Source organism: Apium graveolens, chromosome 4 (assembly GCF_009905375.1).
Source record: "Apium graveolens cultivar Ventura chromosome 4, ASM990537v1, whole genome shotgun sequence".
NCBI lineage: Eukaryota > Viridiplantae > Streptophyta > Magnoliopsida > Apiales > Apiaceae > Apium > Apium graveolens.
In genome coordinates, this window is record NC_133650.1 from 120,695,118 (window position 1) to 120,767,206 (window position 72,089).

Consider the following 72,089-nt stretch of genomic DNA (forward strand, 5'->3'; position numbering starts at 1 on the left):
ATCCATATATCGGCATGTCGGTTGGTGTCAACTGGGAGTCGTTATACCCCATCCTTAGAAAGGTGTCGTGGAGCAAGATATCCACAGAAGCACCATTATCCACAAGGACCCTCTTAACCGGGCTATTTCCTATTATCGGCGTTATGACCAGCGGGTCGTCATGGGGAAACTTCACACCCTCTAGGTCGGAATCATCAAAAGCCAATGTTACTTCTGTCCTGGCCCTCTTCGGGGCTTCTCCAACAATATGCATAACCTCTCTAGTATATGCCTTTCTGGAATTTTTGGACAATCCAGCAGCAGTTGGACCTCCAAAGATCGTGTTTATTACAGGCCCTCGAGGTCTCGGCCCTCCATAAATGGTGTTTATAACTGGTCCTCTAGGTTGGGGATTCCGCCCCTGATCATCTTGGTCCCTCCTACGATCTTCAAAGTTCTTCCTTCCATTATTGTTTCTGTCTCCTCCATCTCCAGTATACTTGTTCAGCCTTCCTTTTCGAATCAAAAACTCAATTTCATCTTTCAACTGCCTACACTCATCGGTGTCATGGCCAACATCTTTGTGAAACCTGCAATACTTGCCCTTATCTAGCTTGGCGGGATCAGCCTTCAAGGGCTTAGGCCAGCGAATATCTCTGTCTTTCTCAATCTCCATCAAAATCTGACTTCTGGGGGCATTCAGCTTAGCGTATTCAGTGAACTTTTGCCCAGGTCCTCCCTTCTTGGGGGTTGAATCAGGGTTTTGTTCAGTTCTAGGATACTTATCCTTAGCGATGTACTCCAAATCAGTTTTTCGTTTCTTGCCCCCAGTGGGCTCATTACTTACTACGGTCTTCCTCATACTCTCTTCAACCTTGATATACTTCCCTGCCCTCTCTTGGAGCTGCAACATGCTCTCAGGGGGTCGTTTGGCCAAAGACATCTTGAAAAACTCATCCCTAGTTCCTTGTTGCAGCGCTATCATGGCTACCTTATCATCAAGGTCTGGGACTTTTAAAGCCTCCTTTGTAAAACGATTTAGGTAATCTCTTAAGGATTCTTTAGCTCCCTGCACAAGACTCATAAGAGATGCTGAACTTTTCTCATGGACTCTTCCACTGATGAATTGCTTAATAAAAGCCTGACTTAATTCTCTGAATGATCCAATAGAATTTGGGGGTAGGCGACTGTACCATCTTTGAGCCATACCCGACAGGGTTTGAGGGAAGGCCCGACATTTTATAGCATCATTCACGGGTTGCAGCAGCAGTGCATTAGAGAATGTCCTAACATGATTAGCGGGGTCTCCCGTGCCATCATAGGCTTTGATAGTGGGCATCTTAAATTTTCTTGAGATATGGGCATTCATTATCTCTTCTGTGAAGGGTGGAGTTGGATCATCAGGATCTCCAAGGGGAAGGAGATTGCTTGGATCAGTTCTTGGGACAGCAGCCCTTCTTCTTACCGGACCATCCAGGTCTATGATAGGAGGAGGATTTCTCCCCCTAGGAGGTATGTGGGGTCTGGTGGCTTGGTAAGCCTCCAAATCACGCCTCAGCCTTTGGATTTCAGCCTCATGAGCCCTGATCTTTTCCTGCACTTCTTGGGGATTCGCCCCTGGGGTGCTTTGGGGGCGTTGCCTTCCATCGGGCATTGGCTCTTTTCCAGGACGCCTCCTTCTCGGGGCCACTTCATCATCCGAAGATTCGGAGTCTCTCTCAGTGTATGGACCAGAAAATTCCCGATCCTCAGGGATAGGATCCAAACCTCGTATATAGGGGGGCGACCGCCCTCGTGCTTCGCTTCGCCCAGCATATCCACTTCCTCCAACCTCAGGGTGAAGGGGCATCCCATAAGGGGGGTTAGTAGTAACAATAGTTGAGTATTCATACCCGACGGGTCGAGAATTCACAGGTATATGTATTTGTTGAACTTGAGGATTCGTACCTTGAACAGTCGGGGGAGTTGTCCCTTGTGGCTGAGGATGAGTTGCCCCTGTCTGGGCTTCCCCCTGAGTAGATGCATAAGTTGAATGGGGAGGAACCTCCACGGTTGATGAAATCACCTGGGTTGTCCCTGATGGTGTTCCCTCCTCCAAAGTGCTGGTTGTTCTCCGTGTTCTCGCCATGGTTGTTGTTGCGTAATTCCCACAGACGGCGCCAAATGTTATGGATTAAAACTACTATATATAATTGCTGTATTTAATACTAAGGAACGTGAGCTTCGAGGCTCGGTTTGACTGCTCTTGTGTTTCGTGACTCAATCTGCCTTAACAAGATGCCTACGTACCTTGCTGATTACCAAGGATCAAGTCAAAAAACGTAGTTCTGATTGGTGGGGGTGAGACCCCTTATATAGATGTGGGAGTCCTTGAATTGGACTTGGTATAGGAGACTTGGTGGATAAGCCTCTGAATTAGGATAGACTTAGGAGTCCTAGGAAGTAGGAAGCTGATTCCTTATCCTTTTAGGTCCCCTTGAGGCTAATCTCTAAGGACTTATATCCTCATCGGGACTCTTTTCAACATCTGATTTCTCCCTTATTAATTAATTACGAAATTAATTAATAATCAGGGCTTTTTGGGCTTTTTTTATTCCACCAGGCCTGATCTGGTCCGTCAGGCTTAACCTTTCTGGTCTGAATATTATACATCTTATTATTGGGTCCAGCAGCCCATTATTAATAAAATCAGGATTTATTTATCCCTATCACCGTAAAAGTTCATTGAAAAATATTAGTACGAGCAGAAACTAACAACAACAACGTTTTTCCATAAATGGATGACAGCTTTGAAGTTAAACCTATACTTATGGTTAGGTAAAGATTCCGATTAAAAGATCCAATTTTAAAGTAATAAAACTGCGGCTAGATTATGGAAGCTTTGTTGTCGTTAATAGGATTGCATTTAGTTTATGATTTCTCATAATGATGATGTCTACTGAATTTAATCCGAAAGCAGCCGGTAAATGTTTTGTTTACAACGCGTGTACGTAATGAATTGGCAATACAGAATCAAGTGGAGTATTATAGTCATAATAGTACTATAAACTAACGAATTTGTGGGTAGTTGGGCAGGCACCCTCAAACCGGCAGACCATTCAACAGCTCTCTTCCGCGTCTTAGTATTGAACTCAGGTATATACAGGCAGGTGACAAATCTAATTTCGAATTAAAGTTTAGGAGGTTGTTAATATTATTTAAAAAAATATTTAGTAAAATTTTAAAATTGACTCATCGTCTTGATTACGCTAAAATTTGGTCAAAAGTCTTATTTTTTTGTGTTAAAGTAAGTCAAGGATCTGTAACTGAATTCTTAAAATGTTATGTTCGATTAATTCACCTACATATAATAGTCAGATTAAATTTCTTAAAATGTCCTGTTCGACCAATATATTTCGACATCCGTTTTCTTGCCTGATAAATCAATTATGTTCGCTCTCTCAATGATCTAATGTGAAACTGACAAGATTCTCAATTTTTTACCTTTACACAGTATTATGTATATTATGTACGAGTATGATACTAATATAGTTTGAGATTGTTCACCCTTCTTTATCAGAGAACTAGAGTGCATTGTTATCCGGAATTACTATATTTTTGTCACTTTTTAATATTTATTATGAGGTGTTGATGGCCTACGAAAATGATGACCTACGGAACCATTGAGCTTACGGTTATATCACCCGCTTCGAGAGTCTTCATCTTCGGGACAAAAATTCACATCTACAGCATGCTTCACCTTCAACAATAATAAGAAAGAAAGTTGTGGGACATAATTTCAAGAAGTAAATAACTAGTCATTCCTACATCATGTCACTCTGCCCTTTTCTATTTGACTCATCCAAGCTATTAATAAATAGTTATGCAAGGTGGTAACATAACTTCAAAATGTGACAGTTCCTACCCAGTAGATGATAAAAAGAAGGACTCAGAAAAAAACGGATAGCAATTTGGTGACGAGCAACCTGGTAACAAACTACATGCTGATGTAACAATCACAAGATTTCTTCTAATACGGCCACTAAAGAGGTATGGAAGGAGGAGGTGTCCTGAGATTACATAAAAGGAGGAGAAATAAAAAAAAAAGGGAACAAACACAAATAAAAAATAGAAACACGATAAAATCTTCTGATAATGGCTACAGATTCTAATCTATAATCCCTACGAATTGCAGCCGCGAGAAAATCATGGCCATCTGGTATATATATCATTTGAATAAATATAAAAACATAAAGGAAAATAATTTAAGAGGGTCGCCTGACCCACTCTATTAAGATCCGCCTAAAATTAACCTTAGCCTAGGGTTTGGAATTTCTTGAGACGGCGCCGGTCCTTTCTTGTAGTGCAATCTAACTCCATAAATTATTTTATGCTGAACTCATAAATCATATTGCTAAATATGGACTTTAACATGTGGTTAAAACAAGGTATCAGATGAGTAATATCGAACGAAACAAATATTTAATGATTTTCTGTAAATAATTTCGATTTTTTTTAATTGTAGTGCAAGTGTAAACATGAAATATTTTGACAGTAACATGGGAGTTTATAAAATATGTTCCCAGCAGACTTGAGACAAAAGCACACAATTTTAAAAAAATTCAAGGTCCCTATCTATTCTCACTTCCAAACTAGTTTTCCACTACAAATCCTAAAGATGTTCTAGAACCAAAACCTCGGTAGCGCAATAGTAGTAATTTACTAGGTTTATATGACTACAGTATTTGTTTGCTGCAGTCAGCTTGACTATATATGAATGTAATAAATATTGTGGAGAGAATATTTCACCAAAATGGTACAGTACAGTATATGCCATCATATAGCTATATCGCAGTGTCCGGTTTGATGTGAATATTGATTTGGGTTTCTAGGTTGTAGTTGTGCTTTTTGGGTCGAGTCAGTATCCGTAGTCATTTTTCCGGTACCTCTACAGTCATTTTTCACGTAGCTCTTTAATTAGCTCAGTAGTTTGTTTGTTTTTTTAAAACCAAACCGAAAATAAATATATAAAAAATGTAGGGAAGTAAGGAGGATTAGAATGTAATTATTATTTGATCAGTCATGGCAGTAGTCTCCGAGTAAACTCATTGCCGGACTGATGGTTACTGGCTAGGGCTTAGCAAGGTTGGGTTTTGGTGATTTCGGAGGTTAAAACTGAACTACATCCAAATTCCCAGTTTTGAAATTTAGAAATTGATATCAAACAGAATTTATTAGAAATTTAAATAATATTAATAAAACTAATGAGATTATGCATCCAATATAGTAAAATGTGCCTCCGTTTATTAAATTATATTGCATTTTTTTTAACCGCGTAATTTATGAAATCCTATACTTTGGTATAAAATTGTGAGTAAATATTTAGAGATAAAAATTTGTGTTTGTTTTGTTACATAGTTTATATACATTGTATTTATTTATAAAATTTGCCTCGAAATAATATATATGTTTAGTTGGCTTAAACATTTTTTAGAAAGTAGTAAATAATTATTGGTGCATGTGTGATGTGTCTATAAATGACACATAATTGTAAAATTTATTATTTATTATATATATAATAGGTGAAGACGTCTGGTTACAAAGTAGAACTAAATTTTTTGAGTGCTGTTAAAATTTTTAATTGCTAAATCCCTTGGAAAACGTGACTTACCATCGTTATATTAGCTTAATTTTAATTTGCCAAATAATTCTAGATGTGTTCCTTACAAAATGTTGCTACTTATAATTTATATATATATATATATATATATATATATATTATACATGCAGGCAGATACTTGGGTCCGGGGTCAAGATGGCAAGGACCGGATTTGGATCGGGTATTATAAAATTTAAATTTGAATTCAAATATTTTGAGTTATTTTAATTCAAATTCGTCGGATTTCGGATCGGATATTTTTCGGATATCCATGATTATGAATAATATAGTCAAATTTAATATCATTTATACATGCGAACACCATTAATTATATTTAAATATTAGCTAAAATTAAAATACAATAACTAATAAGTAGTTAAACACATTAAAGCTCTGTTTGAAATTGTTGTTAAAAATTGTTGTGCTATTAGAAAAAGTGTTGCCGAAAAAAGTGCTGTTATAAAAATCAGATGACTGTTTGGTAATTTTTTGATACGTATATGTTTTGATACAAAAAATTAAAAATAATGATGCTTTTGATAAGGTTTGATGGTAAAATCAGCATCTGCTTCCCGCAACAGCTGAAAAGCAGCTTATCCTAAAATCATGGGGGACATGCTTTCTCTAAAACCAGCTTTTAGGCTAAAAACACCGAAAAATAGCTTTTAAATTTTACCAAACAGTTTTTTAACTGCTGTTGTTGTTTGCAACAATAATACCAAATACACCCTAAAAGACATATAATATTTAGTATTCATATCAAAGATGAATTTTTGTTGTAAATATTTGAAAAGTACATCTTAAATAATAAAACTTGATATCAAAATAAAGAGTTATAATTCACCAACAAACTTGACACTAATCTACTACTACTTGAATAATACAATAAAAATATGTAAAAATACATGTTTAGATCCAAAATATAACATATAATATATTATTTATGTGTCGGGTTTTAATTGGATTTTGGGTTTGGATTAAATTTCGGATTTCAGATCGGGTATCGGTTCGGTAACGTTAAAATCTAAATTCAAAACTTCGGATATCATATATCCAAAAATTCGGGTTTTTAATTGTGTATCCATCGGATCAGATTAATTTCTCATTGCTATCATTGACCCCCTGAATTTCCAAATATAAACAAGTAATCTATACTATATTATAATAGACCAAACATTAAAAGTTTGGTAGTTGGTCGGTCGGTACTTAGCTGAAATTACATAATCACCCTTACTTAATTATTTTAATTCTAATTATTGAGTCGATCCATTCTAATTCTAATTGATATTAAAGTCAATTTCCTCTATTACTTTACCAATTTCAATTTTATTTTATATCGAACTCAATATCATTAAAATTTATATTAAATTCAACTTTTTCTACCAATTTATATTTTAATTCATATCGGGTTCTATGTTATTCTAATTTGTTATTTCAGGCTAAATTAAATTTAAGCAAACTAAATATAATTATTAAGATTTAGTTGATATATCATGCGAATCGAGTTAAGATAAAATAATAATACTATCAATTTTCCTAAAAAAATTATATAATGAGTTTGGATAAACAAAATAATATATTTTATTTATCCAGGATAAAAATATATTAAACAATTGATTCAGAATAACACAAAACTAAAATAAAAATATAATTCGACCAATAAAAATAAAACCTTTATATACTAAATATTTAGTCTAAAACAAAATTATCTCATTGATCTAGACTTAAAAAAAATAAAATTAAACTAAAAATAATTAGTTTGATTTGATCTGTGTATTGGGAATCGGGTTAAAATAAAATAATGTAAACCACTGATCCGAGATAAATCAAATTAATATTAGATTAAGTATAATTTGTATCCAATTGTGAACTAAAAAATAAAATTTTAATTAGAACATAAGTATAATTTTTTAAAAATACACATAGAATTATCAATAAAACTATAACGTTCAATTAGTAATATTGTCTTTTTCAAATATCTTTTATAGAATTATAGTTAATCGATTAAATAATCACCATGCTAAAATAATATTTTTTAAGGTCCCAACATAATGGAGATATTATATTTTTACCCTCAATAAAATAATAATTTTGTTATAATAACATTTACCTCCTTATCAATGCTATCACTTTAAATAAATTTAAATGTTAAATATATACGTCTGCTAATATAATTATTATGAAATTATATCATTTAAAATTTTAAATGGATAAAATTAAGAATTGAATTTTTTTTTAAAAAAATTATATAAATTAAAAAAATTTTGTACGATTCATATATTGCACGAGTTTTAATCTAGTATGTATAATATGTCTTGATACTTTAGTCTAATTGATTGTTGACAACCTCCATTTCTTTCTCTACGTCACTACGTGGTCTTCTCTATTTACTTTATTCCCTTTTTTCTTCAATCATGACTGTAGTTAGAAACCCTCAAAGCATATAAATTATGGTAAATCATGGATGCATGCCGGTTATTTTTAGAATCTTACATTTTTTATTTTTTTAATTTTTCCAAAATTTAAGTAAAATACAATTTTTTATAAAAAAAATTGCACGAAAATTTTTCCGAACACCCTAAAAAAAATTTCTGCATCCACCGCAGTATATGCAGTATATGCTTGTGGGATTTGATTCACTTTATGTAATTGTAGGTTCATGGTTTGTCACGGTGACAAAAGAATATAATCATGTAATTAATTAACGAGATCGGTCATAACTTTCATCAAAATTATCTCACGTTGTTGGTGTTTTTAGCAAAAAAATATTTACATTTTACTCCGTCCTTCCTCCAAAAAAATTATTATATCAAATTCTTTCTTTCAAAATCAAATAAAACCGTTAAAATCCAATATTTTTTATTTAGACGGGTTAGATCGATCAATTTTGCTCCGCCCTCCGGATGGCTGTGTGCCTATGTGTTTGTGTCCATAAAAATACTTAACACTTGAACAACTTTAACGGTGGTATAAAGGTTTAAATTTGGACCGATTTTGGTCCCAATTCACGTAATAGTGGCCTAAATCTCGATTTAAATTTGGACAGATGAATAGTGCAGGTCTAAATTTGGACCGATATTATTCATCGCTGCAAATTTGAATCAAGATTAAAATAATAATTTTTCTTATTTAGTTTATTACATATAATTTTGATTTTGGATATTTATAAATGTAATTAGCTAATATTTGAATTCATTGTTATTTATTTATAATTTTATATCAATAAAATACTAAAACATAACTAAATTAAAAATACTTGCATTTCTTAATTAGAAATAAGGAGACTCATATTGTGCTTGAAGATGCACTAATTGAGCATTTATGGGAAAAATATACTAATTTTGAGAATTAGTATTAATTAACAATGTTAATATTTAATTAATATTTGTACTTTTCTTATTTGAATGTAATGTCTATTATTAATGTCTTTATTAAAAAATATAAATAAATGTGTTTATTATTTTTAATATATACTTAAATTTTAATTAGAATCACATTACTTGTTATTAATTTTATATTTAAAATAATATATTTAATTAATAATAGTAATAATCAAATATTAAGATAAAATTTAATATTATATAAGGATGACATGTTTTTTTATTATAAAAGATCAAAATATTAAAAAAATATTTTATAATTTGGACCAAAATTTGGATCAAATTATTAAAGTTAAAGACATGCTCGATCCAAATTTGAACCAAAATTTGGTCCAAATTTAAACCAAATGGTTGAAGTTGCTGTTAAGGGTTGTTTGATTGTTTCATCTCAAATATGTTTCTTTAACCAAGTCAACAATGAACCATGGATGGTGAAGCTCAAGTATTTGACTTTCATTTATAATATTTGAGTTATATTTTGACTAACAAACGTGGGAAGGAAGTAAAGTGTCGGGTACGGGGATAAGAAGATAAGGGTCAGAATTTGGTGATTTTTTGTTTTGTTAAAACACCTCAGATTTGAACAACTCAGTTGTACAAGTTCATTCAGAGGATGCATGATGCACGTGTGCTTCCATCTACTTCACGTGATAAAATAATTTCTATTCTCTTTTCCAAAAAAATCCAAATTTAAAATAACTCCTTTATTTTATTGTGACATAATCCCCATGGACCATGGTATGTTGTAAGTAGTAGTAATAGAGAGTTAGATATCCGACTTCCCTCGCAAGTTGCAACTTCAAATTTCATACGCCACTAAAGGCACGAGGCAAACCGGATGCAAGGCAGGCAGGCAGCCAGGCAATGTAGTGACCATAAGTCCTGGGGTCCATTTGAGGTTTCTTAAAAAAAAGTAATTTACGACTTAAAGTTGGAAAGTATCGTATAAGTCATATAAACATCGTAACTTATAAGTTATTTAAGTGTTTGGATAATTTTACATATAAATGACTTATAAGTTGATAATGTATTTGGTAATTATAACTTATAAATTATAATTTTTTTTAAACAAAATTAAAATGTAGATTACAAATTACTTGAATTAATAATTATGATACATTAAGATAAAATAAAAATTATATTTCCGGTCTCATCACTTGCACGTTTTTCTTACCTTTTCTACTAAATTATATTTTTTTTAACTCTGTGCTCAAATCATTCGTATATATAGAACTCAATAAGACGATGGAACTATAATATACATTATTTATATCACCGAAAATAAAATTATACTATTGATTCGGGATATATAAACAAAATATAATAAGATTGATTTAGTTTGGTCGGTATATGATATCGGGTTAAGACAAAACTATAAGATTAAAACGGGTTAAAACAAAATTAAAATCAAAAGATAACCAACTATCATTTAAAAATATTAACTTAACAAAATTAATATCTTAATTTTTTTATCAAATTAAATTTGAAAAAATAATTTAATATTAATATCATTTTATTTATCGCACGAGTATTAAGTTAATATAAATTAAATAATAGAAATTAAGAAACAATAAATGAGATACGTAAAATGGAGAATGAAAAAAATGGAGAATGAAAGGCTTAATGCAAGGATTTCTAACATTATTCTTTCTACTCAAAAGGGGTTACAAATGAGAGATAGGGCTGTCAAACGGATAATTCAGATACACATATTTCTATATCCGCATCCGTAATCGTCGGATTCGAATACAGATAATATCCGTTTTATTTCGGATACGGATAATATCCGCTTTTTCTCGTATATGAATGCGGATATTTCGGACAAATATCGATTTTTTTGAATTTTTTTGTTGCCCCCACCGTTTTGACGATGATTATAGAACATTTTTTATGATTAAATAAAAATAATATATTTATATATGTATAAAGTATGTGTACATTATATAAAATTTGTATAAACGTATTATTTAATAAATTTACACACACTATAAACTAAAAAAATAAATTTTATATTATATATAATTATATATTTATGTAATTTAAATATCATATATGTATTTAATTTCAGATTCGAATATCCCGAATTCGGATACGGATAATATCCGCTTTTTCTCGGATACAGATGCGGATTTTTCGGACGAATATCAGATTTTTCAAATTTTTTTGACTGTCCTAAGACAGAAATATGAAATTGTAAATTTGAAATGGACTTAAAGCACGAATGGGCCTTGAAAATGGGTGCCCAAACATGCACCTAGAGTGTTCTAGTAAGTGTTTTAGTAAATTTTTTATAAATATTATAAAATATAATATTTTAATGATTTAAGATAAAAAATTTCCAAATCAAATTCAATAACATGTCTTATTTTTGTTCCTTATTATTAAAATAACAATATATTTAAATAATAATTGGAGGGAAATGAAAATTGTGAGAAGGAAGTAACGTTCAAAAAGGAGAAAAACAAATATTTTATTAATAAAAATAGTATAAGGCATGCAAAGTGGTGATTTATAAATAAGGCACATAATAAATGTCCTAGTGTTTTAAGACACCACTACAACATTGTTGGAGCACTCAATTATTTAAAATGCCTCAAAATTTAGTTTACGACAACAATTTAGGGCATTATTGGACTTGCTCTAAGAGCAAGTGCAACCAACCTAACACCGTAATGGTGTAAGTTTTGATGTAAAATTAATTATAACTCAATAATATAATAGTATCAAAGTTACACCAATTAAATAGTGTAAAAGGCAAATTTTCGTTTTCTCTCCGCTTTTTTAGAGGCTAGTTTTTCTCTTCTCTTTTCGGAGGTGCGAGATTGGTGTTCACTTATCTTAATGGCTAGAATGGAGGATGCTCGTATGGCTGGTACGTGTATTGAAGATGAGGAAAATGAGGAATTAATCTTTAGGGAGGATGTAGAATAGGAGTTCAACAAGTTTGAAATGTGCTTATTGGTCGTTTCTTAACAGAAAAGAACATCAATGATAGAACTATGAAATCAAGATTGGCTGATGTGTGGTGTCCGAAAAGAAGTATCAATATCAAAGATTTAGAGCCTTGCGTTTATCTCTTTCAGTTTTACCATGTGTAGTGGGTGATTAATGGAGGGCCATGGTTTTTTGATAATGTCATGCTTATTATAAACAAAATACCTAAGGGTGAAGATCCAATGATGTAATATCCCGTAATTTTTAGAATAATATTAATTTAAAAATAATAGAATTAAAATAATTAAATTTAGATAAGGATTAGGATTAGGATTTAAATTTGAACTGGACAAATGAGCCTAAAATTCGGATCAGATTCTAAAACGGATAACTTGATAGTTAAGAAATAGGATTTTTGTATCGTTATAAATACATCTTATTTGTTTTCCTCGTTTTTATTCATAAAATTCGTAGGTCTTTTTCTCATAAAAATCAACAATCTTGTAAAATTCGTAGAAAATCCATCATAAGTCAGAATTCATTGATTTTGGACTTTCGGAATGGTCTTTTCGTTCTTTACAAATTTATGTTTCAAAAAATATCGTTTAGAAGGTGAAAAAGGCTATATTAAGATCTGATCATAATTGGAATTATGGAAAAGTTTGAGATTTTAGAAGTTGTGTGTTGATTGGTTGCTATGGACTGAATATGTCCTCTAATATGGATTATATGTTTGCGTAACTGAGATAAGTAGCTATTTGTTGCTTTGTATTACTTATTTGCTTACGTGTATTGTAAGTTACTATTCATTGCTCTGTATTATTGTGTAACATTTGTTTGATTACGTGTTCTTAATTATTTAGTGTGTAATTGTTTGGTGCTCTGTATTATTGTGCAGCGTATCGTATATTGTGTGATAAAATGTTCTCTGATATTTGTATGTTTATTATAAGTGTGATATATGTGATTAATAAGATAACGAATTTTCAGAAATCCCCGATCTTAATCATGTATAAGAATAAGATTCCGATCACCGAAAAATGTGATACATAGAACTTAGAAATAGTTTGTGCACGTTCCGGAACACATCGATATCTTGTCAAGCTTTAATTTCACTTGACGAGGGACGTAAACTAGCCTTCATCGGATAAGAATAGGAACACGGTCACTTGGGAAGTGTGGCATAAAGTATAAGATGTCGGTCACTGACAAAGTATGTCATAAGGTCTAATTTAGGACTATGGAACTAAATATAAGAATTTGTTATTAATATTTATTCATTGACTAAGAATTTTGATGATGTGGATTATAGAATATGTTGTGTGATTCATTTTGATCCTTGTCATAGAAAATATATTGTGTGATCTTTGTTATCGAATATTTGTGCAATCCTATGTGATAGTTGTTACGTGTTATGTGTCCAAATTGTGCTTTTCAAAAGATAAAAATATTATTTTAAGTCGTTGGACGGTAATTACTTGCTGGGCTTCGCAACTCATTCTTTTAATATTTCAGATTTTGTCTAAGAGTTCGAGTAGGATAATATTGGAATTTGAGGACCTCAGGTTTGAAGTAGTTTGACTTTTCGACTTTCGCTTTTAGCTGCGCGTTTGTAATAGTCACTTATGTAATAGACTTTTGGATCAATCAGTTGTATTTTATTTTAGTTTCGGTTTAGAATTAATAGTCCGAAAGTGTGGGCTGTTACAAATGGAAGTGCCTCGTTTTGATTTATCCGTTTGGATTCAGTTTTACGGATTACCCTCTAGGCTTATGACAGAAATTGTGGGCAAACAATTGGGGGATTTCTTTGGAACATTTGTGTATTATGACCCAAACCACAATTCAAGCTTATGGCATGAGTGTATTAGAATAAAAGTGAAGGTGGATGTGAGGAAACCATTGAAAAGAAAGAAGAAAATATGCAGAAAGAACGGAAATGAGGGCATAGTTCAGTGTAAGTATGAGAGACTTGGTGATTTCTATTTTGTTTGTGGCATGGTTACTCATACTGAACGGTGCTGCAACATGAAGCCTAGTCTGAGTTCTGCCGACACGATTAAGGAACAGGTTTCATGGCTCCGTGCACAGTCGTGCTAGGCGGCGAATCAAGAAAAAAGGTAAGTGGCTGTGTGGTGACAGAGATGAGGATTGAGGCACTAAACTCGGGAATGATAACTACTATCAGAAAAATTTGGAAAGACCAGCTAATGGCAAAGTGACTGAATTTTTTCAGGAACGTGATTTTAGGAAGTTTATTTTTGAGGGGGCTATCAAATCGAGATCACAACGACTGTTGGAAAATTCAAATATTTTAGAGGTCAAATACCAGCTAATTACATCGAATAGGCCTACAGAAGATGAACTCAATTGGATGACTTTTGATGAACGTAAAAGAATGTGAGGGTTAAATGAAACTGAATATATATGAAAACAGAGGGTGGCAACAAAAACCTATTTTCAGAAACCACACTTTCTAATATTGATTGTGTAGATTCTTCTACTGATTTTTTGGCTAAGCTTGCAATGCAGGCTAGCCAACCCAAATAAATTCCTTAAGTTGGAACTATCGAGGGTTGGGGAGCCTTCGAACAGTTCGAGTTCTTGGTGACCTTCTAAAGTCACATAAACCTGATTTCTTGTTTTTATCAGAGACTATTTTTGATGCTAATAAAATTAAGGAGCTTCGAGTAAGACTTGGCTTCTCACAGTGCTTTTCAGTGGATCGTGTAGGTCGTAGTGGAGGTTTAGCGGTGTTTTGGAAACATAATATCGGGTGTGAGGTGACAATCTATTCACAGAACCATATAGAGTCTGACCTTCATTGAAGCATTTTGGGAGACTTTAACAATGAATAACAATGTGGCAACTTGGAGGATGTTATGTTTTTATGGATACCCATAACGTAATCATCGTAAAAACTCTTGGGACCTGATTAGACTACTAGTAGAAAAATCTGACCTTCCTTGGTGCATTTTGGGAGACTTCAACTATTTGTTATATACATCAGGTAAGACAAGTGGGGAAATAATCTTCACCCTCGAAGTTTGATGGAAGGTTTCAGAAAGGCTATTGATGATTATTTTCTTGCAGAACTCGATCGGTGTGGCGAAGTTTATACCTGGGTAAAAAGTAATGGCAAAGTGGATTGGGTTCGGGAGAAACTTGACAGGGCCTTTGCAACAAGTAATTGGTGGAATTTGTTTCACTTATGTAAGCTTTCTATTATTTGTGCTTCTTGCTTCGATCATGATCCAATTTTCTTATATTTATTCGATGTTTCTTTCTCTGTAAAACAGTTTCGTATTAGTTTTGAAAACACCTAGTTGCCGGAACCAAGTTTTTATCGAGAAGTTGCTGATTTTTGGCTTAATCTGCCTACAATTAATATCCCCCTAAACTCATCTATGTTCTGGGGTATATGGCCCGTCGGGTCAGGAACTTTTTCCATAAGTTTCATGATAAAGTTAAAAGACAAAAAGATGTTTTAGCTGGCCTAGTAAATCGTACTGATATGGCAGGAGTAGAATAATAATTTGTTGAGAAAAAAAGCTTGAATCCTCTATTGCTTCACGAGGAGATCTATTGGAAGCAAATGGCTAAAACGTTTTAGTTGACTGAAGGTGACTTCAATACATGATTATTTCATGCGACTGCATCAGCGAGAAGGAAAACAAATCAGATACCTTTTTTAGAGACTGAAGAGGGAGAACAAATACACAATCATGATGCCATATGTCAAATGGTGAAGGACTACTTCACAATAGTGTTCACAACTTATCACGGTAATGATACACGACAAACTCATGTAGCTGTCAGAAATGTTACCAGAATTCAGAACCGTGCTCTTGTGGCTGATATGACATTTGAAGAGTTCTCTTTGTCTATCAAAAAATGCACCCTGATAAGGCATCATGCCCCTATGGGTTAAATCCCGTATTTTCCCAACAATTTTGGTCCATTCTGGGAAGATAATCTATAATTGCTGTAATGAGTGGCTCAATCAAGGTTTGTTTCCAGCAAATCTAAATGATACCAATGTTGTCTTAATACCAAAAAAAGATAATGCTCGGTGTATGAACGACTTGAGGCCTACAAAATTATGCAATATGCTATATAAGATTGTGCCTAAGGTTTTAGCGAATCATTTGAAGATCATTATATCTGACTTAATCTCTGAGAACCAATCTGCCTTCATACCAGGAAGTAGCATCACGGATAATATGTTGGTAGCGTTTGAGGTTATTATTAAATGAAGAGGAAAAATAGGGGTGATGAGGGTAAAGTAGCTTTGAATCTAGGCTTTTGTAAGGCTTATGATCGAGTGGACTGGGGTTATTTAAAAGAATGGATGAAGGCTATGGGCTTCTGTTAGAAATGGGTTCAATAGATGATGATGTGTGTAACAAATGTGTTACTCCCTCCGTCTTTTTCATTTCTTTACACTTTTCTTTTTGGGATGTCCCATTCATTTCTTTACATTTCAAAATTTACCAAAAATAGTCAATGGTTCCCTCCATCTCCCCACTTTTCCTCCATTTTCACACTACTTTTACCCCACTATCTCCCTTTTATATATTAAAAATCAATGGGTCCCATCACTTCACCTACTTTTATTTCTCTTTTTCACTATTTTATATATATTTCCTAATCTTCGTGCCCAATCCTTTTGATAACAGATCAAAAGGACGGAGGAAGTATATGAGTTATGTTTTAGTGGATCAAATATATGGCCTATTTCCCCATCATGTGGCCCGCCTAAGGGGGATCTATCATCCCCTTATTTATTTATCCTTTGTGTGGAGGGTTTGTCAAATTCTATTGACAAAGTTATGAATGAAGGTGTTGTTCATGGGTCTCATATAAGTCCATATGCTCCTGCTGTATCCCATTTGTTATTTGATGACGACAACTTTCTCTTCTTTCATGCCACCTTAGCTGAAACTAATGCAGTTAAATCCATCCTCAATGAGTACGTAATGTTATCGGGCCAGTCAGTAAACTTTACAAAATCTGATATCTATTTCATCATAAGCGTTCAATCTGGAAGAAGGAATGATATTACGGGAATACTGGGGGTGTGTAATGATTTATAGAGTGGGAAGTATCTCGGTTTGCCTTTCCTAGTAGGTAGGTCGAATAAGCATGTATTTGGATTTGTTAGAGATCAAGTATGGAAAAGGGTGCAAGGATGGAAGGAAAAGGCTATCTCCAGAGATGGTAAAACGGTTCTAATAAAAAGCATAGCCCAGTCTATCCCCTCTTATTGCATGTCCTATTTTTTGTTACCTAAATCATTATGTCAAAAAATTGAATGTTGAATAAATACTGGTGGAATACCAGCATTGGTGATAGAAAAAAGATTAATTGGTTATCGTGGGATGCCATGTCTATGTCAAAAAAAAAACAAAGGTAGTTTAGGTTTTGTAATTTCTATGGCTTTAATGTTGCTCTTATAAGTAAGCACTACTGGAAGTTCATTACAAACCCGTACTCTCTAGTGGCACGTGTTCTTAAGGCGAGGTATTACCCAAATTCTCATTTTCTTAAAGTTAAGGTGGGTACAGAGGCTCACTAAATTTGGTCTGGTATCATGACAACTAAAGAAACATTGTAGAAAGGTTACAGATGGGTGGTGGGAGCTGGTTTGGAGATTAATATAGTGACAGGCGCTTGGCTTAAAGGAAAAAAAGATTTACGTGTAGACTGGACTTACACCTATGATAGAACTGATATCAAAGTTTCAGATTTCATTGTAGAGGGATCAATAGACTTGGATGAAAATAAAGTGTCTGATTTTGTCTCAGAAGCTGATGCAAATTTAATCTTATCAACACGACTCCCATATGTGTTTGTCCAGGATTGAATAGCTTGGACAAATACAACTAATGGTCAATACAACGTCAAGAAAGGTTATCAGATATGGCATTTACTAACTTGGGTACTGGCAGTATTAATCAAGCGAGTGGTTGGAGTAAAATCTGGAGACTAGATATGCCACACAAAGTCAAGATATTTATATGCCTCTTCTGTAAGAACAATATCCCTATCAGGAAAAGATTAAGCTCGAAATGTGTCTCCATGCCTCTACTATGTCCAATGTGTAATTCTGATGTTGAAGATCTGATACATGTATTTTTCGACTGCCCTTTTTCTTCTAGGTGTTGGAAATATACAGGTAGAAATTATGATATGCATCTAATTGAATTTGCGCCTGTATGGTTACTTCAAAAAATTAGTAATGCTCAACCTGATGAGATTTTACTAATAGCCAAAGTTATTTGGGGTATATGGTTTTTCAGAAATAAAAAGGTGTGGGAGAATAAGTCAGTTAATCATGCCATTACTGTGGAATGGAGTAACAAGTCTTTCTTAGATTGGAAAGAGGTAAAGCATCATGGACTTCAATCCCAGATTAATCTCACAGCAGTGAGATGTATAGAGGATCAAGAATGGAAAGCTCCTTCTGCTGGAGTTTTGAAACTAAATGTAGATGCATCTGTTAAAATGGAATCATCTATGTTTACTGCAGGAATGGTACTACGTGATCATCTTGGTGAGTTTATTACAGGAAAGACGGTGTGTCTAAGAATGGTGAGTTCAGTATTTGAGGCTAAGGCCATAGCATTACATGAGGGGTTGAATTGGATCTCAACTATGTCACACCAAATAGTAGAGATGGAGTCTGATTCTTTATTACCAGTGCGAGCTATCAAGAAATCAGTTCAGAATCAGTTGGAAGTTGGTCATGCCATCGAGACCTTTCAGCATTTGCTTAGCTCTAGACCAGATTTCTCTATTTCTTTTGTTTAAAGATAAGCGAACAAAGCATCCCACTTAATGGCTCGTTTACCTTGTTGGTTAAATTGTCCAAACGTGTTAACGTCTCCTCTGAGTGTATTGCTGGAGACTCTTTTGTATGGTGTTTCGTCTTAATAAAAATTCAGTCTCTTGTCAAAAAATAGTGTAATATCAAATTTGATGTCAAAAGTATATTTGGTGTAATTTTTACAACAGTGTAATTTATAATTTCTACTATGTTATTGGCCTTTATTAACAAAAATAAATTTATTATCATCATATCTCATTTATATCCTATCATATCCAAAGAAACTACTTTTTAAAAAAAAGTAAGAATACCAAATATTTATTTAGAAATTTAGTGTAAGATATAATATAAATGGATTGGAATTAATTTTATAAATAATATAATTTTGATATTAAAATAATGTAAAAATTACACTATTTTAATTTTATGGGAAGATAATCTAAAAGGAACAATGTGAAACCCCTAAACAAAATAACGTAAAATCCAAGCACCATAAAATTAACAAGTCCTTCGAACTAAAAGAATCAGTATATTTCAACATAGTTTAATATTTGCAATAAATGTGCGTACTTGCCAAGAACCCTTTTTTTCATAAAAGTAAATTCATCGGTCTCATAATAATAGACATTTTTTGATAAAATTTTGAATACAATGTATGTCCGTGAAATATGTGAATATTTTTTCATAAACTACCTTTGGTTTTTTTTCTTGAAATTGTATAGTAAATAATGAGGAATAGGTTGGATTTTAAAATAATTTATGTTATTCACTAACAATCAACTTAGGTTAATTTGTAGAAGGGGGGTTGAATATAAATTAAAATTTTCATATTAATCTGTATTTGGAAGATGAAATATGAACACATATGTTTTAAATTTTCAGGTGATTTATTTTTCGACTTGCCACCTGAGGTTTATGTGAAAAAATTATTCGTTATAATTATAAATGTAATTTCACAGCTGCGATTTACTGTATTTCACTCAGAGAAAGATATCTATCTTTCAAGCTCTCTGAAAATGTAAACATATTTCTTAAATGAAACATCTGCTACTACTTGGTTTATATATCACCAAGTTACAATGCTTGCTAGACAATACATAACGCCGTCTTTGAGGTCCAGCAATGTTGCTTCTTTATTCTCTTTCTCGTGGCGCTTGACAAATGAGGCAGATTGTATCTTGATATATTGCTTTGAATATCAATCCAATTTGTCTTTCATAAAAATGGAATGTTCTTCTTCTTCAGCATCCAAGATCAGACACAAAGTTTGTCTTGACTTCTCATTTTGTTTTTTGAGATTCCTTTAAGCCCATGTGTTGTGACAATCCTAGATTTTGACCAATGTTGCATCACTATCAGTAGCTATGTATCTTCTTAGCAATTGATAACCACTAGCTACAAAATTCCTTAGCCATTGAAAGTCTTTTGCTACGGCTTTCCTTAGCCATTGATAGTCACATGTTTTAGCAGTGATGGGCCGATATAGATAACAGTTGATGTTTTTCCTTCACTTAGCAGTTGATGACTCACTTCATCAAATAATTACACTTACCCACCATATTCTAGATTATCCATTGAGTCAACATGACTTCAGAATGAATAACTGCATTACTATCGGTTTACAGGATACTCATAGAAAATGTTACAACAACCCTAACAATTTACGGGCTACTCATTCAATGACTATCCCTTAGGATGGTTACTCATAAAATGTCACAAGTTGCCTTAACATAATTATGCAATATGATTTGTTTATCATCAGAGTAATTTTATGTTAAGCTACTAATAAATGTAGTGTACAAGGAAATAGTCTTGAGGAAAAGATATTACCATGAAAGTAGCTCCTTTTATCTAAGCATATAAGAGAATGATTTCTTCCAGATTCCTCTGTTATTTGATATTCCAATCTGTCCTTTTATAAAATATCCCTTCATCCTTCACCTAGATAGTTTAGTCGATCTTTTCATGAGAAATATTGGTTCTTTATTGATTCTCTGAAGTATTAGACTTTTGACAGTTTCCAACACTTGTTGAGTCTGAGCATTTCTTCTTGTCAATGATATATATCCTCCTTTCAAGAATTAAAGCAGAAGTTACAAGTTGTTAATTCCTTTTCTTGTGGTCAAATATTGGCTTTCAAGACAGTTTTGAGATGGAATGTAACTTTCGAACTCCATGGATCTTGTTTGGATGAAGTTTGTTTAAGAGAATGCTCATCTATGTTGGATGAATACATGATTGAGTAATTGTCCTCAGCCTTCTTCTCTAAATTAGAAGATTTGATTTCTTGAAGACTGAATTGTCTGAAACTTTCTTATTTTTGATTCCCTTCAAGTCCTTTTTAGAAAAGAAGATTGTAGCAAACTTTTCTTAAGATTGAAAGACTCTTCATTGGACAGGATTGGATCCTCATTAGATTCAGTAGTTGTTGTAATAGCAAAAATTAAATTTATTTTCTTCCTTGCAATTATGCTTGTTCTCTTTCTCTTTGACTTCTTGACTGCTTTTCAGCTTTTAGTTGTAACTCTAGCTCTGTATCTAGCTTCAATGAGTGATTTGAGACAAAATTATCACCAACTCATTATGTTTACAAGTCTTCAGCCTAAGCCAGTTCATAGCCTCCAAGCGTTGGAAAGATTCTTGAGTTCTTGCTCCCTCTTTATTAATGCACTATTGTCCTTATTGTGATTTCGTTCTTGATGCCTCTTGTTCTTCCCTAACAGGATAGATCTCAACTTGATAGTCCTGCAGACTTCTTGCTCCCCTCAACTGGATAGATCTGCAGACTTTTCTTTTGCTCCCCCTCAGCTAGAGCTGTCAAGACTTTAAGATTTCTCCCCCTTTTTGCTAGAATCAGAGGTTTGAAATTGCATCAAGAGTATGGTGTTCACTTGAGGATCTGAGAAGATGTACTTCTACAATAGAGTCTAAATAGTTTGTTCTAGAGTGTAACATGCTGGGATGAACTTTGCTGCATCATTTCTGATGTCATCACTGAGAATATTCATGTTGCATCCAGTTGTACTTGTATTCTCTCATGCTTTCTATTTTCTTGCATCAAGGGCTCCCTTGACTCCGTTGAGTGACATTTATAACACTTTATTATGCTCCGTAAAGCTTTGAATTGGTGCATTTGTACTCAAGTTGTTGGTGTTTTAATGTGTTTTCTAGTGTTTTTGCATTTTCAGGCATTCTCCAAGTGATAAGGTGAATTAGCATTGTTTTGGTGCTAATTTGGTTTTAGGAAGGTGTTGGAATAAAAGCTCTTGGAAAACCGGCTCAATTCAGCAAGGAAAATGAAGAAGTCAGATTTTTATACAGGAGGTCTGCGCGCCCGCGCTGTGATAGCGTGCGGCCGCACCCGAAGTCCAGAAACTCAGCGCATCCGCGGTGGTCAAGCGCGCGGCCGCGCCAGGTCGAGAAAAGAAATCCTGATTCTATTGGGCTTTTGATCCAGAAGACTTCTACTTTACATGGGGCTGCTATATATATACATAAATAACCTCATTTTTCAAAGAGAGACATACGAGAGCACAAGGAGAAAGAGAAAAGAAGACCGTTTTAGCACAATTCAACCAAGGCGAAGAAGACCTAGTTTTAACTTGTGATTCTTTGTTTAAGTTGTAACATTGGATGCTAGTTTTCTTATTCTTGAACCTATACTCTTGTTTCGTACATTGTTTATTATTCGCTTTTAAAGACTACATTTATTATACCATGCTTTCATCGGAACCCACGTTGATGATGAGTTCGATTATGGGCTAATCGTTATCGTGGGGTTCTAACGGATTTATTTATGGATTTCTTTAGTTGATTTGTTTTGATGCCTTAGTGTGTGGTGATTGTATGATGTTAGGTCACACACACATGGTAGAGGGGGTGAATACAGTGTATAGTACACTTAAATCGAACTTTAAGAACTTAAGTAACAGAAAACAAACTTTATTGAAACAATAAACTCTGTTACAGTATGGAACTGTTACCTCTCAGTGATGAACAAATATCACGAGAGCTGCTAGGGTTACAATGAATAATCTTTTCTAATAATGATAACACTTATAGTGTAAACCCTATGTCTGTGTTTATATACTACACAGTTACAAGATAATCGCTAATTGATATGGAATATAATTCTGCTTCCTAAAATATATCAATCAGATATCTTTTCTTCCAAGTATTCCATTCTTCACGGAATTCCTTCTTCATGCATATCTCTTCTTATGTTTATCTCGATCTTCTTTTCTTTAATCAGCTACTGTCCTTATCTGATTGTCCTTCAGCACTTAAGTTCTGATATCTATCTTCTGATGATTATCTCCTGATAATATAAGTACTGATATCCTTAAGTCCTGACTTCCAGTATAAGTACTGATCAACAGTTAAGTACTGATTTATCCTGTTCACGTAAGATCTGAAAGCTAAACATAAAACATATTAGCCATGACATTATCAAATATATCTAACAATCTCCCCCAACTTGTAAATTAACAAAATATACAAGTTTAACAGATATTTGATGATGTCAAAAACATTAAGTACAAATGCATGAGAAATAGACTAGATAACTATAACTTACAGTCCTTAAAGTTTTTACCAATTTCAACTTCTGATAACAACTTCAATCTGTATAAATATCAGAATTTAAGCAGTTGTAGATCTTCAACTTGGCTTCTTCATTTTCTGATCTCTCTGATGTCAGGAGTTGTTCTGAGATAGTTCTTCAACAAACATTTCTCAGCATATCTTAGTTCATCAATCATTCTCCTTTTAACACCTTTAAACTCTGCAGTATCTTCACCAGTTTGAAAGATTGCAACTCTGAGATCATTAATCTTTGCTTTTCTCAACTCCTGATCTAGTCTTATGACATAAGCTTTGTCAGACTCAAGATTGAATTCAAGTCCCTTAATACCAAGATACGTTCTGATCTGTGCAGTATTAGGCTTCATATCAATAATATCACCATTGTGATCTCTGTACTTTGGAACATATATGCTGTCAGACTTAACAGAATAAAGCCTTTTCTGTCTCTGAATCTGTTCTTTTAAGTAGTTTGCAGCAGTCTCTATTATTTTGTCATCCACTTGAAGTAAGAAAAGTACATGCTCCAATTCTTCAAAATACTTCAAATGAATGGAATTTTGTCTTATATGATAAACCCTACCATCTGTCATGAAATACAACATGATGTATTCTTTCAAGTAGGTATGGTAAACCATCTGTACAGATTCCAGTTGATTCAATCTCTCAGGAGTTGCTCCAATACCTGGTTCACTCAAGGAAGTTGGATCATTGGTAGTGTTGTGTACTCTTCTTTCATCAGCACTTCCCAATCCAGTTTTATCTCTAGCTTCCTTTCCAGTAACTACTCTTGCTTCAAAACCACTTGCAGTAGTCTTCAAAGATTGAGTCTGTTTTGCTTTAGTGAATCCTGGTAGGAGTGTCTTTGATCTATTTTCTGATATCAAGTTAACTTGAGCTCTGTCAGAGGTTACTTGCTTCTTCTGAATATCAGAACTTACAATTTCTTGACTCTGAACAACTTGAGCCATGTCAGAGGTTGTTTTAAGAACTTTTCTTGAAGTCAGAGCAAGATCATCTTTTCCATCAGTAATTTCTTCTTCCTCAGGAGGTACATAAGCCTTGATAGGTTCACCAACCTTTTCTTTACCCTTGGATCTTGGATCTATCTGTGGTTGTGATCTAGCCAATGTTGCTTCAGTATGTGTCCTTTCTTTGATCACAATGCCTTTAAGTTTTGGAAGTAACTTTTTACCAGAAGCTTCAGATTTAGATGTGACTTTCTCTGATTTAAGTCTGGCTTCTCCTTCCTTTAAACTTTCCAAGTCCATCCCTGGATTTTCTTGAAGAAATAACTATCTTGACATTTCCTCATCAAGATCTAGAAGTTCATCAGAACTTATCCTTTTACCAGCAGCAGAACTTATTCTTTTCCCAGTATCAGAACTTGTTCTGTGACTAGCTTGTCTTGATGTAAACCTTCTACCTTGACTATGACCACTACCCATTCCAGAGTTTCCTTGGTCATCTTTTCCATCATCCTTTCCTTGCAGTGTCTTGTTGGTTTTGCATTTGGACTTAATTACCTTCTCCCCCTTTTTGGCATCAGCAGGTAATAAAAGAGAGATAAGTAGTTCCACTGAGGTCTGGATTTCAGTAAGTTGCGATTGCTGAGAAGCTTGATTTATCAGAATTTGATCAATCTGAGCTTGTTGTTTCTCTTGAGTTTTCTCAATATAAGCAATCCTGTCAATGGTAGGTTGAAAGAACTTTTTCTTATCAATTTTCCAAACTTGTTCCTGTTTGATAAAGTTCTCCTGAATCTTGTGTAGCTCTGCATGAGTATTGGAATGAAGACCTTGTAGATGTTTAGTACTCAATGCAGTGACTCTAAGCTGGGTTTTAAAATCATCAGAATTTAACATTTCATCAGCTTTAGTCAAGTGCTCAGCAAGATGTAAAGCATTTGGAACACATGAAACTGAGTTCCATTCCTTAGTCCACTCCTGACCTGCAGGAGTTTCACTCCAAGGCACTGGTGCATCCCTGATAACAAACTCCTTTACCAGTTCAGACTTAGGAAGAGTCGGTGGAGGAGTATGTCCTGAAGGACCTGCTTCATCAGCATCTACAGTTGTAGCAGCTTCACCAGTATCTCCAACATTTGCCGCATCAGAACTTAAAGAATCAGTATCTTCTGATAAGACAACAGTGTGAGTAGCAATGGAGGCTTCAGCATCCTCTAATTGCTGATCTGATACTAAGTTCTGATCAACAGCCATATCCTGATGCTCACCTAAAATCTGATCATCAGCATCTTGATGCAGAGAAGGTGTTGTTGATAACTCTGGAGTTTGAACAGCATCAGTAACAGGTGTTGTGGAAGGATTATTTGCTGTTGGAGCTTCTAAGAAAAGTATTGTAGGCACAACCAGGTTCTGAATATCAATTTCAGCACTTGTGCCTGGATCAACAAGAGACACAGATGGTGAGTTAGCCTTGTCAGATACAGCTTCCTGAGATGGAGTTGATGGAGAAGAAGTGACTGGAGCAAATTCCTTGTCTTGTGAGATCAGAGATTCCTGATCCCCTTCCGTAGCTGCTTCCTCCTCATCATCTGAAACTGGCCTTTGTGCCCTCTGTTTCTTGTACTTCCTTGTTGATTTGGATTCCTTGGGAGTTTCAGGAACTATCATACGTCTAAGCCTCTTGAGAAGCCTAGAACCCCCAATTTAAGAATCCTTCTGAGAAGTTGCTTTCTCAGCTTCAACCACCACAGGTTCTGAAGAAGGAATCTGTTCCTCAGAATCTGATTCATCTCTCAAAGTAATTCTCCTCCTCTTTTGAGGTGTTTGAGGAACATTCTTTGTTCTCTTTGGCTTAGAGGATGTAGGCTTCACAGTAGGTGCTGAAGAAGAAGGTTGAGCAGTCTGTGAAGTGGAGAGATAGGATTTGAGATAAGTTCTGAGGGTAGGTTGAGTAGAATGAGAGGTAGGTACTGAGGTTGATGGATTTGGGGTGGTTGGAGGTGGTTGGACATCAGAGTAAACAGATCTATAAGTATCAGAATCAGCATTTACCAGGATCTGTTTCACAGACTTAGGAATCTGTAATGGTCTAACCACTTTCTTCTTAGTATCAGCATTTACCAGGTCATTAAAGTATCATTTTGCAACCTTAAAAGGTGGGGTTTGAGTGCTGACTAAATGAGGTTCATCAGTACAGTAAGTGTAAATAAGTTGACAGAATCTAGCAAAATTGTAATAACCCCAATTTTTGGAAATTTTTGAAACCCTTATGAATAGTGTTTTTGCTGAATGAGAAAACTTTTCATGCCACACTATGTAGGGGTTCTGTTATGGATATTCTAAGATCGTATTAGTATTCCATAAAGTAAATAAGTGTATGTAAAGATCGTCAGAATCCAATTCCGAACACTTTGATTTTTCTCGAAAATCCACCAGATACCGAAAGAATTGAGTATAAGGTAACATGATTAAAGGGATTTAAATTCAAGGATTATAAGAGAGGATTATAAAAAGGAATATAATGTATTGAGAAAGGTTAAGGGAACCCAAGTAATAAGATCCCGGGTACGATTCCTCAAACGATCAACGAGAAAGAGAGTTAAGCGAACCGTAAAACAAATAAACGTCCAAGGGGCAAGCACATGCAAGTAACATGAGAAGGAAGCTTCTAATATAAGCTAAAACATGTGGTTAGAAGCAAGGTGACATCATCACACCACAAGAATGAGACATGTGGCAAAGTAGTGATGCAAGCAATGACATAAGCAAGTGAAAACAAGATATTTAGCCAATAATTAACCACAACCATGCATTCTTTGCACAAATATCAAGGCAAGACAAGCAAGCAAAATCTCTCCCCCATTTCTTTCTTCTTCCATTCGGCCTTTTCAAGAAATAAAGAAATAGATTTTCAAAACTCAAGTTCTAGGCCATGGAAAATTACAAGGTTTGTTTCCTTGGATCCTATATTTCATAACTTAGTTATACCATGAGTTTAAGATCAAGATTCCATGGTTTGCATAGCTAATCCACTCATCAAAGATGATATGAATAGTAGTGAATAGTAACTTACTTTGATTTTCTTGATTTTCATGAAAGCTTAAGGTTGATTAAGCATAGATCAAGGTTCCTAGAGGCTTGTTAGTGACTACCCACTCTCCAAGGAAGGTATAAACTCTTGAACCCTTAGTTTTAAATTTGGTTTGTTTGGATGATAATAGTGCTTAGATGAATGGGTTTAGTTTGATGTTGATGGATGTTGGATTGTTGTTGAATTGGTGATGATTTGGTGTAGTTTAAACTTTGGAAATCGTTAGGTTATAGCCGTCGTAATGCCCGATTTTCTATAAACTGTTTTGTGATTAACTGTTGGACCCGAACACCCACTTCTATAAACTAACCACTTCCATGCTTAGATAGGTTATGTTTCAAGCTTCGTTTTGATATGTGGTTTGCTTGAATCCGATGTACGGTTTAGGAGAAACGACCGTTTTACGTAATGGTGTTTCGCGAACGAACCTTTACCCCTCGCCTTACTTTGAAACCTTGGTTAAGGCCCTTAAATGACTAATTGGAGCATGAAACATTTATGTAGAGTGTGTTAGGCAGTTGATAAGACACTCGCGAAAGAATCGCCTTAAAACTCGTAATGGGTAAATTATTAAAAATGGTGGAGCCGAGGGTACTCGAGCGACTTAAGTAAATCGTTAAGCGCAAAACGAGCGTTAGAGTCTGAGTCGGTTAGAGTATAGATTTACAAGTGACTTTGGTTTAATTCCAACTTACTTGTTGCTTATAGGTTACCAGACTCGTCCCGAGCCATTCGTAACCCCCAGTCGCCCAGGCAAGTTTTCTACCCGTTATACTGTTGTTGTGATGTAAGTATATGTATATGCATTATCTTGTGATATTGCATGATTGTTATTAGGAAATTTTGCGATATATTGGAGCATGCTGATATGGTATATATGCATGTCTGTTTCATAATCTGGTTATCTATATGTTGATTTCAATGCTTATAGTTGCATAATACCTATGCTAGAAATAAGCAAGTAGTTGCGTATACCCTTAGTATAGGGGATAAAAGGTGAACATATTTCTAAACCGGGAGTCGATGTTCCCGAGTATATTATATATATATATATATATATGGATATAGTTTTTAAAACTATTGATCGAATAAGGTTTATTCGATACCTTTATTTTACTTAATTGAATATTATTTTGAATATTCATTCGAGGGCTTATGACTCAGTTTATTTTATTATTTGAATATTATTTGAATATTCATTCGAGGGCTTATGACTCAGTTTATTTTATTATTTGAATATTATTTGAATATTCATTCGAGGGCTTATGACTCAGTTTATATTATTATTGAATATTACTTGGATATTCATTTGAGGATGTATGACTCCTTTATTTTATGAATATTATTTATAGTATTCATTCGAGGTATTATGACTCCGCTTATTACTTAATAATATTCTTTATTGTATTAAAGAATAAGGTGTCGATAATCAAACTTATTTTTGATTATTCAAATAAAGATATTACTTTCGTATAAGTATATCTTTGATTATTTGCTACTCGTTTCAAGTATAAGTTTTAATACTTCTACTTCAATTATTTTTATAAAGATTATTCTTTATGGGAATATTATTTAAATAATAATATTCAGATATTTTCTAATATATTGGGACTGATTTATTTTGTTAAATCAGCATCACTCCAAACATTCTTAAAAATGTTTTGCGAGTCTTCAAAATGATTTTTAAAAGTTAGAGCGGATCCCAAAACTCATTTTTATATTTAAGATCCTCCTTTCGAAGGGGATTTAAATACTCGCTCAAAACCTGAGGGATCCGGCTCTGTGGTGTGTTTTATATTCGCAACAAGGTTGCTGTCTTGATAAAAGAGTTTTTGATTACTTACCCAATACTCGGGAAGTAAAATTCTTGGAACAAGTTAATCCATTAACAGGCATCGCCTGGGAAATATCGGTGAGTTTTCCTTTCCAACTAGATACGACTTCTTGGTGGAGCCGTATCAACAAGTTTCTACTTGGGGAAAGGGGGGACGAGCTTTATGTTTCAGAGTCATGGATTTCATCTGAACTAGGAGTGGCGTAAGTGGTCGAGTAGCGCCGGCCCAGCCTTATTATATTGGCCCAAATGGCCTGGAAGTTCCGCTAAGGCGGTCCATTCCTTAGGAGTTCAGTGTTCGGTTGACAAGTAAATCCGACAGGTTCTCCTCTACATGTAGAAAATGGTGGGGTTGCACTACTACGACTGATCATCGTAAGTGGTCTTCCTGGCGCGGTAAACTCCCGTAATGAGTTCATCATCCAATTGGATATTTCTGCAACACTACCCAGAGCACTTCGATAGAAAGGCTACGGTTGGGCGATTGTTGAGTGTTGGCAGGGTCAAGTTTTCAAAATGATGTTTGCATCAAATGAAGTATCTCGTAACTTCATTTTATTTTGATGATATTTTAAAGATTTAATCTATTCAAATCTGGTCTTGTAGTCTCATCTATGTGATGAACTTTTGAACTAATTATAACTTGAACGGTGGTAGTTCAAGTAGTATTTAGAAAAGATATAAGTATATTGGAGTATCTTGTAACTTTATCTTTTAAACTTATATCTAGTAAATGATTATCTTACGAATGACAAAGACTTTCAGAAAAACATTGAGACAAGGTTAGATATATGAGATCACCTTGCAACGATATTTTTTATACAGTTATACACTGGGACTTTGTGTATATTATGCATGGAAGAGGACTTCCAATATTTTGAAAAGTATATATGTATATATATATATATACTGAATATTTTGCGACTTCATCGCATTAAGATATCAACTTGGTTCATTTCTTTTGACCAAGACTTTCATGAGTACTAAGAGAAGGCTCATATACTATTAATCATTATACATATTATTTTGGTGGGCTTGCTGCTCACCCTTGCTTTCTTCTTTCATCACACAACATCAGATAGACAAGATGAACCGGACCAAGCTCCCGATTCACAAGAGGTTAGGAGACGTTCCGCAGTTTTCTAGAAGCACTGATGCCGCCATAGCTGAGGTAGGAACTACCAATAGGCTAGGCTTTCAACTTTTGATGTATCAGATTATGTATATTTATGAATTGTAATAATGGCAAAGAAATGTAAATTTATTCAGAAACCTGTTTAAGGTGCATTGGCATATAATTGTGGAATAAAATGACTTGTGGTTATTTTTGGATGTTCATCTCTGAGACTATAACGTGTGGTGTGTGTGTTTATTGTGGGGTCACAGTACAGAGTAGTTGAGTAATTATTAAGATTGGGTGTTATTAAGGGAAATGGAACTCGTGACAACCCGGATCCCCGACCCCGGATTTGGGGGTGTTACAGAAATGGTATCAGAGCTAAGCGTTATAAACCTCAGAGATGATGGGACGTTAAGATAATAAGTTAACTAAGATAATAAGAACTCTTGCCAAGTTCATAGTCGGGCTACCTAACGTAGCACTGACAGTTAAAACCCTTATGGGAACCCTTATAAATATCGTGATAGGAGCGTAGTTCGTTATCGTATATGGTAGCGGGACTCCGAACCCTAAGGTTGAGGAGCAACATCGCGATGATATTTTATTACTAATTGGAGATCGGATTATGGATCCGATAGAGTGTCCTAATGCAGGACCGGATGATGTTGATATTGAGGATTAGCGGTTGAGGATGTTGTCCTAGAAGGGATAGTTGTTGAGGAGGATCCCATGGAGGATCCTGACAGGATTGGATAAAGGACCACTGATGAATTGTTGACCATGGTTTGGTCGACTACTAGAGGTAGGATTGGCCGGTCACTACCGGAGGTTCGTTCAAGTTGTAAAGATAGTAGCCCCTTTAACGCGGCTTACTCGTAAGACTGAGAAGTTCGAATGGACAGAGAAATGCGAGAACAGCTTTCAAAAACTGAAGCAGAGGTTGGTGATGGCCCCTATGCTGGCGTTGCCGGATGGAAAAGGATATTTTGTGAAGTGTAGTGACGCTTCGCACAAGGGCTTAGGGTGCGTGCTTATGCAGCACGGTAAGGTAATCGCGTATATGTCAAGACAATTAAGGTAGTATGAAATTCGATATCCCCGCTCATGAGCTTAGGCTCGTGGCAATAGTTTACCCTAAAGATTGGAGGCACTACTTGTATGGAGAGAAGTGCGAGAATTACCTAAGCCATAAGTGCTCTAGTACATTTTTACGTAGAAAGAGCTCAACATACGCCAGAGGAGGCGGTTAGAGCTAATCAAGAATTATGATTGGGAGATTCTTTATCATTCGGGGAAAGCCAATATGGTGGCTGATGCCCTTAGTAAAAAGGAGAGACTCAAGATGATAATGTCTTTTGGAGAGTTTATAAGAGATTTTGAGAAAATGGAAATAGTAGTGAAGGTAACCGGAGCCGGTACCGAAAAGCTGTTTGAGATAGCAATACAGCCCGAATTATTGGAAAAGAACATATTGTGCCAGTAAAAGTGATGAATGAAGGCAGAGAGCCAACAAATAGATATGAGATTAATACCGAGAGAGATGATAAGGGAATAATGAGGTATTCCCATAGAATTTGGGTTCCAAATGTTTAAGAGCTTAAAGATGAAATCTTAGATGAAAGCTAGTTTGAGGAATAAGAGTTAGAGCAAACCCTGAACGTGATAGTCAGGGAGGTTGCCACCAAGACAAAAAGGAACCCATAACATGATGAAGTGGAAAATGAGGATTTTAAATTAAAAGATGACCCCAATTATGGGGAGTAGGATGAAACATTTCATACTAAGGAAACAGAAAGTCGAGTAAGGAAAGGAGACCCGAGACGGTACTCCTATACGGCAATTCATGGACCTGTCTAGACAGAACTTAGACTATTATCCCCAACCACCACCTTGAGGAAACAATGTGGTGTGAAATTCTTTCAGGACCTCTAAGTCGCTAAGCTCTCAGAGTTCCAAGGAACAAGCTGACCCAGTCGAGGCAAGAGCCTGGCTAAAGGAAATAGAGGAATCATTTGAGATTCTAAATGATTGATGAACCACAAAAGACTGTTTTGTCACTTACCCTCCTAAGAGAGAGACCACCCTCTGGTGAAAGACCAAGAAAGGCACGGAGCCAGAGGTTAGAATAAACTGATTTAAGTTCAGTCAATTGTTTTCGGGAAAGTAATTCCCAAAGATAAGGAGATAGTGTAAAAGCTTTGGAGCTAGAACAAAGGCAGACGAGTATGATAAATTATGAATCTAAGTTGTAAAAGTTGTCAAGATTCGTTCTGAGGACACGAATCCAGAATGACGGGATGTTTGAAATCAATGTTTATGTTGTGTTGGTCCATGAAATAACGATAAGAGAAAGGAAAATAAAAAGAAACTGAAGTGGAAAGGAATATAAAGGCAATAGAGTTTGAGGAATGATAAAGGAATTGGGTATGAGGAAACCCAAAAGACTCGTAGCAATAGAAATAGAAAAAGTATGTAATCGTCAGGATGAGGGTGATTCACCATGAGTTAAAATTGTTGGGTGAAGGCATAAGAGATACATATATTTTATCCCCTGTAAGTTGGGAGGATTTGAGGAAAACTTGAGATAGTTCGAAGGTTAAATATGAGACGCGGATAGACTGAGGAGACAAGGAAGTAAGAAATTAGGAAAATTGGATGAAGGAAGTGACCTTCAAGAATGTGAAGTGTAAGACCGGTGGCTTGATACCCAGAAAGGGAGACGCCAGGTATGAGAGATATCCCAACATTGAGGTGACTGTTGAGAAACAATAAAAGTAAATAAGGAATTATTAAGAAGAAGTTCACGTTGAACATGACCAATATCTTCCAGAACATCCTTGTTATCGTTACCAAATTAGGCAAGACAAACGGATAACCGTTGTTATCTTTTGGAGGCCATATGGATTGACCTCAATATGAATAAGGATGCTATTATGAAGTTAGGTATAGACTATCGAGGTGGGAATGATGAATATGATAATCTATCAGGGATATATGACTTTATTTATCCATGGAAGGATGCTTGTACCTTTTTAAAGGTGGAATTAAGGATAGAACATCGGTAACTTAAAACGAATCCTAGGGGAATGCCTAAAGGTTGGCATTTCACCCTTAATAGGGATAGTATGAGTTTTGACAGTATGAATTGGAAAGGATTAAGGTAATAACAACCTTTAAGAATCAATGGAGAAATTTTTTCAGAAGTATATAGACAATGATTCTGGTATTAATAAATGGTATCTTGATATGCCCTGTATCTAGGGAATACAGGAGGAACGATTCAAGGATAACCTTAGAGGTTTTACAAGGAGAAAGGTAATATTCAAAATTCTCAAGAATAGAAATGTTGATAAAGGAAATATGACGTAATTATAATGATGCCAAGTGAGGCACGTGTTAAACCACGAGAAGGTATGGATCGAACCAGTAATGGTCGAAATTATTCAGGGAAATTAGGACTTAAGATAAAAGATGTTCTAAGTATGATTAAAAGTCAGTCGTGACAGTGATTAACCTCTAAAGACTGAGGCAATAACTTATGGAAAAATGGTGATAATTTTTTTATTTTTACTCATCAGACTTTAAAGAAAACATCTTCACATAAGCTGCGATTGAAATGAGATAGAAAATTATTTGGAGGTGGTTAAAATGACATTGACTGTAAGGAAATTTTACTATCAGGAAAGGCCAAAGAGGTGGCCGACACTTTAAAGGTAAAAAGATAATTATCGGCGCTCGTGCCAGGAGAATACAATGATAATGGTTAAAGCCGTGAAGATTGTATTATGATTTGAAAGATTGACATTCCTTCTGATGACTGTGCAATACCCAACCGTAATAGTAGTTGGTAAAGGTTTAATTTGTGTAATCGCCATGAACGGGCTATCTATCTTAGAAGGTCCTATCTTGAGATAAGCCAGGACCATGTTTCAAAAAGGACCAAACAAACCTTTGAGTTAAGTCTTCTATTGAAGGCATATGATTAAGAATGGTATTAACCTGCTATCGGTGCTTTGATTGAAACTCTTCTGCAATTTTATATGCTTCATGTCATGTATGTATGTCAGGATCAGGAGTGTACTCCATGAATCATGAATGGTGATTATGTTACCTCCTTAGAAGGATTTGATACGACATGTATGGACTCCGTATGGTTAGCTATTAAGACTTCATGGAAAATGAATGATGACAGTAGGTCAGTGGTGGACCATAGTAAGGCAGCAATGATTCTGCGAGTATTGAGCTGATTACAACCGTGAGAGTTGTATTGGAATGGGTGTTGAGATTGAGTACCACTAATCGGGTCGTGGTAGTGTATAAGTTATCATTGATAGACTAATTAAGTAGAGTATCTACCTAGTGAATAATTATTCTTTCTTATCAATAGAGAGTCGTATTATTATACGAGGAAGGTTGCGGTGCAAGCATAGAATTCTAGTAATGATGATGTCTAGAATGAGATCCCAGATTCGATTTTCGATGTCGAGGGAGTTTCAAAGGTGATTGTGTATAAGCTCGAGGAAGAGTGTGGGTCCATAGAATGATGGACGGGATAGCGAAAATATTTAGGCATGGGAAATACGAGGCTATAATGCTTAATGTTGATTTATATACGTATATGATTTGTTCTCCTATGACAAACCTCTATAGTTCAGAGGTAGGTTCCAAGCCAGATATTTTGTGGCAGTATATTTTTTTCATATATACAATTCTCTTCAATTCGTTCTTTTCTCTTCTTTTCATTTCATGTAAGCTGAGAAGAACAACCCTTCCAGAAAGGGGAGGTATTGCCGAATGACTATCTATCTGTGTGATAGAAGCCTAGTAGGATACCAGCTATTGTTTAATTGCTTGTCAAGTACTAAAGGCTGGCCACCTTCTGTACTAACAATGCGATATAACAAGTGTTCATAATCATAGTGATCTCTCAATAAATTATTTTACTTCTATATGAAGGATCAAGCTTTCAAAAATAGAAACAGCTGAAAAAGGAGTAATAAAGTTGTGGTAGTATTCGAAATGGAAACACATTCATGATACTAAGGTTGGCATGGTTATTAAAAGGTTATAGAACGCTAACGAGCAAAAGTATAACCAGTATAATATTAGGAACGGAAGGTAGTAGTGATTACGAACTGGAAAAGAATGGGTATTGAGAAGCAAAAGCTCTAATGTTAAAGCTATAATGAGAGTCTGTGCAATAGACTTGAAAGAATTTGGAATGATCACTTAACACGGATTGAGTTTTCTTACGACAATAGATCGTATGTCAGGTATCGAGATGTCGTCTTATGAGATCCTTGAGGGAAGATAACGTCGATCTCCCTTATGTTAGAATGAAGTTGTAGAGCGCAAGATGCTCAGACCAGCAGTGGTCCAAAGGACCAAGGATTTAATAGATTTAATCAGAGGACGGCTGGTAGTAGCCCAAGATGGACATAAGAAGTATGTTGATTTGACACGAAAGGACAAAGAATAGGAAGTAGGGGACCTAGTGTTGTTATAGGTATTCCCTTGGAAAGGAAGGATGAGGTTCGGAAAGAAAGGGAAGCTAAGTCCACGAATTGTTGGACCCTTGGATATATTAAGACATATTGGGAAGATAGCATATGAGCTAGCCCTACCCCCGAATATGTAGCAAGTTCATAACGTGTTCCACGTATCAATGTTAAGAAAATGTAATTCGGATGCCAGATAAATAGGGGCATATGAGTGCATAGACATGCAACCAGACGTAACCTATATGGAGCAACCAGGAAGGGTTATAGATCGAAAAGGGACAAGTGCTTAGGAGAAGGGTTATCAAACTAGTCAGAGTTTGGTGGTAGAACCACAATGTGGGAAAATTTACTCGAGAGTTAGAAAGTGCAATGCTAAGAGAGTATCCCTATTCATTTTCTATTTGATTCCGGGACGGAATTCTTTTAAGGAGGGGAGACTGTAATAACCCCAATTTTTGGAAATTTTTGAAACCCTTATGAATAGTGTTTTTGCTGAATGAGAAAACTTTTCATGCCACACTATGTAGGGGTTCTGTTATGGATATTCTAAGATCGTATTAGTATTCCATAAAGTAAATAAGTGTATGTAAAGATCGTCAGAATCCAATTCCGAACACTTTGATTTTTCTCGAAAATCCACCAGATACCGAAAGAATTGAGTATAAGGTAACATGATTAAAGGGATTTAAATTCAAGGATTATAAGAGAGGATTATAAAAAGGAATATAATGTATTGAGAAAGGTTAAGGGAACCCAAGTAATAAGATCCCGGGTACGATTCCTCAAACGATCAACGAGAAAGAGAGTTAAGCGAACCGTAAAACAAATAAACGTCCAAGGGGCAAGCACATGCAAGTAACATGAGAAGGAAGCTTCTAATATAAGCTAAAACATGTGGTTAGAAGCAAGGTGACATCATCACACCACAAGAATGAGACATGTGGCAAAGTAGTGATGCAAGCAATGACATAAGCAAGTGAAAACAAGATATTTAGCCAATAATTAACCACAACCATGCATTCTTTGCACAAATATCAAGGCAAGACAAGCAAGCAAAATCTCTCCCCCATTTCTTTCTTCTTCCATTCGGCCTTTTCAAGAAATAAAGAAATAGATTTTCAAAACTCAAGTTCTAGGCCATGGAAAATTACAAGGTTTGTTTCCTTGGATCCTATATTTCATAACTTAGTTATACCATGAGTTTAAGATCAAGATTCCATGGTTTGCATAGCTAATCCACTCATCAAAGATGATATGAATAGTAGTGAATAGTAACTTACTTTGATTTTCTTGATTTTCATGAAAGCTTAAGGTTGATTAAGCATAGATCAAGGTTCCTAGAGGCTTGTTAGTGACTACCCACTCTCCAAGGAAGGTATAAACTCTTGAACCCTTAGTTTTAAATTTGGTTTGTTTGGATGATAATAGTGCTTAGATGAATGGGTTTAGTTTGATGTTGATGGATGTTGGATTGTTGTTGAATTGGTGATGATTTGGTGTAGTTTAAACTTTGGAAATCGTTAGGTTATAGCCGTCGTAATGCCCGATTTTCTATAAACTGTTTTGTGATTAACTGTTGGACCCGAACACCCACTTCTATAAACTAACCACTTCCATGCTTAGATAGGTTATGTTTCAAGCTTCGTTTTGATATGTGGTTTGCTTGAATCCGATGTACGGTTTAGGAGAAACGACCGTTTTACGTAATGGTGTTTCGCGAACGAACCTTTACCCCTCGCCTTACTTTGAAACCTTGGTTAAGGCCCTTAAATGACTAATTGGAGCATGAAACATTTATGTAGAGTGTGTTAGGCAGTTGATAAGACACTCGCGAAAGAATCGCCTTAAAACTCGTAATGGGTAAATTATTAAAAATGGTGGAGCCGAGGGTACTCGAGCGACTTAAGTAAATCGTTAAGCGCAAAACGAGCGTTAGAGTCTGAGTCGGTTAGAGTATAGATTTACAAGTGACTTTGGTTTAATTCCAACTTACTTGTTGCTTATAGGTTACCAGACTCGTCCCGAGCCATTCGTAACCCCCAGTCGCCCAGGCAAGTTTTCTACCCGTTATACTGTTGTTGTGATGTAAATATATGTATATGCATTATCTTGTGATATTGCATGATTGTTATTAGGAAATTTTGCGATATATTGGAGCATGCTGATATGGTATATATGCATGTCTGTTTCATAATCTGGTTATCTATATGTTGATTTCAATGCTTATAGTTGCATAATACCTATGCTAGAAATAAGCAAGTAGTTGCGTATACCCTTAGTATAGGGGATAAAAGGTGAACATATTTCTAAACCGGGAGTCGATGTTCCCGAGTATATTATATATATATATATATATATATATATATATATGGATATAGTTTTTAAAACTATTGATCGAATAAGGTTTATTCGATACCTTTATTTTACTTAATTGAATATTATTTTGAATATTCATTCGAGGGCTTATGACTCAGTTTATTTTATTATTTGAATATTATTTGAATATTCATTCGAGGGCTTATGACTCAGTTTATTTATTATTTGAATATTATTTGAATATTCATTCGAGGGCTTATGACTCAGTTTATATTATTATTGAATATTACTTGGATATTCATTTGAGGATGTATGACTCCTTTATTTTATGAATATTATTTATAGTATTCATTCGAGGTATTATGACTCCGCTTATTACTTAATAATATTCTTTATTGTATTAAAGAATAAGGTGTCGATAATCAAACTTATTTTTGATTATTCAAATAAAGATATTACTTTCGTATAAGTATATCTTTGATTATTTGCTACTCGTTTCAAGTATAAGTTTTAATACTTCTACTTCAATTATTTTTATAAAGATTATTCTTTATGGGAATATTATTTAAATAATAATATTCAGATATTTTCTAATATATTGGGACTGATTTATTTTGTTAAATCAGCATCACTCCAAACATTCTTAAAAATGTTTTGCGAGTCTTCAAAATGATTTTTAAAAGTTAGAGCGGATCCCAAAACTCATTTTTATATTTAAGATCCTCCTTTCGAAGGGGATTTAAATACTCGCTCAAAACCTGAGGGATCCGGCTCTGTGGTGTGTTTTATATTCGCAACAAGGTTGCTGTCTTGATAAAAGAGTTTTTGATTACTTACCCAATACTCGGGAAGTAAAATTCTTGGAACAAGTTAATCCATTAACAGGCATCGCCTGGGAAATATCGGTGAGTTTTCCTTTCCAACTAGATACGACTTCTTGGTGGAGCCGTATCAACAAGTTTCTACTTGGGGAAAGGGGGGACGAGCTTTATGTTTCAGAGTCATGGATTTCATCTGAACTAGGAGTGGCGTAAGTGGTCGAGTAGCGCCGGCCCAGCCTTATTATATTGGCCCAAATGGCCTGGAAGTTCCGCTAAGGCGGTCCATTCCTTAGGAGTTCAGTGTTCGGTTGACAAGTAAATCCGACAGGTTCTCCTCTACATGTAGAAAATGGTGGGGTTGCACTACTACGACTGATCATCGTAAGTGGTCTTCCTGGCGCGGTAAACTCCCGTAATGAGTTCATCATCCAATTGGATATTTCTGCAACACTACCCAGAGCACTTCGATAGAAAGGCTACGGTTGGGCGATTGTTGAGTGTTGGCAGGGTCAAGTTTTCAAAATGATGTTTGCATCAAATGAAGTATCTCGTAACTTCATTTTATTTTGATGATATTTTAAAGATTTAATCTATTCAAATCTGGTCTTGTAGTCTCATCTATGTGATGAACTTTTGAACTAATTATAACTTGAACGGTGGTAGTTCAAGTAGTATTTAGAAAAGATATAAGTATATTGGAGTATCTTGTAACTTTATCTTTTAAACTTATATCTAGTAAATGATTATCTTACGAATGACAAAGACTTTCAGAAAAACATTGAGACAAGGTTAGATATATGAGATCACCTTGCAACGATATTTTTTATACAGTTATACACTGGGACTTTGTGTATATTATGCATGGAAGAGGACTTCCAATATTTTGAAAAGTATATATGTATATATATATATACTGAATATTTTGCGACTTCATCGCATTAAGATATCAACTTGGTTCATTTCTTTTGACCAAGACTTTCATGAGTACTAAGAGAAGGCTCATATACTATTAATCATTATACATATTATTTTGGTGGGCTTGCTGCTCACCCTTGCTTTCTTCTTTCATCACACAACATCAGATAGACAAGATGAACCGGACCAAGCTCCCGATTCACAAGAGGTTAGGAGACGTTCCGCAGTTTTCTAGAAGCACTGATGCCGCCATAGCTGAGGTAGGAACTACCAATAGGCTAGGCTTTCAACTTTTGATGTATCAGATTATGTATATTTATGAATTGTAATAATGGCAAAGAAATGTAAATTTATTCAGAAACCTGTTTAAGGTGCATTGGCATATAATTGTGGAATAAAATGACTTGTGGTTATTTTTGGATGTTCATCTCTGAGACTATAACGTGTGGTGTGTGTGTTTATTGTGGGGTCACAGTACAGAGTAGTTGAGTAATTATTAAGATTGGGTGTTATTAAGGGAAATGGAACTCGTGACAACCCGGATCCCCGACCCCGGATTTGGGGGTGTTACAAAAATAAACAATATCTCGATCCTCTGTCATCCTATCCCCAATAAAACCAATTATTACAGTTGCAAAATCAAAATGAGTTTGATGGATAATAGCATACCCTATGTGCTGACTCAGAATTGGGATAGCATCAAAATTTGAACATTTGTTCCCAAAAGCTTTGGTGATGCAATCAAAGAAGAAACTCCATTCTCTTCTGATATTAGCCCGTTTCAACTGTCCAAGTTTCGTCAGACTCTTTTCATATCCCAATTCAGCCATTAACTCCCGAAGGGCTGAGTCCTCTGGAACTGAGAAAGTACAATCCTCTGGAAGATGTAAAGCCCTGCGTACTGTACCAGGAGTGACTACAAAGGATGAATCACCCACTTGGAAGATAATACTGGGAGTTCCACGGTTACCACCATCATCAAAAACTCCAGTCCTCCAGAACCTCAGAACTTGTTGACTTGAAAATAATTCAGGCTGAGTTAAGGCGTACCCAACCTCACTATGTGCAAGAAGATCTTGCACAAAGTGCAATTCAGATGGAGCGTCAGCATGATCAAGAATTGCAGCATAGTTGTTTGGAACAAACTTTGCTCCATCAATGATTAAATCCTTTGGTGCCATGTGAAAAAAATATTGAGTTTCAAGGATGCCTGTTAGGTGTTTGAGATAATGTCTGTATGAAAAACCAACGTGAGAAAGAAGAGAAGGAGAGTAAAAGTAAGGAGAGAGATAAAGTATAAAGAAAATAAAAGATTAAAGAAATCTTCTCTCTGTTGTACTTATACGCTGAACAAAAATGTTAGCGTTGGACACCTGTCAGACATGTAGTAATAACGGACAGTTACTGGGCTCGAGAAAACAGGAATCATTACTTACCCAGTGGCCTAGTTTCAAGGAAAAACCATTCCATTTATCAAGAGAAACAGTTTTAATTCAAAATTTAAACCGTTAGCACTGATTGAATTATTTTTCATTGTATCATTGAAATTCTGAAAATACATCACATGAAAATGACCAAGATAAATTAGATATATAAGTGCTGAAAATGAATCAGAACTTAATATAAAACAAAAGTTATATGGTCATCAGAATATCAATCAGGATTTATCAACACAAGATAAAATAACTCAGAGACAAAATCTTGAAGTAAAAATAATTTTCATTAATATATCAAGACAATACATTTATGAAATGGAAATTACATCAATACTTATACAAGATTTTCCCTAAGCTCCTAATCCTAACATCAACAGCTTTAGTCCTAGCTAAGAAGCCTAACAAAGCTGAGGATGAAGAAGAACAGGAAGAAGACAAGATTAAGTCATCTTCCTCTTCCTATCTTCGACGAACAAGATGGCGAGTCGTATGATTCGCTCTTGCTGACGGATAGCTTCCCGCCTTTCCTCCTCCAATCGCTCCAGATGGCGATGGTAATCCATATAGAAGAATAGAAGGTGAGTTTACACCTCCTGTGGGACAGAATCCCAGATCCCCTCAGGAATGGCTGTTACATGCCACTCCTGCTGCCACTCGGCACAACTTAGCTCCATAGTGAAGGTTTGGTTGTTCAAAAACATGTTGTATCGAACCATTGTGTTTTTAATAGAAGAAGGAGGATAAGTGTGTGAGAAGAATGTGATGGAAAGACTGATGTGAAGTGGTTGCTTATATAGGCAAGAGAATGCCAAGAGACGCAAAGATATTTAATGCTGACAGGTAGAATTAATTCTACCTCGTCTCCCTAGACTTTGAAAAAGAATAACAGTCATTGGAAAGGGGAATCATGGTCTAGACCGCACAAGACACAAGAAACAGTGGACTGTTCAAGTACAAATACCATTAATCCTTAGCATAGTGACTATTAATCTTCCACTTCAACATATTCGAGTTCGAACTGAGACTGTTATCAAATTTTATTCACAGATAAGCCAAGTAAAGGATTAGACTGAGAAATCAGAACTTAGACCTATACCAGAACTTAACAGTCATCAGAACATAATTTCTTAACTCGAAAAAGGAATGCCCATCTTAGTAAATACTCATACAAGTTCTGAGTTATGGACGTCAGAACTTAATCATCAGGACGTGTAACTTAGAACTTGTCCTCAGAATTTATGCAATAATGACACAATGACTGTTTATCTAAAATAATATAGACCACCACAGAAATTTTCATCATTCAGATGGAGTGATTAGTGTGTGCATTAAGCTAAAAACAGACAAAGAGTAAAGTCTTATTTACTTCAGTACATCTTAGAAATAAGGCATAACTAAAATTTTGCTAAAGATCTGTCATTGTCCTGAAACCTACTGATGAATGAGTTCATGCTAGAGTCCATCTCAACTGTTTTGTGATAATTTTATGCATCTTTTGCAATTCTGTTTTACAGTGGCTTCTCAGTGTAAGTGAGTCACGACTGTTTATCAGAATTTATGCTATTTTCAGAGTATTTCTCCAGTAATCATAGAGTGTGAAAAGTCACCAAGAAAATATTTTGCTTTTCTGATGCATATTTACTTAATACCAGCAATGCACTTGGGTCGTCCCTTCCACATTTTTACTCTAGATCTCAAAGGAGTACCTGATTTTAATCTTTGATCTTTTTGCTTTTTCTTTTGATAAGAGAGGTTTATCAGCACTTAGTACATTCAGCAGTTTTACTAGTATCAGAACTTAACAGATGAGTAGCATTATTCTAATTTGTGACTTAGTAATAAGATATACAAAGTAAACTTAACTAAGCTCAGTTATCAGAATTTGCTAGTGTCATAAGATTTCCAATGAAATAATTACTTCTTCCATGGAATCATTTGTTTATTGAAGACTACTAGGTCAGTATCTAGCACAGTTATCCTCATAGGAATGAATAGGTACTAGAACAAACATATCACTTATCATAGTTTAGAAACATATATCAGACAACAGTCAGTACTTAAAGACATTTATCAATTAAGCACAGAGTATACAATGAGATTAATTCTGTAAATACTGAGCATAAAGTCTGATTCATAGAACAAGTCTAAGCAGATTTAGAGAAAGAACCTGAAACCATTCCAAGTTTATTTACCAATCTTGTAAAAGTAGCTTCACATAATGGTTTTGTGAAGATATCTGCCAATTGTTGATCTGTGGGAACAAAATGCAATTCCACTGTACCTTCATCCACATGTTCCCTGATGAAGTGGTACCTGATGCTGATGTGCTTTGTCATTGAGTGTTGAACTGGATTACCTGTCATAGCAATAGCACTTTGATTATCACAGTAAATAGGGATTTTGAAATATGTTAACCCATAATCCAGTAATTGATTCTTCATCCAAAGAATCTGTGCACAACAGCTTCCTGCAGCAATATACTCTGCTTCTGCAGTTGATGTGGAAATTGACTTTTGTTTCTTGCTGTACCAAGAAACCAATCTGCCTCCAAGAAATTGGCAGCTTCCACTTGTGCTTTTCCTGTCAATTTTGCAACCTGCAAAATCTGCATCTGAGTAACCTATTAGTTTAAAATCTGATTCTCTAGGATACCATAATCCCAGAGCAGCTGTTCCTTTAAGATACTTAAAGATTCTTTTTACAGCTGTTAAGTGAGGTTCTCTTGGATCTGCTTGAAATCTTGCACAAAGACTGGTAGCATACATGATATCAGGTCTACTAGCAGTTAGATAGAGTAGAGAGCCAATCATACCTCTGTAGTCAGTAATATCTACTGATTTACCGGTATTCTTATCCAGTTTTGTTACAGTGGCCATTGGAGTGGATGCACTTGAACAATCTTGCATTCCAAATTTCTTTAGCAAGTTTCTGGTGTACTTGGTTTGACAAATAAAAGTGCCTTCCTCATTCTGCTTGACTTGAAGGCCCAAAAAATAGCTAAGTTCCCCCATCATACTCATCTGATATCTTGACTGCATTAGTTTGGCAAACTTCTTGCAAAGTTTGTCATTTGTAGATCCAAAAATGATATCATCAACATAAATCTGGACCAGAAGTAATTCCTTTCCATGGTTGAGGTAGAACAGTGTTTTGTCTATTGTCCCTCTGTGGAATCCACTTTCCAGAAGAAACTGAGCTAAAGTCTCATACCATGCTCTAGGAGCTTGCTTAAGTCCATAAAGTGCTTTGTCAAGTCTGTAGACATAGTCTGGATGTTTGGTATCTACAAAACCTGGAGGTTGTTCAACATATACCTCTTCCTCCAATTCTCCATTGAGAAAAGCACTTTTCACATCCATTTGAAAGACAGTAAACTTTTTGTGAGCAGCATAAGCCAAAAATATCCTTATGGCTTCTAACCTAGCAACTGGTGCAAATGTTTCATCATAATCAATTCCCTCCTGTTGAGAATATCCTTTTGCAACTAGCCTTGCCCTATTCCTTGTAATTATGCCATCACTGTCAGTTTTATTTCTGAATACCCACTTTGTACCAACAACAGATCTATTCTTTGGTCTTGGTACTAGGGTCCAGACTTTGTTTCTTTCAAATTCATTCAACTCTTCCTGCATTGCTTGCACCCAATCAGCATCTTGAAGAGCTTCTTCCACTTTCTTTGGCTCAGTCTGAGAGAGAAAAGAATTGTAAAGACACTCATTTGAAGTACCTGTTCTAGTTCTGACACCTGCATCAGGATTTCCAATTATCAAATCAGGTGTATGTGATTTTGTCCACTTCCTTGCAGATGGAAGGTTTTCTCTAGAACTGGATGCTCCCCCATGATCCATGCTATCTTCATTTTCATTTTCTGATGCTCCCCCTGAAACTATGCTCTCTGAGTTGGATTCTTCAGTATTTAGATTTTCAGCACTATCAGAACTTGGCTTATCAGAACTTGACGAGTCAGAACTTGAAGAGCCAGATGCATGTTCGGATGTTTCTTGAGATGTGGTAGGATCTTGAGTATGCTCCCCCTGCATAGGTGCATCTTCCTTTAACGTAGTCACCACAGTTTCAATAACATCAGAGTTTAATCCATCAGAGTTTGCAGTATCAGGACTTAGACTATCAGGATTTTCAGTATCAGAATATGAGTCTTCATTTTCAAATCTCAGCTGATCATGGTCAATGAAATCTTTAAGACCAGTGATCTTCTTGTCATCAAAAGAGATATTGATAGATTCCATGACCACTTTTGTTCTCAAATTATAGACTCTGAAGGCTTTTGTGGAAAGTGGATATCCAACAAAGATTCCTTCATCAGCTTTTAGATCAAACTTTGATAGCTGTTCAGGATGAGTCTTGAGAACAAAACACTTGCATCCAAATACATGAAAATATTTCAGATTTGGCTTCTTTTTCTTCACCATCTCATATGGTGTTTTTCCATGCTTGTTAATGAGTGTTGCATTTTGAGTAAAATAAGCAGTCTGCACAGCTTCAGCCCAGAAATAGGTTGGAAGCTTTGCTTCTTCAAGCATTGTACGTGCAGCTTCAATGAGAGTTCTATTCTTCCTTTCAACAACTCTATTTTGCTGTGGAGTTCCAGGAGCAGAAAATTCCTGCTTTATTCCATGGCTTTTGCAGAACTCTTCCATTATCAAATTCTTGAACTCAGTGCCATTATCACTCCTTAAAATTTTCACAGAATCTTTGACCATTTTATCCAGCTGTTTGACATGATCAATCAAGATAGATGCAGTTTCACTTTTTGTGTGCAAGAAATACACCCATGTGTATCTGGTGAACTCATCCACTATGACCAACACATACTTCTTCTTTGCAATAGACATGACATTTACTGGACCAAATAGATCAACATGTATAAGATGATAAGGCTCAAGAATTGATGAATCAGTCTTGCTCTTGATTGAAGATTTTCTTTGTTTGGCTTTCTGACATGAATCACAAAGACCATCAGGAGCAAATACTGTGTTTGGCAATCCTCTCACAAGATCTTTCTTGACCAGTTCATTTATATTGTTGAAATTTAAATGAGAGAGTTTCTTATGCCAATTCCAGCTTTCTTCAATTGATGCTCTACTTATCAGACAGATTACAGAACCATCAGTACTTGTTGAAAGCTTAGCTTCATAAATGTTACCATGTCTGTATCCTTTCAGAACAACTTTGCCTTTAGATTTACTCACAATTTCACAGTGTTCTTCAAAGAAATCAATATGATAACCTCTGTCACGGATTTGACTTATACTCAGTAGGTTGTGTTTAAGTCCTGAGACCAGAGCTACTTGTTTAATTATGACATTTCCAAGATTGATATTGCCATATCCCAATGTTTTTCCAATGTTGCCATCTCCATAAGAAACACTTGGGCCAGCTTTCTCCACAAAGTCTGATAGCAGGGCCTTATTTCCAGTCATATGTCCTGAACATCCACTGTCCAGAACTAGAATATTTTTCCTGTTGCCCTGCAATCACAAAGACCACTAATTATTAGTTTTAAGGACCCAGACTTGCTTGGATCCTTTGGCCTTATTAAGTTTGTTAACATTTGCAGCGGATTTAGCATCAGAGTTTATGTTAACATTTTTCTTATCAGAATTTACACTATCAGACTTTGAATCAGAATTTACACTAGAAGGAACAATGGAAACTTTCTTCAAAGAAGGTTTTATTTGATAATAATCATAGTACAAACTATGATATTCCTTACAAGTATAAATGGAATACCATAAACTACCACAATGAAAACAAGGATTTTGTGGTTTGTATCTAACAGACTGACTCTTAACTCCTGATTTTGAAGGTAAGGAGTTAATATTCTTATTCTTCCTGCAAAAAGAAGCCAGATGGTTAGAACTTCCACAGTTATGACATGCTTTCCTAGGAGCATCAGGAACAGGTTTATAATCATTGCTTTTATTCACACCTTCCTTTCCATTCCTATTTTTCCTAGGTGATTTTACCTTGTTTGCATTTTTGACATCTTTCAGCTTATGCTTAAGCTGCTTCTTTGTCATTAAGCCTATGTTCACTTCAGCTATCTTTTCCTGTTTTAGTTTGTCAGAAGTTAATTCCTCTTTATCTTCTGATTTCTCATTTTCAGACTTTACAGTTACAAACTTAATAGGTTTAAACTTTGGCTTTTGCTTAACAACAGGCTTAATTTCTTCAGTTCCTTTATCATTCTTATCTTCTCCATAACCTAAGCCCTCTTTCTAGTTTCCACTACTTAGCAAATTTTGAGTTGTTTTGCCAGAGTTAGTCCAAGTCCTGATAATCTCTCTTTCCTTTTCTAACTCAGTTTTTAGAGATTCATTTAATTTTAGCACTTCATTCCTAACATAAAAAGCATCATCTCTATCCTTCTGAGTTTGATGGAACATGACTAACTCTTTTTCTAAGAAATCATTCCTTTTCTTAAATGCAAGATTTTCAGAAGTTAATCTTTCACATGTTAAAGTTTGGTCTCTATAGCTAACAAACATGGTTTTAAGATATCTTCTCAACTCATTAATATCATCAGTATGAAAAGCATAAGTAGTCTGAGGTACCTTTGTTTCAGCAGCTTCAGAACTGCTCTCAGCACTTTCTTTATCAGCATTTGCCATCAATGCATAGTTCTCCTCACTTTCAGAGTCTGAGGTGTCTGTCCAGCTTTTCTGCTTTGTGACAAAAGCCTTGCCTCTGTCACCCTTTACCTTCTTGCAGTCAGGAGATATGTGGCCTTTCTCACCACAGTTATAGCATTTAACATTGGTGTAATCTCCTCTGTCAGACTTTCCTCCTCTGGCTTCAGATCTTCTGAAATTCTTCTTATCAGAACTTATGCTTTTCCTGGAAAACTTCTTTCCCTTCCTGAACTTCCTGTATGCAATCTTTGTGATTCCTTTCACCATAAGAGCACACAGCTTCATCATCTCCTCATCAGCATCAGTCTCAGGCAAGCTTTCAGAATCTGAGTCATCATCACTCTCAGCACTTGATGACTCAGTATCAGACTTTATGAAAAGAGCTTTACCCTTGTCTTTCTTTGAGGAAGCTGCTTTGGGGAATTCTTCTTCAGCCTTAAGAGCAACTGTCCTTGACTTTCCTCCTTTCCTCTTGCTTCTTCACGAAATTCCTTCTTCATGCATATCTCTTCTTATGTTTATCTCGATCTTCTTTCCTTTAATCAGCTACTGTCCTTATCTGATTATCCTTCAGCACTTAAGTTCTGATATCTATCTTCTGATGATTATCTCCTGATAATATAAGTACTGATATCCTTAAGTCCTGACTTCCAGTATAAGTACTGATGAACAGTTAAGTACTGATTTATCCTGTTCACGTAAGATCTGAAAGCTAAACATAAAACATATTAGCCATGACATTATCAAATATATCTAACAATCTCCCCCAACTTGTAAATTAACAAAATATACAAGTTTAACAGATATTTGATGATGTCAAAAACATTAAGTAAAAATGCATGAGAAATAGACTAGATAACTACAACTTACAGTCCTTAAAGTTTTTACCAATTTCAACTTCTGATAACAACTTCAATCTGTATAAATATCAGAATTTAAGCAGTTGTAGATCTTCGACTTGGCTTCTTCATTTTCTGATCTCTCTGATGTCAGGAGTTGTTCTGAGATAGTTCTTCAACAAACATTTCTCAGCATATCTTAGTTCATCAATCATTCTCCTTTTAACACCTTTAAGCTCTGCAGTATCTTCACCAGTTTGAAAGATTGCAGCTCTGAGATCATTAATCTTTGCTTTTCTCAACTCCTGATCTAGTCTTATGACATAAGCTTTGTCAGACTCAAGATTGAATTCAAGTCCCTTAATACCAAGATACATTCTGATCTGTGCAGTATTAGGCTTCATATCAACAATATCACCATTGTGATCTCTGTACTTTGGAACATATATGCTGTCAGACTTAACAGAATAAAGCCTTTTCTGTCTCTGAATCTGTTCTTTTAAGTAGTTTGCAGCAGTCTCTGTTATTCTATCATCCACTTGAAGTAAGAAAAGTACATGCTCCAATTCTTCAAAATACTTCAAAGGAATGGCATTTTGTCTTATATGATAAACCCTACCATCTGTCATGAAATACAACATGATGTATTCTTTCAAGTAGGTATGGTAAACCATCTGTACAGATTCCAGTTGATTCAATCTCTCAGGAGTTGCTCCAATACCTGGTTCACTCAAGGAAGTTGGATCATTGGTAGTGTTGTGTACTCTTCTTTCATCAGCACTTCCCAATCCAGTTTTATCTCTAGCTTCCTTTCCAGTAACTACTCTTGCTTCAAAACCACTTGCAGTAGTCTTCAAAGATTGAGTCTGTTTTGCTTTAGTGAATCCTGGTAGGAGTGTCTTTGATCTATTTTCTGATATCAAGTTAACTTGAGCTCTGTCAGAGGTTACTTGCTTCTTCTGAATATCAGAACTTACAATTTCTTGACTCTGAACAACTTGAGCCATGTCAGAGGTTGTTTTAAGAACTTTTCTTGAAGTTAGAGCAAGATCATCTTTTCCATCAGTAATTTCTTCTTCCTCAGGAGGTACATAAGCCTTGATAGGTTCACCAACCTTTTCTTTACCCTTGGATCTTGGATCTATCTGTGGTTGTGATCTAGCCAATGTTGCTTCAGTATGTGTCCTTTCTTTGATCACAATGCCTTTAAGTTTTGGAAGTAACTTTTTACCAGAAGCTTCAGATTTAGATGTGACTTTCTCTGATTTAAGTCTGGCTTCTCCTTCCTTTAAACTTTCCAAGTCCATCCCTGGATTTTCTTGAAGAAATAACTATCTTGACATTTCCTCATCAAGATCTAGAAGTTCATCAGAACTTATCCTTTTACCAGCAGCAGAACTTATTCTTTTCCCAGTATCAGAACTTGTTCTGTGACTAGCTTGTCTTGATGTAAACCTTCTACCTTGACTATGACCACTACCCATTCCAGAGTTTCCTTGGTCATCTTTTCCATCATCCTTTCCTTGCAGTGTCTTGTTGGTTTTGCATTTGGACTTAATTACCTTCTCCCCCTTTTTGGCATCAGCAGGTAATAAAAGAGAGATAAGTAGTTCCACTGAGGTCTGGATTTCAGTAAGTTGCGATTGCTGAGAAGCTTGATTTGTCAGAATTTGATCAATCTGAGCTTGTTGTTTCTCTTGAGTTTTCTCAATATAAGCAATCCTGTCAATGGTAGGTTGAAAGAACTTTTTCTTATCAATTTTCCAAACTTGTTCCTGTTTGATAAAGTTCTCCTGAATCTTGTGTAGCTCTGCATGAGTATTGGAATGAAGACCTTGTAGATGTTTAGTACTCAATGCAGTGACTCTAAGCTGGGTTTTAAAATCATCAGAATTTAACATTTCATCAGCTTTAGTCAAGTGCTCAGCAAGATGTAAAGCATTTGGAACACATGAAACTGAGTTCCATTCCTTAGTCCACTCCTGACCTGCAGGAGTTTCACTCCAAGGCACTGGTGCATCCCTGATAACAAACTCCTTTACCAGTTCAGACTTAGGAAGAGTCGGTGGAGGAGTATGTCCTGAAGGACCTGCTTCATCAGCATCTACAGTTGTAGCAGCTTCACCAGTATCTCCAACATTTGCCGCATCAGAACTTAAAGAATCAGTATCTTCTGATAAGACAACAGTGTGAGTAGCAATGGAGGCTTCAGCATCCTCTAATTGCTGATCTGATACTAAGTTCTGATCAACAGCCATATCCTGATGCTCACCTAAAATCTGATCATCAGCATCTTGATGCAGAGAAGGTGTTGTTGATAACTCTGGAGTTTGAACAGCATCAGTAACAGGTGTTGTGGAAGGATTATTTGCTGTTGGAGCTTCTAAGAAAAGTATTGTAGGCACAACCAGGTTCTGAATATCAATTTCAGCACTTGTGCCTGGATCAACAAGAGACACAGATGGTGAGTTAGCCTTGTCAGATACAGCTTCCTGAGATGGAGTTGATGGAGAAGAAGTGACTGGAGCAAATTCCTTGTCTTGTGAGATCAGAGATTCTTTATCCCCTTCCGTAGCTGCATCCTCCTCATCATCTGAAACTGGCCTTTGTGCCCTCTGTTTCGTGTACTTCCTTGTTGATTTGGATTCCTTGGGAGTTTCAGGAACTATCATACGTCTAAGCCTCTTGAGAAGCCTAGAACCCCCAATTTCAGAATCCTTCTGAGAAGTTGCTTGCTCAGCTTCAACCACCACAGGTTCTGAAGAAGGAATCTGTTCCTCAGAATCTGATTCATCTCTCAAAGTAATTCTCCTCCTCTTTTGAGGTGTTTGAGGAACAGTCTTTGTTCTCTTTGGCTTAGAGGATGTAGGCTTCACAGTAGGTGTTGAAGAAGAAGGTTGAGCAGTCTGTGAAGTGGAGAGATAGGATTTGAGATAAGTTCTGAGGGTAGGTTGAGTAGAATGAGAGGTAGGTACTGAGGTTGATGGATTTGGGGTGGTTGGAGGTGATTGGACATCAGAGTAAACAGATCTATAAGTATCATGATCAGCATTTACCAGGATCTGTTTCACAGACTTAGGAATCTGTAATGGTCTAACCACTTTCTTCTTAGTATCAGCATTTACCAGGTCATTAAAGTATCGTTTTGCAACCTTAAAAGGTGGGGTTTGAGTGCTGACTAAATGAGGTTCATCAGTACAGTAAGTGTAAATAAGTTGACAAAATCTAGCAAAATAAACAACATCTCGATCCTCTGTCATCCTATCCCCAATAAAACCAATTATTCCAGTTGCAAAATCAAAATGAGTTTGATGGATAATAGCATACCCTATGTGCTGACTCAGAATTGGGATAGCATCAAAATTTGAACATTTGTTCCCAAAAGCTTTGGTGATGCAATCAAAGAAGAAACTCCATTCTCTTCTGATATTAGCCCGTTTCAACTGTCCAAGTTTCGTCAGACTCTTTTCATATCCCAATTCAGCCATTAACTCCCGAAGGGCTGAGTCCTCTGGAACTGAGAAAGTACAATCCTCTGGAAGATGTAAATCCCTGCGTACTGTACCAGGAGTGACTACAAAGGATGAATCACCCACTTGGAAGATAATACTGGGAGTTCCACGATTACCACCATCATCAAAAACTCCAGTCCTCCAGAACCTCAGAACTTGTTGACTTGAAAATAATTCAGGCTGAGTTAAGGCGTACCCAACCTCACTATGTGCAAGAAGATCTTGCACAAAGTGCAATTCAGATGGAGCGTCAGCATGATCAAGAATTGTAGCATAGTTGTTTGGAACAAACTTTGCTCCATCAATGATTAAATCCTTTGGTGCCATGTGAAAAAAATATTGAGTTTCAAGGATGCCTGTTAGGTGTTTGAGATAATGTCTGTATGAAAAACCAACGTGAGAAAGAAGAGAAGGAGAGTAAAAGTAAGGAGAGAGATAAAGTATAAAGAAAATAAAAGATTAAAGAAATCTTCTCTCTGTTGTACTTATACTCTGAACAAAAATGTTACCGTTGGACACCTGTCAGACATGCAGTAATAACGGACAGTTACTGGGCTCGAGAAAACAGGAATCATTACTTACCCAGTTGCCTAGTTTCAAGGAAAAACCGTTCCATTTATCAAGAGAAACAGTTTTAATTCAAAATTTAAACCGTTAGCACTGATTGAATTATTTTTCATTGCATCATTGAAATTCTGAAAATACATCACATGAAAATGACCAAGATAAATTAGATATATAAGTGCTGAAAATGAATCAGAACTTAATATAAAACAAAAGTTATATGGTCATCAGAATATCAATCAGGATTTATCAACACAAGATAAAATAACTCAGAGACAAAATCTTGAAGTAAAAACAATTTTCATTAATATATCAAGACAATACATTTATGAAATGGAAATTACATCAATACTTATACAAGATTTTCCCTAAGCTCCTAATCCTAACATCAACAGCTTTAGTCCTAGCTAAGAAGCCTGACAAAGCTGAGGATGAAGAAGAACAGGAAGAAGACAAGATTAAGTCATCTTCCTCTTCCTATCTTCGACGAACAAGATGGCGAGTCGTATGATTCGCTCTTGCTGACGGATAGCTTCCCGCCTTTCCTCCTCCAATCGCTCCAGATGGCGATGGTAATCCATATAGAAGAATAGAAGGTGAGTTAGCACCTCCTGTGGGACAGAATCCCAGATCTCCTCAGGAATGGCTGTTACATGCCACTCCTGCTGCCACTCGGCACAACTTAGCTCCATAGTGAAGGTTTGGTTGTTCAAAAACATGTTGTATCGAACCATTGTGTTTTTGATAGAAGAAGGAGGATAAGTGTGTGAGAAGAATGTGATGGAAAGACTGATGTGAAGTGGTTGCTTATATAGGCAAGAGAATGCCAAGAGACGCAAAGATATTTAATGCTGACAGGTAGAATTAATTCTACCTCGTCTCCCTAGACTTTGAAAAAGAATAACAGTCATTGGAAAGGGGAATCATGGTCTAGACCGCACAAGACACAAGAAATAGTGGACTGTTCAAGTACAAATACCATTAATCCTTAGCATAGTGACTATTAATCTTCCACTTCAACATATTCGAGTTCGAACTGAGACTGTTATCAAATTTTATTCACAGATAAGCCAAGTAAAGGATTAGACTGAGAAATCAGAACTTAGACCTATACCAGAACTTAACAGTCATCAGAACATAATTTCTTAACTCGAAAAAGGAATGCCCATCTTAGTAAATACTCATACAAGTTCTGAGTTATGGACGTCAGAACTTAATCATCAGGACGTGTAACTTAGAACTTGTCCTCAGAATTTATGCAATAATGACACAATGACCGTTTATCTAAAATAATATAGACCACCACAGAAATTTTCATCATTCAGATGGAGTGATTAGTGTGTGCATTAAGCTAAAAACAGACAAAGAGTAAAGTCTGATTTACTTCAGTACATCTTAGAAATAAGGCATAACTAAAATTTTGCTAAAGATCTGTCATTGTCCTGAAACCTACTGATGAATGAGTTCATGCTAGAGTCCATCTCAACTGTTTTGTGCTAATTTTATGCATCTTTTGCAATTCTGTTTTACAGTGGCTTCTCAGTATAAGTGAGTCACGACTGTTTATCAGAATTTATGTTATTTTCAGAGTATTTCTCCAGTAATCATAGAGTGTGAAAAGTCACCAAGAAAATATTTTGCTTTTCTGATGCATATTTACTTAATACCAGCAATGCACTTGGGTCGTCCCTTCCACATTTTTACTCTAGATCTCAAAGGAGTACCTGATTTTAATCTTTGATCTTTTTGCTTTTTCTTTTGATAAGAGAGGTTTATCAACACTTAGTACATTCAGCAGTTTTACTAGTATCAGAACTTAACAGATGAGTAGCATTATTCTAATTTGTGACTTAGTAATAAGATATACAAAGTAAACTTAACTAAGCTCAGTTATCAGAATTTGCTAGTGTCATAAGATTTCCACTGAAATAATTACTTCTTCCATGGAATCATTTGTTTATTGAAGACTACTAGGTCAGTATCTAGCACAGTTATCCTCATAGGAATGAATAGGTACTAGAATAAACATATCACTTATCATAGTTTAGAAACATATATCAGACAACAGTCAGTACTTAAAGACATTTATCAATTAAGCACAGAGTATACAATGAGATTAATTCTGTAAATACTGAGCATAAAGTCTGATTCATAAAACAAGTCTAAGCAGATTTAGAGAAAGAACCTGAAACCATTCCAAGTTCATTTACCAATCTTGTAAAAGTAGCTTCACATAATGGTTTTGTGAAGATATCTGCCAATTGTTGATCTGTGGGAACAAAATGCAATTCCACTGTACCTTCATCCACATGTTCCCTGATGAAGTGGTACCTGATGCTGATGTGCTTTGTCATTGAGTGTTGAACTGGATTACCTGTCATAGCAATAGCACTTTGATTATCACAGTAAATAGGGATTTTGAAATATGTTAACCCATAATCCAGTAACTGATTCTTCATCCAAAGAATCTGTGCACAATAGCTTCCTGCAGCAATATACTCTGCTTCTACAGTTGATGTGGAAATTGACTTTTGTTTCTTGCTGTACCAAGAAACCAATCTGCCTCCAAGAAATTAGCAGCTTTCACTTGTGCTTTTCCTGTCAATTTTGCAACCTGCAAAATCTACATCTGAGTAACCTATTAGTTTAAAATCTTATTCTCTAGGATACCATAATCCCAGAGCAGCTGTTCCTTTAAGATACTTAAAGATTCTTTTTACAGCTGTTAAGTGAGGTTCTCTTGGATCTGCTTGAAATCTTGCACAAAGACAGGTAGCATACATGATATCAGGTCTACTAGCAGTTAGATAGAGTAGAGAGCCAATCATACCTCTGTAGTCAGTAATATCTACTGATTTACCGGTATTCTTATCCAGTTTTGTTACAGTGGCCATTGGAGTGGATGCACTTGAACAATCTTGCATTCCAAATTTCTTTAGCAAGTTTCTGGTGTACTTGGTTTGACAAATAAAAGTGCCTTCCTCATTCTGCTTGACTTGAAGGCCCAGAAAATAGCTAAGTTCCCCCATCATACTCATCTGATATCTTGACTGCATTAGTTTGGCAAACTTCTTGCAAAGTTTGTCATTTGTAGATCCAAAAATGATATCATCAACATAAATCTGGACCAGAAGTAATTCCTTTCCATGGTTGAGGTAGAACAGTGTTTTGTCTATTGTCCCTCTGTGGAATCCACTTTCCAGAAGAAACTGAGCTAAAGTCTCATACCATGCTCTAGGAGCTTGCTTAAGTCCATAAAGTGCTTTGTCAAGTCTGTAGACATAGTCTGGATGTTTGGTATCTACAAAACCTGGAGGTTGTTCAACATATACCTCTTCCTCCAATTCTCCATTGAGAAAAGCACTTTTCACATCCATTTGAAAGACAGTAAACTTTTTGTGAGTAGCATAAGCCAAAAATATCCTTATGGCTTCTAACCTAGCAACTGGTGCAAATGTTTCATCATAATCAATTCCCTCCTGTTGAGAATATCCTTTTGCAACCAGCCTTGCCTTATTCCTTGTAATTATGCCATCACTGTCAGTTTTATTTCTGAATACCCACTTTGTACCAACAACAGATCTATTCTTTGGTCTTGGTACTAGGGTCCAGACTTTGTTTCTTTCAAATTCATTCAACTCTTCCTGCATTGCTTGCACCCAATCAGCATCTTGAAGAGCTTCTTCCACTTTCTTTGGCTCAGTCTGAGAGAGAAAAGAATTGTAAAGACACTCATTTGAAGTACCTGTTCTAGTTCTGACACCTGCATCAGGATTTCCAATTATCAAATCAGGTGTATGTGATTTTGTCCACTTCCTTGCAGATGGAAGGTTTTCTCTAGAACTGGATGCTCCCCCATGATCCATGCTATCTTCATTTTCATTTTCTGATGCTCCCCCTGAAACTATGCTCTCTGAGTTGGATTCTTCAGTATTTAGATTTTCAGCACTATCAGAACTTGGCTTATCAGAACTTGACGAGTCAGAACTTGAAGAGCCAGATGCATGTTCGGATGTTTCTTGAGATGTGGTAGGATCTTGAGTATGCTCCCCCTGCATAGGTGCATCTTCCTTTAACGTAGTCACCACAGTTTCAATAACATCAGAGTTTAATCCATCAGAGTTTGCAGTATCAGGACTTAGACTATCAGGATTTTCAGTATCAGAATATGAGTCTTCATTTTCAAATCTCAGCTGATCATGGTCAATGAAATCTTTAAGACCAGTGATCTTCTTGTCATCAAAAGAGACATTGATAGATTCCATGACCACTTTTGTTCTCAAATTATAGACTCTGAAGGCTTTTGTGGAAAGTGGATATCCAACAAAGATTCCTTCATCAGCTTTTAGATCAAACTTTGATAGCTGTTCAGGATGAGTCTTGAGAACAAAACACTTGCATCCAAATACATGAAAATATTTCAGATTTGGCTTCTTTTTCTTCACCATCTCATATGGTGTTTTTCCATGCTTGTTAATGAGTGTTGCATTTTGAGTAAAATAAGCAGTCTGCACAGCTTCAGCCCAGAAATAGGTTGGAAGCTTTGCTTCTTCAAGCATTGTACGTGCAGCTTCAATGAGAGTTCTATTCTTCCTTTCAACAACTCTATTTTGCTGTGGAGTTCCAGGAGCAGAAAATTCCTGCTTTATTCCATGGCTTTTGCAGAACTCTTCCATTATCAAATTCTTGAACTCAGTGCCATTATCACTCCTTAAAATTTTCACAGAATCTTTGACCATTTTATCCAGCTGTTTGACATGATCAATCAAGATAGATGCAGTTTCACTTTTTGTGTGCAAGAAATACACCCATGTGTATCTGGTGAACTCATCCACTATGACCAACACATACTTCTTCTTTGCAATAGACATGACATTTACTGGACCAAATAGATCAACATGTATAAGATGATAAGGCTCAAGAATTGATGAATCAGTCTTGCTCTTGATTGAAGATTTTCTTTGTTTGGCTTTCTGACATGAATCACAAAGACCATCAGGAGCAAATACTGTGTTTGGCAATCCTCTCACAAGATCTTTCTTGACCAGTTCATTTATATTGTTGAAATTTAAATGAGAGAGTTTCTTATGCCAATTCCAGCTTTCTTCAATTGATGCTCTACTTATCAGACAGATTACAGAACCATCAGTACTTGTTGAAAGCTTAGCTTCATAAATGTTACCATGTCTGTATCCTTTCAGAACAACTTTGCCTTTAGATTTACTCACAATTTCACAGTGTTCTTCAAAGAAATCAATATGATAACCTCTGTCACAGATTTGACTTATACTCAGTAGGTTGTGTTTAAGTCCTGAGACCAGAGCTACTTGTTTAATTATGACATTTCCAAGATTGATATTGCCATATCCCAATGTTTTTCCAATGTTGCCATCTCCATAAGAAACACTTGGGCCAGCTTTCTCCACAAAGTCTGATAGCAGGGCCTTATTTCCAGTCATATGTCCTGAACATCCACTGTCCAGAACTAGAATATTTTTCCTGTTGCCCTGCAATCACAAAGACCACTAATTATTAGTTTTAAGGACCCAGACTTGCTTGGATCCTTTGGCCTTATTAAGTTTGTTAACATTTGCAGCGGATTTAGCATCAGAGTTTATGTTAACATTTTTCTTATCAGAATTTACACTATCAGACTTTGAATCAGAATTTACACTAGAAGGAACAATGGAAACTTTCTTCAAAGAAGGTTTTATTTGATAATAATCATAGTACAAACTATGATATTCCTTACACGTATAAATGGAATGCCATAAACTACCACAATGAAAACAAGGATTTTGTGGTTTGTATCTAACAGACTGACTCTTAACTCCTGATTTTGAAGGTAAGGAGTAAATATTCTTATTCTTCCTGCAAAAAGAAGCCAGATGGTTAGAACTTCCACAGTTATGACATGCTTTCCTAGGAGCATCAGGAACAGGTTTATAATCATTGCTTTTATTCACACCTTCCTTTCCATTCCTATTTTTCCTAGGTGATTTTACCTTGTTTGCATTCTTGACATCTTTCAGCTTATGCTTAAGCTGCTTCTTTGTCATTAAGCCTATGTTCACTTCAGCTATCTTTTCCTGTTTTAGTTTGTCAGAAGTTAATTCCTCTTTATCTTCTGATTTCTCATTTTCAGACTTTACAGTTACAAACTTAATAGGTTTAAACTTTGGCTTTTGCTTAACAACAGGCTTAATTTCTTCAGTTCCTTTATCATTCTTATCTTCTCCATAACCTAAGCCCTCTTTCCAGTTTCCACTACTTAGCAAATTTTGAGTTGTTTTGCCAGAGTTAGTCCAAGTCCTGATAATCTCTCTTTCCTTTTCTAACTCAGTTTTTAGAGATTCATTTAATTTTAGCACTTCATTCCTAACATAAAAAGCATCATCTCTATCCTTCTGAGTTTGATGGAACATGACTAACTCTTTTTCTAAGAAATCATTCCTTTTCTTAAATGCAAGATTTTCAGAAGTTAATCTTTCACATGTTAAAGTTTGGTCTCTATAGCTAACAAACATGGTTTTAAGATATCTTCTCAACTCATTAATATCATCAGTATGAAAAGCATAAGTAGTCTGAGGTACCTTTGTTTCAGCAGCTTCAGAACTGCTCTCAGCACTTTCTTTATCAGCATTTGCCATCAATGCATAGTTCTCCTCACTTTCAGAGTCTGAGGTGTCTGTCCAGCTTTTCTGCTTTGTGACAAGAGCCTTGCCTCTGTCACCCTTTACCTTCTTGCAGTCAGGAGATATGTGGCCTTTCTCACCACAGTTATAGCATTTAACATTGGTGTAATCTCCTCTGTCAGACTTTCCTCCTCTGGCTTCAGATCTTCTGAAATTCTTCTTATCAGAACTTATGCTTTTCCTGGAAAACTTCTTTCCCTTCCTGAACTTCCTGTATGCAATCTTTGTGATTCCTTTCACCATAAGAGCACACAGCTTCATCATCTCCTCATCAGCATCAGTCTCAGGCAAGCTTTCAGAATCTGAGTCATCATCACTCTCAGCACTTGATGACTCAGTATCAGACTTTATGAAAAGAGCTTTACCCTTGTCTTTCTTTGAGGAAGCTGCTTTGGGGAATTCTTCTTCAGCCTTAAGAGCAACTGTCCTTGACTTTCCTCCTTTCCTCTTGCTTCTTTGTTCCATCTCCAGCTCATGAGTCTTGAGCATTCCATAGATTTCGTCAAGAGTTGTTTCATCAAGATTGTAGTTGTCTCTTATTGTCGTTGCCTTCAAATCCCAGCATTCAGGAAGAGCTAACAGGAACTTAAGGTTTGAATCTTCAAGATCATACTTTTTATCAACCAATGACAAATCATTCAAAAGTTTGACAAATCTATCATATAAATCATTTAATGACTCATTAGTCTTTGAGTCAAAGTGTTCATACTCTTGAGTGAGTATTGTCTTCCTGTTCTTCTTAATTGTGTCAGTTCCCTGACACCTTGTTTCCAGAGCATCCCATATCTCCTTAGCAATCTTGCAGTTGATTACCCTGTTTGACATTACATTATCAATGGCACTATGCAGTAAGTGTCGTACCTTAGCATCCTTAGCAATTGATGCTATGTCCTCAGCAGTATAATCACTCTTCTCCTTTGGTACGGTCTTTGCTGCTTCACCTGCAACTGTAACAGCGAGTTTGGTTGGTTTGTGAGGACCTTCCTTGATTCTATCCAGGTATTCTAGATCTGTTGCTTCCAGGAACATGGTCATCCTTACCTTCCATATGGGATATTCAGATGGTCTCAATATGGGGACTCTGATGGTCTCATACCGACTCTGAATTTGTGTCTTTGGTGGTTCCTCAGTTGTGGTAGGCTTAGTTGGAGTTTCTGTGTCCGACATGATTGTGTTTGGATCTTTAACTGTATGTAAGTTAACAGATAGGCTCTGATACCAATTGTTAGGTCACACACACACTGTAGAGGGGGTGAATACAGTGTATAGTACACTTAAATCGAACTTTAAGAACTTAAGTAACAGAAAACAAACTTTATTGAAACAATAAACTCTGTTACAGTATGGAACTGTTACCTCTCAGTGATGAACAAATATCACGAGAGCTGCTAGGGTTACAATGAATAATCTTTTCTAATAATGATAACACTTATAGTGTAAACCCTATGTCTGTGTTTATATACTACACAGTTACAAGATAATCGCTAATTGATATGGAATATAATTCTGCTTCCTAAAATATATCAATCAGATATCTTTTCTTCCAAGTATTCCATTCTTCACGGAATTCCTTCTTCATGCATATCTCTTCTTATGTTTATCTCGATCTTCTTTCCTTTAATCAGCTACTGTCCTTATCTGATTGTCCTTCAGCACTTAAGTTCTGATATCTATCTTCTGATGATTATCTCTTGATAATATAAGTACTGATATCCTTAAGCCCTGACTTCCAGTATAAGTACTGATCAACAGTTAAGTACTGATTTATCCTGTTCACGTAAGATCTGAAAGCTAAACATAAAACATATTAGCCATGACATTATCAAATATATCTAACATATGATATACTAGTATTGGTTGTGCGTATTCATCTTATGAGCGTCACGAACTTATAAGATAGTGTGTTAATTCTTAATGAAGCAAAAGTGAATTTAAGGATTTAGAACTTGTCATGCTAGCATAGGTTCATGTGTTATTGTTATGCATGATTCGTAGGTAATTTTAACCTACTTACTTGCCCTATGTAATCATGATAGATAACTTGTGCATTAAACCGTTATGTTATCAAATTCTATAGACATATAGGGTCTCAATATAATGGTGTATATTCAACTTCTATCTCTTTTGTGGATGTCTGGTAGTATGATATTCGTGCAACAAAAGTTGGCGTTTATCAGTTTCGTGTTATCTGATTAGTGTCATCACCATTACATGCTAAGGTTAAGAACGAAAAGGCTATTGAATGAAGTATCTAATGAAGTTAGATTCCCATGTTTGTCATATATATTAATTCAACCATTCTTATTCTCTTAGTTATAGTTATTAGCTTAATTTTAGTTAAAACAATCTCAATTTGTTAATCGTCTTAGCATTGAATAATAACCATATCATTGTTGCATAGGTATAAATTGAACTTAACCTAAACCAGTCTCTGTGGGAACGAATCTGATTTATATCTTATACTACTTGAAAACGCGTATACTTGTGTATATTTTAATGCGTGTTTAGCGACTAACAGACTCACACACCTTACACCCTCACCATCACCTTCTAAGGCAGAACCCTCTGTCTCACATGCAAGACTGGAAGAATTTACTTGTCTCTCATTCACACTTCTCTTTTGTTGACCGCTATCAAAGCAGTTCCTTACTCTCAGTGTGTCCACTTTCTCCCTTTAATCCTAATAGTGTTAGAATACTTGTTTGAGCATCAGCAGAAGTACTACAAGTTGTGTCCCTATCAGTTGTTGTAGGACAGTAATTGATGTAACATTATTGATTATCAATGGCTAAGTTGCAAGACTAGCCATTGATGCACTAACACTTAGAAATGGCTGAAAGATAGCCGTTGGAGGAGAAAATGAGATAGCAGTTGAAGATGTTAATGTAGTTAAAGTATGTGAATATTGATTGAAAATTTAGGAGCAAAGTTTTAGCTACTGGTGATTGGAAAGAGAGACTGATGATTATCAATTTTAGTGCAAGACTTCGCCATGAATTTAAGAATTGTAAAATTACTTTGAAGCATTGGTATTAATCATCATTCATGAGAATAATAAGTGAACTCTTTGGGTGTATATATGAGTCTATTTTCAAGATTGATTTGCAAGATTTTTGGATGTGACTCTACAGAGACGAATCACATCAATCTGAATTTAAGAAAGGCATTGCCTCAATAAATGAGTTGTCTCCTTTTCTGAAATGAATAGTTGAACTCACAAAATGAATAATTTAGAATTTAAGCATTCTTGTGGTAATGTGGATGTGTTCTTCACTTTCATGAAGATCCAGTATACTAGAGGAAATTTGAATATATCTTTCACTCAGATTACATTCTCAAACCCTGGTTCCCTTTGGAGGGACCACCACAGTTGTGGGTTTCCTATCTTGATAAGTAAAAATAGTTTTACTTATTGTCTCAACACTTTAGATAAGTGTGTCTTAGACAATAGTTGTGAGGGATGTTGTTCAATTAAACTGAACATCCATTTGAATTGGAGTGGATTTGAATGATTTTCCCTCAGAAATATCATTCTCAAACAATGTAGCCATTGCAAGTCTACTTGCACTTAAAATGTGCTAAATTTCCAAAGTCTTCACTAAGGAGTGATGAAACCCTTGGTTGTGAATTTACATCATCAAGGTCTACCTCAGCATGTAACCTCTAGCCAAATCTAAATGAGGGCCCTGAGTTGAAAAGCTCAATACAAGCATTGTATTTCATGAATGCTTGGCTTAGCAATGAAGCAGATTATTGCTAATTTTAAAAAATGCAACTCAAGCAAGTTAAGCTTCTTGATTACGAAGAAATTTTGACATGTAGAGAAGAATTTAGTCAGAACTGAGTTTTGGAAACTTCTTCTAAAAAATAGAAGATGTTTCAAGTGATGTGCTCTCATTTTTACAAGTCAGTGCTTTACATACAACTCCACTGGTTTGTGAAGTAATTTCATAAGGCAGGTCTAGATGTTCAATTGGATCACTGATGTCTTTAAGGGAGACAACTAGTGAAATGCACTCAGGAATTATATTCCAGTTCATTTGGCTTAGAGAGACTTACTATATCACTCAACTCACATCATCTTTTTTTGACGAGTTTCTTTATAATTTGATCACTTATATTTTGAAGTTGAAGACAAAAGGTGGATAATAACTTGTGGGATGCCTTAAAGTTACTCTTTCAAGGTCAAGTTATTTACTTCTGGTAACATAAGTGATAGATTGTTCGTTCATATTGGTCTTCACTCTGAAGATAGAACTGATGAAATAGTGCTGATTATTAAACTCAATATGGTAGCTATATGATTGTGACAATATTCAAGATATAAGCATCAAATGTCTCATAATTTAATCTTTTAATTTGTTTATAAACATCATGAATTCATACTAAAGAAGATTTATCAAGTAGTTTAGAGCAAGTATATTTAACTAATTTAGTTATTATTTCAAAGAATTAATTAGAAGAATTAAGATTTAATACTGACAATTGAGCAATTTATCATAATCATATTATACATACCAAACAAGGTAAATTAAATTAATCAAGAGCATAGACATAATTAGTTACAATTAATACCATGTTTAGATGGATATTTTAGATGAACAGACATAATATTAAGCATAAACTGGAGAATTTTGACAAGAACACAAAAGGAAGGAGAAGATTCATATTGATATTAAAATTGATTAGTACAAAAGATGTAAGACTGTTCGAGACACAACGAAGTCCCAATCAACGAATCTTCCTTCTTTGGTTCCATCTTCTTCCTACTTTCCATAAACAGAATGGCCAACCAGATGATTTATTCTTACTCACGCAACCTCTTCCTTTCCATTTTCAGATGGATCTCGTAGTTAATAAAAAGAAGATGAAGTTCCCTTGACAAAGCTCTGATGAAGGTCCTCCAAGTGGTTTTCGGTATTCTTGTCACATGATAGACAATACCATTAATTCTGAAAAGGAACTTGGGGTACTTGATCTAAACAACTATTAGATTTTGTGAGGAAAGACAGACAAATGGAAGATGAGGAAGATGTAGAGTTGAAATTTTAGGAACTGGCTGAAGATTAGTGAAGGGTTGGTCGTTATGATGTGAGAGAGAGGGAAATATGAAGAGACGTCTAGAGTTATAGAGGAAAATAACTTAATCAAAAATATTAAATATTTTTTCCATAATCAGGAGACGTATATAAAAAGTATTTATTCCAATGCACAAGAATAAAAAATAATCGAGTAAACACATAGCATGCATGCATTCATATTTATCTAGTCATATACTCCTAAACTCATTGTTACAGTATCGTAAGATGTGTGAGATAAAAGAAAGCTTGTTTGAGAAAAAGATCTTAAAATCATGGTTGACCAATCTCAGAAAGGTCTTCTTTCACAAGTTATTTCCGCTTTTCTTCTCTTGCCTTGCTCAGCTGATGTCAGTTCTATATCACTTCGCTAACCCTTTTTCAACCCATGTGTTAATGAATCATATTGCATAATTTCAAGAAACTATTAATAAGATTTAAGTTTACACAACATGATTCATTTTATTCAGTCAAAAGAAATATTTTTTCAATGAATCAATTTTGAATGAATAATTTTAAACAATTGATGAGACATGAATTTTGAACAACATTGTTCATTAGAGTGGTTTATCATTTACTTTTTCAATATAACGCACTTTGGATTCAAAGTTCATCATATTGTGAAGTCTTAATATTCCATACTAAGAACTCAAAAAAGTAAATTCGAGATGTTCAAAATTAATTTTCAGTAAATCCTTGATTATCAAAAATATATAATGTGTGCACATTATTATTGCTTAACAAGGTTATCAAGGCATGTCATGAAAGAATTAACTAATTTAATTAGTTATCTCAAATAAGTTTCATTATTAACTTCATAATATAGAACATAATATGACCTCCCAATAGTTAACAAGTGATTGATAAGACTTGCTACTTGATTCCTAGGTTGAAATTTCCAACCTACCATTGACCGAGTAGTAAGACAAATTAACATATGAATTATTAAAACTTGTTCTAAATTTATGACTTTGTTTCTTAGAAAAAAAACAATCACGAATAAATTCAGCTAGATTTCACTTCTAGAATATTAGCTGATTTATGAGTGAAGTCTTTACTGCTACAAATATACTATTCTGATGAAATAGTTTAAGTTAAGTGTGAAAAATTGAGTAACAGCTCATAAGGAACAATTTGTGAAAGTGTTCTTCATCTATAACTTAATATTACACCATAACACCTAGTCATAAGACTCAATATCAGTAACTACTGGTTTCAACTAAACACCGATATATCAGTGATCAATTTGATTAGTATTTATCAGTTTTAGAATAACTAATAAATATCGATATATGATTATTTCTAGAATGAGAATATTACAAGTTACTTTCAAAATACAGAGTTTGGTGATGACTCTGCATCTTTGAAGTGAAGTTGTGTAGTCTATTCATAGCCATTAATGAACAAATATATGTCGATGGCTAAGAACTAGCAGTTTGTTAGGAATATGGTGTGTACTTGATGATAAGTTAAATAAAATACCTTAGTAGATTTAATTTAGTGAATCTGTATCTTTCAACGGATGATCACTTTAACATCCGTTGAAAGGGTAGCTTATGTATTAATAAGTTTAGCAGCACATTTTTGCATATTGTAATGCCTAAGAGAACTAGATGTTGTAGAATATTTTAAGTCATATTGACTACTAGATTGGTATGCAAGATAGGTTGGCTAATTATAAATATTAAATGCCTTGTAATCTTGTATAAGTGAAATAGACCTGCTATGAAGATGCTCTCAATGGATGTTCCACAAGGTTTCAACGGATGATCAAGTAGAGTTTCAATGGATGTTCAGGCAGACTCTCAACGGATGATCCAACAAAGTCTCAACAGATGATCCTATAGAGTTTCAACAGATGATCTAATTCAAAAGCAGTTGATAGTGACTAGACAGTCACATGCGTTGATTGTATGCAAAAAGAATGTGGCAACCTATTTACAGGTTTTAAAGAACAAAGAAGCATTTCCATTTCCATGCTAAAATGAAGATATTCAAAGATGATGGATAGAGAAATGAAGAAGCATGTAATTAGACTAAGAAATATTTTGTCTTATTTGTTTGTCTTTTTATCATGTAACTTGGTGATATATAAACTAAGGGTAGCAAGTAGAACAATATAGAAGTTAGTAAGCAATTACCAGAGAAATGGATAAAGCTATATATGTAAAGAATTTCTCTATTCTTTGTAAGTTCAAATTGTAAGCAGTTGTGTGCAAATCTTGCATCACAGAGTTCTTCTATTTATATATAACTCTGGCGGAAAAGTTCAATCCACCAGAAAGTTTTTAAATACCTGTATTTGATTACTTTATGTTTGATTTATTCAATACTTTCATTCCGTACTTTAGTTAAATCAAACACAATTATATATCCAAAGCAAAACACTTCTTAAAATCCAAAAAGTAGCCAGAATTACATTCAACCCCTTCTGTAATTCTTTGTTAGATTGTTTGGGAATAACAATTGGTATCAGAGCAAGCTCTTGAAGTATAAAGAGTTTAAAGATCACAACAACTAACAAGATGAACAGAAAAGATGTTGGAGTAAAGATTCCATTTCTGGACAAAGACAATTATCACCACTGGAAGGTGAAAATGCACCTGCATCTTCTCTCTCAAGATGAAGTATCTGTGGACTATATTGAGAAAGGTCCTCATGTTCCTATGAGAGCTGCTACAGGAAATGAGCCATCCATCCCAAAGCCTAGAGCAGAATGGTCTAATCCAGATATTGAGCAAGTTCATAAGGATAAGAAGGCCCTATATATTTTGTTTAATGGTGTTGATGGTGACATGTTTGACAACATCATAAACTGTAAAACTGCTAAGGATGTATGTGATACAATTCAATTTATATGTGATTGAACTGAGCAAGCAAGGGAAAAAAGATGCAACTCTTGATTCAACAATATGAGCATTTTCACAGTAAAGAAAGTGAATCACTCACTGACATTTTTAGTAGGTTTCAAAAACTGCTAAATGATCTAAAGTTGAATGGAAGAATCTATCAGACCAAAGATTCAAACCTCAAGTTCCTTAGATCTCTACCAAAGGAATGGAAGCCTATGACAGTCTCACTAAGAAACTCTCAAGATTACAAGGAATTTAACTTGGACAGACTGTATGGGATTCTAAAGACTTATGAGCTTGAAATAGAGCAAGATGAGAAGCTGGAAAAAGGAAGGAAGAAGGGAGGATCCATTGCATTGGTTGCTGAGCAAGAAAGAGAGAGAAAGAGACAAAGGTTGAAGCTGTGGAATCTGCACCAAACCCTATAGTTTATGAAGGCAAAGAAAAAGGGCTAGTTGCTGAACATGAAGACCATCTTAGTTAAGATGATATGGATAACATAGATGAACATCTAGCTTTTCTATTCATAAGGTTTGCAAAACTCAAATTCAAGAAGAATTTTGGAGCAACCAAGCCAAACAGAAACATGGTTGACAAGTCAAAATTTAAATGTTTCAAGTGTGGCTTGAGTGGTCATTTTGCAAGTGAATGCAGAAAGCCTAATTCTGATAGAAAGAAGTTTGAGCCTGTAGATTATAAAAAAGAAGTACTTTGAGTTGCTCAAACAAAAGGAAATGGCCTTTCTAACTCAAGAAAATGAATGGGCAACTGATGGATTGGACGAAGATGAGGATACAAGCTATGTCAATCTAGCCCTGAAGTTAGTTCTTCAAGTAATCAGGTAATCACCACTAATCTAGCACATTTATCTAAAGCTATGTGTAATGATTCTATTAATGACATGTCTACTGAATTATATCATTTGCGTGTTACACTCAAACCTCTCACTAAAGAAAACACTAAAATTAAAGAGAACAATTTGTTTTTAAGTGAAAGAAACAATGTGTTAGAAACTCAAATTGTTGAGTTTGAGAAACTGAACATAGAGTGCAAGATTGCTAAAGATGAACTAACTGAATCTTTAAAGAAAGAGGAGATTTTAAGAAAGCAACTTGAATGAGAACATGAAGTAATTAAGACATGGAAATCATCCAGAGATGTCCATGCTCAAATTACTAAAGTTTAAGGTATAGAATCCTTCTGTGATAAAGTCTGGAAAAAGAGCAAGGAGAAACTGAATTCTAACTTGGAGGAAAGACTCTCAACGGATATGGATTCGACGGATAATGAAGGTTATCCGTCGAATGATCAAATGAATTATCCGTCGAAAGACAAGGAACCATATTCGTCAAGTGAAAGAAAACCATTTAGCAAATCCCAGCTAGCTAAGTTAAATGCGAAATATGGATCAGTTTCCACGAACTTTGTTCCAGGAGAAACAAGTCAAGTAAAAAAGAACAAGAGAGTAAATGTAGGGCATCTGTTAATAAAGTAACTGAATGACAGATTGGAGAAAATTGAGGTTAAAGCAGAATCAAAAAGGAAAAACAATAAAAATGGGAAAGTAGGAATTAACAAACATAACAACTACACACCTGACAAATATGCACCTAGAAAATCCTGTGTGAAGTGTGGTAGTGTTAATCATTTGTCTGTTAATTTCAAACTTGCTATGCCTGCACCCATGACTGCACCTTCTTTATTTCCTAACATGCCTACAATGCCTGTGAATGTTATGCATGCACATAATTTGAATGCACAATTTGCTAATATGCCATTTGCACAAAATCCTTACTATGCTGCATTTAGTATGCCTCAAATACCATTTAGCATGCCTTACTAGAATAACATGTTTACAAAGAATATGCCTTTCCATGTTAATCAGCATGTGCATGATAATTCTGTAATGATGAGCGGTTTTAAAGGTTCTACTCAAATGACTAAGGATGAATCTCAAATACCTAAGTCAAATGAGGACAAACCTAAGAAACCTAAGAAAAAGGCTAACAAAACAGGATCCAATAAAACTTGGGTTCCAAAATCAACTTGATTTGATTTTGTTGTGTGCAGGGAAATAGAAAGAATCTTTGGTATCTGGATAGTGGGTGCTCAAGGCACATGACTGGAGATTCTAACCTGCTCACTGAGTTCAACGAGAGAGCTGGCCCAAGTATTACTTTTAGAGATGACAGTAATGGTTATACTGTGGGATATGGCTTAATTTCTAAAGACAATGTCATCATTGAGGAAGTTGCCCTAGTTGATGGACTCAAGCATAATCTGTTGAGTATCAGTCAGCTTTGTGACAAGGGCAACTCAGTAACATTCAATGTTGAATCCTGTATTGTGATAAACAAGAAAAGCAACAAAGTGGTCCTCACTGGAGTGAGAAAAGGAAATATGTATTTAGCTGACTTCAACTCATCAAATGTAGAATCTGTTACTAGTCTCTTCAGCAAGGCAAGTCAAGATGAAAGTTGGTTATGGCACAAGAAGTTGTCCCATCTTAACTTCAAGACTATGAATAAACTAGTCAGGAAAGATTTGGTAAGTGTTGTGCAAGACATGCCTGTACTTTAACAAGACTAAGACAATATGTCAACCCTAAGTAAGTTGTATTGTTATCTTAATTTGTATTTTGTACTTGCAACATCTTAAAGTATGTAAAAATGTCAAAAGAGCAGACCGAAGTCATTTTCTATAAATAGTGTCAAGCCGAAGAATTCTATCTGGAAGAAAATCAAGAAGATCATGCCTCAGAAGAATTATGAAGAAGCTCGGAGTTGAATAAATCTGTTTTAGGAAAAATGTTCTAAGTCAAGATCTCTACAAGTCACAAATTTAGTGTTATAGAGAATTCATTCGAGAACTCCAAATGACATATCGAGAAGTCAGGAAAGGTACTAGAGAACTCACAGAGATATCGACAAGCCAAATTGAAGACATGGAGATTGGAGATATTGACAAATCATTTCTTCACTAGAGAACTCAGAGTTATCGACAAGTCAACATTCATTAGAGAACTCTGTGTTATCGATAAGTCAAATTTCACTAGAGAACTCAGAGATAAGCCAAAATTCACTAGAGAACTCTGAGTTATCGACAAGTCAAATTTGACTAGAGAACTCTGAGTTATCGATAAGTCAATAAGTCACTAGAGAACTCAGAGATATCGATAAGTCAAAGTGAAGATGTGAAGACTAGAGATCTCTACAAGCCAAATTCTCTTATAGAGAACTCAGAGACCTCTATAAGTCATTACTATGGAGTATTAGAGATCTCGATAAGCCAATATACTTATCGAGATATCAGGTTCTCTATAGACTAAATGGAGATCTCGAGGTAAAATCTCGAAGTACAAAATTGCAGATCAGTTCAATATCCAAGATTAACAATCAACAAACAATCCAAAAATCTGGATTGACAAGTCTACAAAAAGCAGCTTGAAAGATGTGCAAGATCAATGGTGAAGATTAACTGGAAAAGGAAGATCAAAGTAAACACAGGATGCTAAGATATGCTAAGCCAGAAATAGAAGATATTCTTTTTTATAAATGGAAATGACAAGTAAATGTTTACTAAAGTTAATAGCATGACTTATTGTACACTGTGTAAACCAACAGTTAACTGAATTATAAAGTTAACACTGGTCATTTTGTTAGTTGAAATAATGAGATAGAAAATCTTGTAACACTCTCAAGGAGAAGCTAAGCTCTTTATCAACAAAGAGCCTAGAAATTTTGTGGCAAAACATTCTTAATTTTAATATAAATTTAAGTGACTTTTGAAGATCTGTGTTCTTTATTCTTGTAAGTTTAATTTCTGCATGAACATACTTTCAGTGCAAGATTTAATTTACTTTGTTCAACCATAAAAGATTCAATAAAAGCTTAAGACAATAAAACACATTCACGTCGACCTGATCTGGCACGAACCTTGCTAGTTCAATAAACTTAGCCTCATACTCAGCGACAATAAGATCACCCTGGGTCAGGTTCAAGAACTTGATCTCCATTTGGTTCTTCATGTACCTCGAGAAATACTTTTCCAAAAATAGCTCAGTAAACCTTTCCCAAGTTATAAACTCACCTCCTTCCAATGCTCGCGTGAATTCCCACCAATAGTTTGCCTCGCCCTTCAAAAAGTAGCTTGCAAACTTGGTCATCTGTACAGCTCCTGCTCCGACCAAGTCAAAATCCTTTTCCATCTCCTTGAGCCATGTATTGGCTTCCACGGGATCAGCACTTCCCTTGAACTCTGGTGGCTTCACAGCTTTAAACAGCTTAAAATTCACTACAGGTGATGCTGCTGCTTGCTGCTACTGTTGCTGTTGTTGCTGCTGCGTAAGATGCAACATCTGGAAAATCGCTGGATCTGTCCGACTCTCGGTACGATCCTCTCCTGAATTATTCCTTCTCTTTGGTGCCATTATTCTGATAAGAAAACAACCAACATATATAATAATCTGTCAAGCATTGTGTCAAATATTTAGCAATTCTTTAGCATATTAAAATTCTCAAGCATTATCTCTTCTCAAAATATCATAAACTTGC